Source organism: Thamnophis sirtalis, unplaced genomic scaffold, assembly GCF_051295495.1.
Source record: "Thamnophis sirtalis isolate CommonGarterSnake01/CBP01778 unplaced genomic scaffold, rThaSir2_p1.2 scaffold_6, whole genome shotgun sequence".
Classification (NCBI taxonomy): Eukaryota; Metazoa; Chordata; class Lepidosauria; order Squamata; family Natricidae; genus Thamnophis; species Thamnophis sirtalis.
The window spans coordinates 119,226,168-119,298,256 of NW_028261386.1; positions in this window are offsets into that span (position 1 = coordinate 119,226,168).

Here is a 72,089-nt window from a genome sequence, read left to right on the forward strand (position 1 = left end):
TATTTTAAGAGACAGTATTTGCAACAAGGTTCCAGTCCCTAATGCCAGCAGAGTTATCCACATTAACAAGGACATTGGTTTTTGAAAAGTCAGTCTGATTTACAAATACCTAATTTGGTAGGCGACCCACAGCAGTTATAAACAATCACTTTTCAAACTGGAATCAGCTACTCCATTCTTATATCCGACTGATTCTTTCCCTGGAAAAATATTTGAGTTTTAGAGTAGGAAATTTAGACCACATTTCGTGGTCAACAGAAAGACAAATGGTGCCGACAAGAGCATGTTGTTTTCCGTCTGAAATTAACGATAGCCACTCTTCTCAATTGTCTTCAGCTTGGGATCCTTGAGCCAGATTCCTCCTATATAGTAATATTTTTCTGTTGGACCGGAGATCACCTTTCAAAGGAAAGGCTTAAGGAAAGATATAAAGCTCTGGCAATAGAGGGAAATTTAATCAACACAGAATGAAATGTTCATTTTCATATTGTATTTGGCAGAGATATTGATTTTGTGTAATATCATTTTCAGGACTTTATAGGTTGAAGTGATGTGATATTTACCATGAAGAGCTATAATTGTTGGGATTTGTGTGTGTGGGGGGGGACCACGTTGGTAGTGGGAGAGAGTGAAAGCACTCCGTTTGTACAATAATTCTTCCTGGAAATGAAATGGTCCGTGTTTGTTGTATAACTTGTTTTCGAAAAATGACTGACAGTTTAACTAATACTGGATGGCAGGAAAGAGGCTTCATGCTGCCATCTGGTGGCAATTCAGAGTTTTACAGCAGAAATGTAGTAGCTTAGTTTTGGGGGCTGCTAGAGATTACTGTACTCAACTTTTCCTTCTGGTTTTTGATTTTTTGTTCTTCATAAGTGGAAATTAGTACCTTTTTGTAGTGAAGGGCAATCCCTTGCTCACATCCTCCATAGTTTTCATTTCTCAAATTCCCCCTAAATCCATTTACATTTATTTTTAATACATACCTGGCCGGGGGTTGGGGGGGGGAGAATGGGACACCTATTGTTCTGACCTCCCTTCTCCGTCCAGGAATGAAAGCCAAAGCCACGTAACTCAAAAGGTTTCTTTTAATCAGTCCAAGCTCTTGTTGGCTGCAAGCCCAAATAAACAAAGATAAAAGCTCTGGGAAAAGTCCTATAACTCATAACAAAATGCAAACCCGGCTTCTCTTATCTCAAAACCACTTATCCAAGTCGGCTTCTCTCGGTTTGTGAACGCGAACAAGAACAATCACTAAAACAGGAACGGAACATTGACTTCTGCAACCAGGGCGTGGCACCAGCAGTCTCTTATATCAGCAGGAGGGGATCTTGATCAGCATCAGCTGTTCGTAATCACCTCCTGTAGTTACACTGAATAGACCTGCGCCTGCATGCATCCTGATGCAACTCCCAAATGCTTTCAGGAACATTCCCTTTGATCCAATGCTCTGCCGCCACCTGATGGCCAACCAGTCTCTCCTCGCCCTGCTTGGAGTCGATACCCTGTCCAGGGTCCTCCACCTCCTCCAAGGCTGACTCATAAGCCCCCTTGCTGTCGGAGTCTGGCGACAGCTCTAACAGCTCCTCCGGGCCACAACACCTATAGTCTCTGTACATCTAATGCTCCCATCCATTTCTACTTTATAGCACTGTATCATCAATGTTTGAAAAAACACATCTGGATCCAGAGCACATCAAGATCTTCAGAAACTTCATTAATTTAGAGGTAAAACAAATTGAAGAGAACTACAAAAACAGAAATAGTTTGTAAGCGGTGACTCTTCCCTTCCACCCCCCACCCCTGAATTTTAGCATAGCCAATCAGCCAGGATTCACAGCAACACAGAGAAGCTAGGCTGTGTATCACAAAGAAGCCCATCTAATTGTTTTAATTAGACCGGCACACAGAAGGAGCCATGATCTGGTATTTTTTTAAGGTGTGAAAAATAATCTTATCCTTAGTTTCCACCTTCAAGACATGATCTTCGCCCATTATTTTTAGGCACAGTGGGGAAAATAGATTGGGAAGGAGCAATTTAGGTCATCAAGTCTATCTCCTACTCTGTGCAGGAAGCAAAATTAAAACATCTCAGACATATGGCTGTGCCTGAACATCCGCAACAAAGGAGGGATCCCACTATCTTTCGGTAATTAGTTCCACTGACAAATTGCTCTTGCTCTTGGGAAGCTTTTTCTAATTGGCCTTCCTATATCTGAAATCCATTATTCTGTGTCCTGCACTCTGGAAAGGGGGTTCTTGACCTTCTTCTCTGTGACATCCTTTCAAATATTTGAAGAGCGCTACTCTACCCCCCTACCACCGTCATTCTTCTCAAGGTGAAACAGACTCAGCGGCATCTTATTATTCCTGCATTGTTCACACTGAGCTTATTAGAAGTCATTTCTTTAAGCTGATTCTCGGAAAGCAGGTCATGTGAATTGGGGGCTGTTTGAACTGCAGCAAGAAGACTTAGAACCCCTAGATCTGTGATGGCAAACCTATGGCACGCGTGCCGGAAGTGGCACATGTGTCGGAAGTGGCACGCAGAGCCATTTCTCCGGACACGCCAGCCATCGCATGTTGCTCTTCCTGGTTCCTGGCCAGCTGGTCTTTGGAAATCAGAAGAGCAACTCCTTGGCACACATGTGCGCAGTGGGAAGCTGAGCTTCTGTGCACGTCGGCCAGCTGGTCTTCATGCACGCATGCGCTCCAGAAACCAGAAGACCAGGTGACCAGCACGCAGGCTGGAAACTGGAAGCTCAGCTTTCCAACATATGCATGCATGCAGGGCAACTGGAAACCAGCCCTAGTCAACAAATGAGCCCCACCCACCACCAAGGTCATTACAACACAAAAGAGCAAGGGACACACAGCCAACACCTCAGCCCCACAGGATGATACAAAACAGCCGACCAATCTACAAACACCAACTCCATCTACCAATCAGGATGCAACTACACAGCCACTACACTAGGGCTGGTTTCCAGCAACTACACAGCTACACATGTTATTCAGCTCTTCCAGAGCTCCTGTGCATGTCCGCTGGAGAACTGCTCTTCCGGTTTCCAGAGCTCTCCTGCACACGCGCAGTCCCCTTTCAGCATTCAGTGTTGAAAAGGTTCACCCACACCGCCCTAGATTTTAGAGTGACTCAAAGGTGTCTTCTTTTCCTTCATCGGTAGTTTTCAAAAGTTATACACCAGGTTCCGTGGGAACATATCAAGAAACAGTACAGCTAATCCTCGAGTTACAACAGTTGGTTTAGTGACCGTTCAAAGTTACAGCGGCACTGAAAAAATGTGACTTATGACCATTTTTTGCAACATCCCCACGATCACATGATCAAGATGCAGATGCTTAGCAACTGATTGATATTTATGACCGCTGCTGGTCATGTGATTCTCTTTTGTGATCTTCTGACATGCAAAGTCAATGGGGAATTCAGATTCGCTTAACTGCTGGGTTACTAACTTATTAACTGCCGTGATTCACTTAACAACTACGGCAAGAAAGGTCGTAAAATGGGGCAAAATTCACCTAATGAATGTCTTACTTAAAAACAGAAATTTTGGGTTCAATTGTGGCTGTAAGTTGAGGACCACCTGTATTTAGACTTGAAGTATGACTGACATCGACTGTTTCTTGGAAAGCAGTAATTCAATCAGGAACAGCTTGAGAGAGATGTAGAGATTTCCAGCAATGATTCTCTTCCATTTCCAGCTGATCTCAGTTGATTTAAAAACAAACAAACTAGGAATTGTAGTTGGTTCTACCTAATGAGCCAGGACACGGCAACAACAAACTCATTTTGGGAAAAACCCATGTAAAACTGATTAGAGTTTGTCCCCAGATGACAAATTATGACTTGGAAGTTCATAACAGTGAATTTTTTTTAAAAAAACTATTCTCCAGTAGAAGGAGGAGAAAGAAGAAGTCTGAAGTGGTGTAGGGTTCCCTGCCTAAGCAGGGGGTTGGACTAGAAGACCTCTAAGATTACTTCCAACTTCTACTCTACTCTACTCTACTCCACTCCACTCCACTCCACTCCACTCCACTCCACTCCACTCCACTCCACTCCACTCCACTCCACTCCACTCCACTCCACTCCACTCCACTCCATTCTATTAAGTCAGGCCTATTCTTCATCTGTAGCATTAAGCCAGAATTTGTTAAAGTATGGCTCATTGAGTAATTCAGATTCACACATTTAGGCTAAGCCACCAAACCAAGGAACCAAGCCCATTAAGTTTCAGCTAGTTCATCTTACAAGGGAGCCTATTAGGTGATGTGCTGAAACTTCATTTCTTCTTGGCCAATTCATGTGCATTAAAGCTGCCTACCACAATAGCTTTAATTCCCCATGCAAATAATTCTGAATTTTCAGTGACATTGAGAAATTGTTTTTGTTTCCCCTTTTTGATGGACTGAACCTCAGATATAATCTAATATACATAGATGGCAACCTTCAAATGATCTGTTCTTCTTCCTGCTTCCCTCTTCCCTGTTCCCCCTCTGAACTGAGATGTCACTTTACCTTCCTCTTTCTTTCTTTCTTTCTTTTTTCTTTTTTCTTCTTTCTCTCTTTGTTTTCCTTCTCTTCCCCCTCTCTCTTTCTTTTTTCTTTCTTTCTCTCTTTCTTTTCTTTCTCTTTCTTTCTTTTCCTCCATTTCCTTCTTCCTTCCTTTCTTTTTATCTCTCTCTTTTCTGGATGCCTTTCTTTCTTTCTTTTTTCTTCTTTCTTTCTTTTCCTTCTCTTCCCCCTCTCCCTTTCTTTTTTCTTTCTTTCTTTCTTTTCTTTCTCTTTCTTTTCCTCCCTTTCCTTCTTCCTTCCTTTCTTTTTATCTCTCTCTTTCCTGGATGCCTTTCTTTCTTTCTTTCTTTCTTTCTTTCTTTCTTTCTTTCTTTCTTTCTTTCTCTCTCTCTCTCTCCCTCCCTCCCTCCCTCCCTCTCTCTCTCTCGCATTAGTGACCCAATAACATTCAGTGTCAAAATACCAAAGGCAAAGCTGCTCCTGAGAAATGTGTAAGGCTATTCTGCTCTCTGCATTCTGCTGATGAATAGCGAGATTATGACTTCATTTCAGAGACTACAAAAAAAGAAGTGTTCTAAGCTTCCATACATGCTCCTTACTCTGCAACCAGGATTTTAAATGGGCATTTAGTACCACATTGGACCAAAAATAGATTAAATACTTGTATTCATACCTCAGCTTCAGTCAGGATGCCAAAACCAACTATGATCCCAGGAATAACTGCATTGCATTTGCTGCTGGTAATGTTATCCTGTGGCAGGGCAACTAATTTCTGGGAAGTAGGGAGAAGAAACCTCAAAATTATTCATCGTATTAAAAGCTTGGAGTAAGACAGATCTGCTGTACAACTTGTAAATGGTAGTTTAGTCATGGTATTGAAAAATGATATTGAAAAGCATCCCCCCCCAAAAAAAATATAATTCCACTTTAAACATTGCTTAATTTTTATGTTAATCCTGTTTTAATGATTCTGTGCATGTCATGAAAACAACCTTTGGAATATCCAGAGGTTTATCAATTAAGTTTTTAAAAAAACTGTGTAGAATTGGTTTTTAGATAAGCCCATTCCTCATTTCTGTCACCAAACAAGGCGTTCTTTTTGGGCTTGATTATTTTAACCACCATTTTCCCCCCTTCTTTCTTTTCTTTCTGCCAAAATCGCAATCTATCCATCAATATTATTTATACTCACAAGGTTCTTTGCCTTTTTCAAATTCTGATTTATGTCAGTTGGTTAATTACATTTTCTTATCAGGTTTCACATTCCTTTGTATACCACTCCTACTTAGATGCTTTGGCTAGCAGCTTTCAGCTTAATGGTAGCCATGTTACCATGCTACCTCCCCAGACGCCAATTCAAAGAACTAATCTCTGACCTCCGAGGAACCTGTTACCCTCCTCTAGATCTGATGAGACACAGTTCCCTCTTCGCTCCCCACCACAGGGGAGTTCTGATCCAAAAGGGTCCAGGCATTGGTTTGTCAGACAGAATTTATGTGAGGTTCTTCAGAGTCCACATTTTTCCCCTCTATCTCGCTGAGGTACTCTTGCCCCCTCTCCTTTTAGAGGGTTGTTGAGGCACTTGGAGGTTTATCTGTGTCCTCAGGGTCACCTGAGTAGTGCTCATGGTTCCCGCAGCCCACAACTTCCCTCTCCAAAAATCTATTCCCACTCTCACACCACTCAAGAGGGCCTATCACAAACCATATAGTCAAAAGTCTGCAGAGATTCCCAGCCATGCAGCCCCCCCCCCAGGTGGCAACCAGGTGTCTCTGAAGACATCTCCCCACTGTCCTGTCCCTCAATGACCCTCTAAAAGGATGCAAATGATCACCTGTCTGCAAGGAATATAAATCCTTCCATTTCCCCACTATCCTGCAAGACCTGAAGAAGCTCCTTGAATGGGAAGCAAAATGTCTTCAAAGAAAAAAAACAAGAAAGTTCAGTTGCCTCCTGAAAAAGCACCTTTGGGTCTTTACTAGGAGATTTTTCTAGCTCACGACTGTTGGATTCAACTCAGTGTACTTGGATTTTCATTTGGTATACTCTATACCTGTTTGGTATGGACAACCATACAGATGGTTTCTTTTTAAAACCCAAAGAAGAAGAAAAAAATAGCAAGAAACTCAGATTGGTTCTGCCCTAACTCCCTGGGGTATAAAAGAGAGGAAAGGTTAAATACAGTCAAGCATTCAAAATTCTATTACTGCTGCTTTTATCAAGCCTATAGCTCCACTCAAATCTGTGGAGTCAGTTTCCTGGTCTGACCTACCTGAAAATGACTTCTTGAGACAACACACTTTTTCACATTTTAAAGTTCTGAAGCTGATCTTTGAGGAAGTTTTTCCCCAGTGGCTTATTGGCGGTGGTGGGTTTCAAAAATTGTTCGAACCTACTCTGTGGGTGTGGCCTCCTTTGTGGGAGTGGTTTGCCACCCATGTGACCGGATGGGAGTGGCTTGCCGCCCATGTGACCGGATATGAAGATGCCGACGACACTTGTCAGAACCACCTTAAATTACCTCACACACAGCACTGGCATGCATAAGAATATGATGTAAACTTGTTTTTTAAAAGGCATCTTTGGTTTGCATTAAAACAACTTCAACACACGCAATGTTCTGATTGCACCACAAACGCAGTAGTCATCCTTACCTTTCACAGAGGCACTGAGTTTTATAAATATGAGCATGATAGTGTGGAATAATCATATCCAAGGACCAGTGGTGGGTTTCAAAAAATTTTGGAACCTCTTCTGTAGCTGTGGCCTGCTTTCCGGATCCACTGGTGGAACCTTTTCTAACCGGGTCGGTAGATTTGACGAACCGGTTCTAACGAATAGGTGTGAACTGGTAGGAACCCACCTCTGCTTATTGGGTAATCTTTCAAGTGGTATAATTAATATTGAACATGGTGACGTTCGGGGTGGTGTGGCTTCTGGATTATCTCCAAGTAATCATCTCTGCACCTGAATAATACCTTGGTGATCCTGCTGGTAAGTCTACAGTGCCCCCTGAGAATGTGGGATTTGCCAGCTTCTGTGCCATCTCTCCTATATATTTAACTTCAGTCCCATCAGGACAATTCAATCATAGATCTGGTCAGATAGTTCAAGTCATACCTGCCCATTGATACACACTTAATCAACTGTATTGGTTCCTTCATGTTGGTATCAGATAGTGTATGCTATTTTCACTTTGTGCTGAACAGGGGAAGATAGAGTGAAATGAGAGAGCCTGTTGTTTTGTTGGAGACAATCAAACAGAATAATGGAAGTGTCATATTTTTGGTTTTTGTATTATTGTTTTATTGTTTCTTGGTTTCGTTGTTGTAGTGAACTACCCAGAGCTATGCACTAAAATGGGCCATACAAATCCTATCAATCAATTAAGCAATTTCCTAGCCATGTACCTTGGAAGTGTATGCCTTCACAATTCAAAAACAGATCAAGTTGGAAAATATGGTGAAACTCACTTAACAACGCTCTTGCTTAGCAACCAAAATTTTGGGCTCAATTGGGATCATAAGTTTCCTTCCTTCCTTCCTTCCTTCCTTCCTTCCTTCCTTCCTTCCTTCCTTCCTTCCTTTCTTCCTTCCTTCCTTCCTTCGTCTCTCTCCCCCACTAATTTATTTCTTTCCTTCCTTCCTTCCTTCCTTCCTTCCTCCTTCCCTCCCTCCCTCCCTTCCTTCCTTCTTGTGTCTCTCTCCCCCACTAATTTCTTTCCTTCCTTCCTTCCTTCCTTCCTTCCTTCCTTCCTTCCTTCCTTCCTTCCTTCCTTCCTCCCTCCCTCCCTCCCTCCCTCCCTCCCTCCCTCCCTCCCTTCCTTCTTGTGTCTCTGTCCCCCACTTATTTTCTTTCTTTCTTTCTCTTCCTTCCTTGTTTCTCATCTCTCTTTCTTCAACTTTCTTTCTTTCTCTTTCTCATTCTTTCTTCTTCTCTCTCTCTTTCATACACGCACTCACACCATTTCCCTCATGTCTGCCACTGACAGCTCTCAAAGAGAAGGAAGGACTTCTGCCTTGGGAAGGGGTTGGGTTTCTTTGCAGCTCTCCATGTTCTCTGTCCCATTTAGTCACAAACAGATCCATTCACTTTAAAGTTGGTTGCAAACTCCACTCACTCTGTGTTCGCCCTGGTCCCACCCAAGGAGGGGAGCTGTGGGGCGGGGGAAAGGGGGGAATCTGTGGCTCCACGTCTCTCAATCTTCTTCCCCACCTCGGTTCTGCAGGCGAGAGGTGCTGCTGCTGAGGTGGCGCAGCGCTGGCGGGGGTGGCAGGGGAGTCGGGGTGCTGCCTGCCGAGCAGCGTGACCCACAGCTAGCCCAGGAGCAGTAGCCACTGCCGCCAGCCACCCCACACCACCATCGCTTGTTACCACTCAGGCCGGAGGCTGGGCATGCAGAGGGGGCGTGGCAGCAGCGACGGCAACCAAGATGGGGCAGTTCTTTGGTGGGCACTGAGGGATGGAAGGAGTCCACAAGTAAGGAAGAAGGAGGCGGTCCTGCAAACTTGCAATGTCTGTATCAGTACATCAAACTCAGTGGTGAAATTCAAATTTTGTTACTACCAGTAACAAAAGTGTGGCTTGGTGGGTGTGGCAGGAAAAGGATATGGCAAAATCTCCATTTCCACCCCACTCTGGGGCCAGCCAGAAGTGGTACTTGCCGGTTCTCTGAACTACTCAAAATTTCCACTACTGGTTTTCCAGAACTTGTCAGAACCTGCTGAATTTCACCCCTGACCAAACTCTACCAATTAAGCGTTTATTCCTGACAAATGCCCCTTCCCACAGTGTCTACTTAAATCTCACTCCCCAGGTGTGCCTTGTGAAGAGGGATGGGGCGCTCTCCTCCTGAGTCATCGAGTTGGCCTGTGCTGTTCCTGTCTTCTTTCTGCTCTCCATGCTCGAGGATCAGGAGGGGGCGGTCCTTGCTCATCCCCTGAGCTCTGTTGCTCCTCATGTACACTGCTTACCCTCTCTCGGTCATTCTGCCCTCGTTCCTCCCTGCTAACAAGCCATCCCAATCCTGAAGCGGCCTGGGATCACTCAGCCTGCTCTTTCCCACATTCCTCTGAAGCCAATGAAGCTGCCCTCTCGATCTCTGTCAGCTCCAGCTCCAGATCATCTTCCTCTACAGATTGCATAGCCAACTTTCTAGTTAGTTCTTTCTCTATTTGGAGTTTTAAGAACCATTTTTTTTTGGTAATCTATTTCATAACTTTGCTATGATTGGAAGTGACAAAACTCCCGGATTCCTTTTGGAGACTCAGCCACCAATAAATCCTGTGTGCTGTACTCTCCACATGTCCGCTTATCCCACACATCTCTCATATCCCCCTGCATCTCATTTCCCACGTAATGAAATGCCATCTGTTTATATACCAGCAGGTCATCTCAGGATCAATTCCTTTTATGTTCTGCCTTAATTTTTTTACATTTCTTTTCCACTCTAAAGTAACTTATCTGATTGGCAGTGGGAAAGGACCTGTGGTTGGAAAAATGCGCAACAGTGCTTAACATTTTTTTTTAAAAGAGTGTTTTGGTAAAGCAATGGCAGGATCAGACTTCCTTTTTTTTTGCCCTTGATAAATGTTCTTATTTCATGAACGTAATGGGGTGTGTGCATAAAAAGGGGTGAAATGGGATGGCTTGGGTCTGCTCATTCCCATGAGGAATCTCCTAGCCCCTACTAGTAGTTATAGTTATAGTTTATTAGTCTTATATGCCGCCCACTCCCGGAGGACTCCGGGCGGCTTACAATAAAAAGGGGAAAGGGAATAAATAAGACAAACAACAATTTAAAATACAACAACATTCATAGTTACCGTGGGGCTGGATACTTCAACAGCCCCCGGCCTGCCGGAGCAGCCAGGACTTAGTGGCTTTACGGAAGGCCTGGATGGTCATAAGGGTCCGGATCTCCATGGGGAGCTCGTTCCAGAGGGCCGGAGCTGCAACAGAGAAGGCTCTCCCCCGGGGGGGGGGGGTCGCCAGCCAACGGCTGGCAGATGGAATCCGGATAAGGCCTAGTCTGTGTGATCAAATCGGTCTTTGGGAGGTAATTGGCAGGAGGCGGTCTCTCAGGTACCCAGGTTCGATGCCATGAAGGGCTTTATAAGTAACGACTAGCACCTTGAAACATGTCCGGAGACCAATGGGCAGCCAGTGCAGCTCACGGAGTATAGGTATCACGTGGGTGTACCTAGGTGCACCCACAATCGCTCACGCGGCTGCGTTCTGGACTAACGGAAGTCTTCGGACACTCTTCAAGGGCAGCCCCATGTAGAGCGCATTACTACCTTGCTTCATCTTCCCACAAGTTGGATCGGCTCAGGGGTGGGCTTCAAAAATTTCAGCAACAGATTCTCTGCCCAGTTGCTGGGTGGACATGGCCTAATTGGCATTCTGCACTATGGCAAGGTGGCCATTTTTGTCTTTCCCAGGCTCCAGAGGCTCTCCTCGCACCTCTGGGAGGGTGAACACTTCCTCCCCCAGCCTCCGGAATTTTCAGAAGGCCCATTTTTCTCCCTCTCTGAGCCTCCACATGGGCCCTGCACTTATTTCGCATCCAAAATGGGCCGAGTGGAGACTCCTGGGAGGGGTGGTGTGTGAGGGGTGGTGTGGGGTGTGCGGGCCAGCCAGGGGTGGGATTCGGAGGTTCTTTGAACCAGCCATACCGTTAGCTACGGGTTCTTCCAAACCCAGACAAACCCTTAGCAGCCCACGCCTGGATCAGCTGCCACCAACCACTTTATTCCAGAGAAATGTTCTGAGGCAATGCTATTCCTGGGAGGAACCTATCTCTAGCTTCAGTAGGTTGACCTGCTAAGGAGGCGTGTTCTACAGGCTCAATTCCTTTCCCAAAATACACACGACTGATTTATTAAGAAGTTAATCTTAATCTTTATTAAGCAAGAGACTTAGAAGAAAGCTGAAAGGTAAGAGGAAAGGGAGACAGAATGAAGAACTGCCGATGATGATGATAGTGATATTTTTTTTTTTTTAAATGCTAGTATTTTAAGTTCACTGGGACTAACTGAACCCTCAGTTTCCAGATTTTTGGTGAATATGGATAAATTTACTGCCCAAATGACTAGAACCGGCCCTTTTGCTGCCACTGGCCTTGGGAAAGGGGGAGGTGAAAACCAGGCTATTTATTATAAAATCTCACATAAAAGGTTTTTCAGTGTATGATTTTCCTGGTTTCTGTTGTCTCCTTTCCTTACCCAGATGTACAAATTAGCTACTGTATCATTTGGACCATAAGACACACCTAAATTTACAGGGGGAAAGCAAGAAAAAATAGTTTTGGGACTCCGTGTGTCGTATTTTTGTTTTCCCTGGCGCCCAGAAGCAATCTGTAGTGCTTCACATAGCAGGTTTTTGCCAAAAAGGCATCCATTTTTAGCCTGCAGAATGTTTCTGGGGGCCTGGGAGGGCAAAAATGTGATGCGCGGTGGGCTTTGGAGCCCAAAAACAGGATGTGCAGAGCACTGCATAGTGCTCCTGGGGCCAGGAGAGGGTGAAAACGTGATGCGCAGAGGGTTTGAGAGGCCCAAAACACCCATATTTGGTCTATAAGATGCACCTAAATTTTCACCCACTTTTGGTGGGGTGGGTGGGAGAAGGTGTGTCTTATACTCTGAAAAATATGGTAATTTTCCTTTAACGCTTTCAGCATTTGGACATGTCAAAGTGATATTTTTCAGATTCACTATTATATATACTGTCCAATGTGACTTTAGATCTGACAAACTGTGGTTAATCTTTGCAGATTAGATACTACAAAATGATGTAAATCCATTGATCTCACCTATGCAAAAAGTAGAAGATAATTTCCCACTTCAAATCTGGTTCTCATTGTCATTCAGTTACAGTTCACAAGTGTTCCCAATCAGTTAAAGAAAGAAAACTATAGCAATTTTTTTTAAAATAAGTTTTCCTTTTATTTTTTTAAAAGTTACAAAATATCATTATGTTGTCTTTATCAGTCTTAGGCAGCTAACCATGTTTACACTTTAATTATTATTTTAAAGAATTGGCAAGATTTTAAATTCATTCCAGTTTTGCAATTCTGAATTTATTTTCATTAATTCAATGAAACACGAAACACTGGGGAAGGTAGACGAATAGTACATCAAGTATATGCTTTAATTTGTCTAGAATTTAAGTTTGTTTGCTGAAAGTTAAATGCCTATTTCATTAGAGGTATTAGTCAGTAAAAGATAACACTATCTGCTTAAATAAATAAATGTACTCTTTAAGAAGAAAACTCTTGTTTTCCAAAACACAACGCACATAAATATCTACACATGTAGTGCAGTTTTCAATTTCATGTACAGGATTAACAAAAACACTTTCTGATGCTTATAAAGCCTCCTTATTAAAATATAGTGAACTGGTTGCATATATTATTCTATATATTAATAACATATGATTCCAGGCAAGTAGTAAGTTCTGAATAGTTAGAACCAAAGGGAATAAACAGACATATGGAAAACAGCTGTAAAGAATACCAAAACAAAAGCTTACATCAACAATATCATATAATTAAAACCCACTCTTAGCTTTGAGAATGGAGTGGGATAGAAGTCCTCAGTGAGGAAACAAAAAAACCATAAACAAAAATTTGTTCCAAAACTTTTCCTAACTTGACATGCATACACAAAGGACAGAATACATCACCTCTACCAGGTGGCCAAATTTACAGTTAAGAAAAGTTCAAGCAGAAAATTAGCCATCTAATGTGTAGTTCTTATATCATCCATCCATCCATTTATCCATCCATCCATCCAATTTATGTGTCACCCATTTCATGTAGAGCTGACTCTGCATCATATTATACATAGACCAACTTGGCCTGTCAAACATCAATATGGGAGTTGACTCATAGGATCACAAGTTGGTACCGATTGTTGGCGATGTGGTCCTACTGGAAGACTTCAATGCCTCTTGTTCTGTCTATATTATTCCAGTCTCAGGGATTCGACATATGTATGTTATTTTATATTGTGTGTAAGATATTAGTAGATAAATAAATGATAAGAAAAGAACAGAATTATAGTCAGAGCCCCATATTTATGTGATCTGCACTTGTGGATTCATGTTTTCATGGTGCTGGCCATGAAATCCATCCAGTGACGTGCAGTGAAGCTTATGGCTGGTGAGGCAAAAAGAAAGAAAGCAGCTTTTGCCTGCCCTGCAGCAGCCATGTCTGAAATAGAGGTGTCCCGCGTCCCGTAGCTATGTCCGACCCAGCATCCAACATAAGCGTGCTCAACTGCAACAAGGCATGATTCGCTGCTCCCAGATGAGGAGGTGGGAGAATCACGTGCCTCCTTTGCATATGAAATTTTTTGCTTTTTAACCCTTGCTTAACTTTTAAAAGGCGAAAAATTCCTCATGCAAAGGAGGCTCATAGTTCTCTCGCCTCCTCCTATAGTTAACACTAAGCAGACTCCAAGTCACTGTGACTTGGAGTCTGGTAGCAACCACCTTGGCTTTAATTATTTTAAGCAAATTCTTTAAAATTCTTTCCTTTTCCTGAGGAGACTGGTGAGGCCCCACCTCCCCCGCCTCTAGTGACTGCACGTCCCTGAATCCATCACATTAAAAATGTGGTTGCTGTTCACTGCATTCACTATGTTAACTAGATAGAATTTTCCTAAAGCAGAAACAATGTTCTCAATGGGAAATCAAATAGAATTCTCCTTTGGAAAAGGCATTAAGATCTTGAGTCATCTTCTACTACTTCATTAAGCTGCTTTCTAATCATTAGTAGGAGATATATTTTCACTATTACTTTCAGATTCACATTTTTAGAAAAAAAGGCTTGTGACCTTTGTGAGTTGCATTTGTTTGTATTAGGCTATTTGTGCTTAAAATAGCAATAGCAATAGCACTTACACTTACATACCACTTCACAGTGCTTTACAGCCCTCTCTAAGTGGTTTACAGTCAGCACATTGCCCTCAACAATCTGGATCCTCATTTTATCCACCTAGGAAGGATGGAAGGCTGAGTCAACTTTGAGCTGGTGGGAATCGAACTATTGGCAGTTGGCAGAATTAGCCTGCAATATTACATTCTAACCATTGCACCACCATGGCTCTTGAATAATTAATTATGATTAATGATCATGTTAGTGTCTGTAAAATACGTAGAACATATTTGGGGCTATTGGGGTAAGAACTGAGCCCATATAATTACTCTTGGGACTATCATATGTATCTTGCATATTAATTATTAAACAGGGTCATGAAATACTATGATCAAAACATATTGGATGCCAGATATTAAATATTTAGAATGGAATAGGGAGTTCTAAGGCTAGTTGGATATAATTTTCCATTGTACTCAACTAGCCAATAGATATATTGATAAATATTGTGGTAGTCTGTCATATTTTTTTAAAAAACCAACAGTATCCATTTTAAGGTTTGTTCTTAACTTCATAAAAACACAAACTTTCATGGGCCAGATTCAGTTTGCCCATTTTTCTTCAACTTTAGAAAGTTGAAGTTTGGAATAGTTTGCTTGGAATAGTTTTTAAGTTTATTTTTTATATATTTATAAAGAGCCATGGTGGTACAGCAGTTAGAATGCAGCACTGCAGGCTATTTCTGCTGATTGCCAGCTGCCAGCAGTCCGCCAGTTCAAGTCTTACCAGCTCAAGGGCGACTCAGCCTCCCATCCTTCTGAAGTTGGTAAAATGAGGAGCCAGATTATTGGGGGCAATATGGTAACTCTGTAAAGCCCTTAGAAAGGGCTGTGAAGTACTGTGAAGTGGTATATAAGTCTAAGTGCTATTGCTATTATTTTAAGGATTTCTTTCATTCAGCCATAGTATCAATTCGCTTTAAGCATGATACTGTTTTTAATAGAGAGCCAGTTGCATGTTATAAATCAAAAGAAAATAGCAATGCTATGGATGACTAATCATTGATGTAAGCAATATCAGTCAGATTCTCTGCATCTGACAATTGCAGAGGGAATTGAAGGGAATTCCCCAATCTTGATAACTTCCAGAATTTCCAGCAAGTAGGACTGGATTTTAGGGAACTGAATTCCCAACCCATATTTGGAGATCACTATTGTGAAAGACTGATATAGAGCCTGACCTTTTCTTTCACCTCCCTGCTGCTAAATTTCTCACTGGATAGATTAGAATCAACAAGACTTCAAATTATAAGTGCCTACAAAGAGAAAAAAAAATCATGCGCAATGGAATGTTTATAGCAATAGCAATAGCAGTAGACTTATATACCGCTTCATAGGGCTTTCAGCCCTCTCTAAGCGGTTTACAGAGAGTCAGCATATTGCCCCCAACAATCCGGGTCCTCATTTTACCCACCTCGGAAGGATGGAAGGCTGAGTCAACCCTGAGCCGGTGAGATTTGAACCGCTGAACTGCTGATCTAGCAGTAGCCTGCAGTGCTGCATTTAACCACTACGCCACCTCGGCTCTCCAGGGAAAAATGCCTGCTGTTAACAGTGATGTAATTTACCACCCAATATGAAAGCAGCTTTACTTTGTTCAATGTTTCATAACAGAGAATCTGGTCCACTCAAGACTGGCAAATGGGTTACAATCAGAGGTGGTATTCAGCCAGTTCTGACAGGTTCTGGAGAACCGGTAGTGAAGATTTTGAGTAGTTTGGAGAACCAGCAAATAGGTTATCGTCGTCCCGTTTCCCCCCACTCCCCCAACTGCCTCCCAGCTAATCTTTCTTTGTTGTCCTGAACAGAGCTGGAAAGCAGGTTAGTGGGGTGGGGAGGGAATGGGGATTTTGCAGTATCCTTTCCCCAGGAGTGGGGATTTTGCAGTATTCTTCCCCTGCCATGCCCATGAAGCCATACCCACAAAGCAGAGGTGGGTTCCTACCAGTTCGCACCTATTCGGTAGAACCGGTTCGTCAAATCTACCGAACCAGTTAGAAGAAGTTCCACCAGTGGACCCGGAAAGCAGGCCACACCTACAGAAGAGGTTCCAATTTTTTTTGAAACCCACCACTGGTGGGTGTGTAATGTCCCGCAGTTATCTACGCATTAATAATGATCTAGTAATATTTCCTTATACATTTTAGGGACCTTTCCTTACATAATTGGTGTTTTCTTTCATATTTTTGGATTTCTAATTTCTGTTTCCGTTAGTTGGCAATTGCTAAAACCAATCCCATTTGTGAAAAAGTATTCAAAGCCTTCTTGATTTTAATTGTCCATTTATTTATTCCTGCACATTGTAATATTTATTCATTTACATATCTCTGTTTTTCCACTGTTGTGCAAACACAATTCCAGCAGCTGCTAACATGTGTAAAATTAAATATATACTATACTCCCTTTCAAATAGCCAGCAAAATATTTCTGGTTTTAATTCCATATCTTGCTTTACGATTGCTTCTAACCACTAACTTCTGAATAACTACTTGGACCGACCTAAGTACTAATTCATAATTTCATATCTGGTCACATGGGCGGCAAGCCACTCCCATCCAGTTACATGGGCAGCAAGCCACTCCCATCCGGTCACATGGATGGCAAGCCACTCCCACAAAGGAGGCCACACCCACAGAGTAGGTTCCAACAATTTTTGAAACCCACCACAGCCACAAAGCCACACTTACAGAACCAATAGTAAAAAAAATTGAATCCCACCACTGGTTACAATCCATACAAGGATCTTGATCCTGCCAAAAATCATCCCTCAGACTTTCTATGGCTATTAAAGAGAAGAAGCAATGTAGGTTGCAATGTATAAATGTATGTTTCCAAATGCCCTTAGGTCCCATAGAATGCACTGTAGCTTATTATCAAGAGTAAGCTGTTAGGGCACTAGTAGCAAAATTCCATGCACTCTACACAAAATTAACAGCCACTAAATGAATGAGACCTAATTCTGCTTAAAGCTACATAAGCTAGTGCTGCTATCAGAGAAAAAAACAAAACATCCAGATGCAATAAATAAATATTTCAAGGATGTGAGTCATAAGGAAGAAAATTTGGCAGAGGTTTTGCTTGTTTCCCTTTTGCTGTACGTTTGACAGCCTTCTTTACAGAGCCATAAATTTCTTTCACCTTTTGACAAAGTACAATATCAGTTCGTGCTTCGTGGATTTATTTTTGGCTGGGCACCCTCAACCATTAAGAGTCAGAATTATTCCATCATATTTTGGCAGCTACTTAAAACAGTAAGTTGGTTAAAACTCAGCATGGCATCTGAGACTTACTAAGAAACTTGATGTTATTTCACTGCACCAAACACTTGCTCCTAACTAGATGTGAAGAGACCTCGTCTGATCTTTACTTGCATATTTTTGTTCTAACTGTTTAGAAACTTTCGTTGTTTTAACAATCCCAGACATAAATTGGAGTAGACATAATGTCTACTCCAATTCAATGTAGAGCCGAAATGGAAACAGGAACATTATAGTGGTAAAATGGGTTGCACTTTAATTACTAGATAAGTATTTGTTTACTTGTTTTTTGTTTGTTTGTTTATCTGTATCTCACCTTTATTATTTTTACAAATAATTCAAGAAGGTGAACATATCTAACATGACTTCCTCCTCCTATTTTTCCCATGAAAACATTCCTGTGAGGTGAGTTGGGTTGAGAGACAGTGATGACCCTCAAACGGCATCACCAGTCAGCCACGTGCAGTGGTGGGTTTCAAAAATTGTTCGAACCTAATCTGTGGGTGTGGCCTCCTTTGTGGGAGTGGCTTGCCGCCCACGTGACCGGATGGGAGTGGCTTGCCGCCCATGTGACCGGATATGAAGATGCCGATGACACTTGCCAGAACCACCTTAAATTACCTCACACACAGCACTGGCGTGCATAAGAATATGATGTAAACTTGTTTTTTAAAAGGAATCTTTGGTTTGCATTAAAACAACTTCAACACACGCAATGTTCTGATTGCACCACAAACGCAGTAGTCATCCTTACCTTTCACAGAGGCACTGAGTTTTATAAATAGGAGCATGATAGTGTAGAATAATCATATCCAAGGGCCAGTGGTGGGTTTCAAAAAATTTGGGAACCTCTTCTGTAGGTGTGGCTTGCTTTCCGGGTCCACTGGTGGAACCTCTTCTAACCAGTTCGGTAGATTTGACGAACCGGTTCTACCAAAAAGGTGTGAACTGGTAGGAACCCACCTCTGGCCACGTGACAAACTGACCACCTAAGGCTTATAAAAGCAGATGATAGCTGAAACAAGACACCTCAGCCGAAGTTCTGCTGTGGATGTTACCTAGCTTGGTGACAAAACGTTCGGAAACTAAACAGCAAGCTTGGAGGACAAATCAATATCTATTAATCGAACTACTAATATTCTCCCCCATTTTTTGATTCTTCATCATCTTTTTGTCTATTTTGGGGTCCCATCAGTTCTTGCTTCCAGGCAAATGGTATTTCTTGCAGATATGCCAATACAGTATGTTGCTACTTTGTTATGGCATTTTATTATTATTATGTTCTTTTACACAATCAGCCAGATGTTGAGACAGGATTTGGCATTTTTTATCCACTTACTAAGTCCTTCCCAGGCATCTGGGAACAACACAGTTCTAGGTTGCATAAACAGAGGGATAGAATCAAGATCAGGTGGATTCCTGCTGGCATTAGTACCAGTTCGGTGCCTGAAAATTTTTGCGCATGTGCGCATTTGCACTTAAAAAGGTCTGTGCACACGCACACCATTAAAAAAGGAGGAAAATTACATTTTTTCAATGAATATTGTTCTGCATAAGTGCAGAACAGAAAAGAAAGATGGCGGCACCCAGGATATAACCGGTATGGTCATGTGTCCAGCTGAGTTACTACCTATTCAGCCAAACCGGTCTGTACCGTAGAAACCCACCTTTGAGTGAGAACTTCTGAACCTATTTAGGCCCTCAAGATTTTCACATAGGGCCAATCCCCGCAATTAATTCACAGGAGGATAGACATCAAGCACTGGATCAGTGAACTGTTCAAACAGAAAATATTTTCTTTGCCAATCTGGAAATTAATTTTTCTATTTATTCACAAGGTCTAGACAACTTTTCACCCTTTCCTCACGCAAGAGTTTATTGTTTGAAAACTGTACAAAACAAACTTTAAATAAACATACGGCTAAATGGGCCTCAACTTTTATAAGGAGTGTCAGTGGTTGACATTCATTAGCGATAACAATCTTATTTCCACATACTTTGGAGTGGGTTTTTTTTTTAAAAAAAATATGAACCATGTTTTTTTCTTTTATGATTCCATTCCAGCTCTTTTGTTATTTATACCCAATTGTAAAATGCTACAGAACAATGCTTTGCAGGCAGGGTAGATGAACAGGAATTATCCTCTATATCCTCTCTATTATGGGAGAGCTACCTGGAGAAGATTTGGATCTTCCAGAAGGGAGGTTAAAAAAAAGGGGGTGTTGCATTGTTCAAGTGGAAATCTCTTCATATAGCGGCCATAAACATTTCCCCCCAAATTAGTGTTTCTGAGTTTAATCAGCCTAATAATCTCTTTAAATGCATGGAACATTAGCCTAACATAGATATTTATTTTTTTCATCTAGCTTCCATAATTTGCAGTATTTTAACTTAATAATTCAAACCCAGTTATAAAGTATATAATTCACAGTAAATGCAAGTATATAATTCACAGTAAATGCAAGTAATTCCATTATCTTATCTGAGACAAGCAAGCTACCCTGTTTTAACAGTCCCAAAAACTTGTCCAAAGAGTTAATTGTGATCTTATTTCATCACCTTTCTCTCCTCCACATACAATACAAACAATACAGTACATTTACAAGAAAGAATATATGTTCTCCAGAGGTGGGTTTCTACCGGTTCGCAGTGGTTCGGGCAAACCGATAGTGGTAATTTGGCCTGGGTCGCAGAACCGGCAGTGACCCAGGCTGGCCATGCCCCCGAACTGTTCCCCCAGTCTCCACTGCTGTCACCAACATGTTTTTTATTACGTTTTCATGATCTTCGCGCATGTGCAGAACAATTTACAGTGAACTGCGCATGCACACAAAGCAAAACGATACCAACAGCACTAGGAAGTCCCCCTGAGGTCCTCCAAGAGAAATGGCTATAGGAATCTGTAGCTGTAAAGGGAACCATAATCCTAAACTTTACTTTAGAAACTTTACCTAGGAAATAGCAGGCTAGTGGCAGGGAATACGGCTTGTTAAATGAAATTTGAAATCTATTTCCATTGAGTTTTGGATAATATGTTATGTTATGTTATGTTATGTTATGTTATGTTATGTTATGTTATGTTATGTTATGTTATGTTATGTTATTTTTATTTATTTATTTATTTATTTATTTATTTATTTGTTTGTTTATTTATTTATTTATTTGCAGCATTTGTATAGTCATCCATCTTAAAACCAACCCTGGCTAGTTTACAAACAATAAAAATAGTATATACTCATGAAATAAAAGGACAATAGATTTATAATAGATAATTATTTATCTAGAGGAGAAATCAAATGTGACGAGGTCTGTTTGTAGTCATCTCTCAGAATACATTTTGATCACATCATTCAAGCCATAACATGTGAGCCATCAAACTGAATGCAACCCAGGAAGTGTATGGCAGTCTCATTATCGGTTCTTGCAGTCCTGGGTTGAACGCAAATGGTTTGTTGAATTCCTGGAAGGATATTTTCTACTGTCTATGATTTGCATTTAATAGAGTGAGAGATAAAAGTGCAGTCCTAAATTATAATTTATCTTCAGGGACATTTCTTGAGCTGTTCTAAAGATGTCTAAATCATCGCAGTGAAGTTACAGAATATTTAAATTTCTCCTCTCATTGAACTCTGGGCTGCTAGACTTTTCATTATGGACAGTTTGATCTGGCCAATCATTTGAAGGCCACATCATTTTTTTTGGTTCTTTTATGCTTATTCACGAGTTTTTAAATTACATTAAGGATTTATTCAAATCTATACTGTCAATACAATTGTGCTATCAGGGACTGCTTCCCCTGCCATATAAGCTGTTTCCTGAAGACAAGCCACAATTGAAAGATCTTGCAACTGTAGGTTTGTGATTGCATCTCAGGTTTCATATAATTTTATGACTTCTGTGCTCCTATCCAAAACTCCATCTCTCTCTCTCTGAGAACTTTCTTAGAAAGTAACATGAGGACTACGAGTGGTTGAATAACTTAGAGTCTGCTCCTCTTATCTACCATGAATGAACTTTTGAAAAGCATTTTGATCAACAAAGACTATTTTGCATGACCAGATAAAACTCCCCACCTATCACCTGACATAACAGTGGAAGAAAGGAAATAAACATTTTTGTGGCATTCTTTCAAAGGCTTCCTTGTAGCCTCCTGGGATAAATATGGCAAGCATATGGCATAATGAAGTAGTTGTTTCTGTGTGCTTAGCACCAGACTAAATAAATATGTTCGATTGGTAGATACTTATGGTGGGGTATTTTACAATCACCTGTGATTTGTGCAAGAACTAATTCTGTTTGAAAAGCACAATATAAGAGGTGTTTTAGAAAGAAAGCAGATTGGACTGATTCTTTCTGGGAGCACGCAGGACTGCTAGCCAGCGGCTAAACCAGACCCAGTGATTCAATGAAGCAGTCCCAAGAAGGAAAAGAAGGAAAACAACAACAAAAAGCAAACATAAATCAAGAGGAAATTATGTATTCTAACCCTCCTCTGAACTGGTTATATACTTTAGTTCCACCAAATCGTTTGACAAAGAGCAAGTAGCAGCCTAGATTGACTTTAATAATGATGACAGATCTTCTTTCATTTAGAGTATAATCTATTTCTAGACTAGTGGTGGGTTTCAAAAATTTTTGGAACCTCTTCTGTAGGTGTGGCCTGCTTTTCGGGTCCACTGGTGGAACCTCTTCTAACTGGTTCGGTAGACTTGACGAACCGGTTCTACCAAATAGGTGTGAACTGGTAGGAACCCACCTCTGTTCTAGACATTTCAACCACAAATGTCCCAATGTGATTTAAGAAACGCATTAAGATCAGGATTGTACATGCAGCAAGAATCGTGTTGGGAAGAATGCAGCAAGAATCACGTTGGGTGAGATGGGCCGCTATTGCATCACATTAATTAATGAATCCATCGATCAATCACTAAAGATTTCAATTGCAGACTTATTTTATATGAGGCATAAGAGATCCCAGCATAGAGGGAATAAAAGAAACCTGGAAGGCAGACTAGCCCAGTGCAGGAATTCATTCCTGCAGCACATGGGCGTCCAACTTGATTGCATCATGTGATGCTTTTTTGCCTTTGCAGAGCTGGGCATGGCCTGCATGTGGCATATCCAGCCCATGTGCCGCCAGTTTGACACCCCTGAGTGCAGCAAATGGTTACCAAACCTCTGTATCAGCTACTTCAGTCTGTGGGACTGAGAGAATTAGGAGGAGATCGGTGAAGGTGAAGGTGTGAAAAGAGGCAGCCGCTGAAGGTAGGTACTGTGGGAAGCAACAGCTTCAAAGACCCAGAGCTGTTAGCTTTCTGTAAGTATGCCTAGGGAGCATCTTTTTTTTACCCTGACCTGTATTAAGGGTGCCTCTGACATGTACATGGTTCTTGCGACTTTGGATTGCCAGCTTCAGATGGTTATTACTATCACTTATGTTGAATTCTGGTGCATTCACTCCAGTGGTGGGCTTCAAAAATTGTTTGAACCTACTCTGTGGGTGTGGCCGCCTTTGTGGGAGTGGCTTGGTGCCCATGTGACCGGATGGGAGTGGCTTGCCACCCATGTGACCGGATATGAACATGCCGACGACACTTGTCAGAACCACCTTAAATTACCTCACACACAGCACTGGCATGCATAAGAATATGATCTAAACTTGTTTTTTAAAAGGCATCTTTGGTTTGCGTTAAAACAACTTCAACAGACGCAATGTTCTGATTGCACCACAAACACAGTAGTCATCCTTACCTTTCACAGAGGCACTGAGTTTTATAAATATGAGCATGATAGTGTAGAATAATCATATCCAAGGACCAGTGGTGGGTTTCAAAAAAGTTTGGAACCTCTTCTGTAGGTGTGGCCTGCTTTCCGGGTCAACTGGTGGAACCTCTTTTAACCGGTTCGGCAGATTTGATGAACCAGTTCTACCGAATAGGTGCGAACTGGTAGGAACCCACCTCTGATTCACTCTAACTCAAAGGCTGTTCCTGAGTCTCTTTGTTGTCACCTATCTTGTGGCTCTTGAAAACAGGGCCAGGGTTACACTTTGGGAGCCAAACTGCCCTCTGGTAAGAACCTTCCAAGAAATCATCTTAACGAAAGGAAATAAAGTGAGCTCAAAATGTTTTCCAAAGCCTTGAGAAGTGAGCCATGTTCTTTAGGATTTTGACATTTTGGTTTGATTGAGTATATGACAGAGAGTTGATACATGTCATGTGCAAAGATTCTTGGCTTCATTATTTTGATTAAAAATAGTCATAGAGGTTCTGAATTAAATTGCAGCTACAGGGCAGAGAGAAAGAAAATGTTTCCAGATATCTCTCCTTGCAGTCTAGACCGGAGCCTGTTAATCAAGGAAGAAGAATATTCTGATTAATAAGTATTTATTGAAGGAAGGTTAAGGTTACAGTCCAAGAATTCCAGCAAGTATATTATTATCGAATTAGACACCTTTATATAGGCAGTTAATGCTGAAAAACCCTTGTCATTTTCTTGATGCAAAGAGCTAGCTGAGCTTTTGGGAAAGTGAGACACGTTGTAGCTGTTCATTATTTTGGTAACAATAATCATCTTATCAGGAAGTGAAAAGACTCTGACAGAGAGAAGGAACTGAATTTCCCTTAGAGATCATTTCCTATCCCAATTACCCCTGTCTTCATTTTAAAAATCTAGCCACATGAGGCAGAGAAGGGTTATTTGGATTGACAAAAAGTTATAGCAAATACTTTTGCATGTTTGCATTATTGGAAGCAGAATAAACAGAATAAAAAAAAAGAAGGAATGTCACTGTTTTGTGATGTTACATTATTATCAGAATAAGCTTTAATTCTCTCTTAGGAGAATTGGAGTCAGTTCTAGCACAGACTATCCTCTCATGCTTAAAAATCCTGGAGTAATTTTATTTTTACTACCTTCTAATGTATAAGAGAAGGGAGGGTTAGGGAGTGCTGCACTTTCTCCTTTCATGTTTAATTTGAGAGCACATATATATGGATCTGGGTGGTGGCTCAGTGGCTAAGACACTGAGCTTGTCGATTAGAAGGTCGGCAGTTCGGCAGTTCAAATCCTTAGCCTCGCATAATGGTTTGAGCTCCCGTTACTTGTCCCAGCTTCTGCCAACCTAGCAGTTTGAAAGCACGTAAAAATGCAAGTAGAAAAATAGGGACCACCTTGGTGGGAAGGTAACAGCGTTTCGTGCACTTTTGGCATTTAGTCATTCTGGCCACATGACCACAGAGATGTCTTTGGACAGTACTGGCCATTCGGCTTTGAAACAGAGATGAGCACCGCCCACTAAAGTCGGGAATGACTATTTGAGTATTTGAGTATTTATTAATACTTATAGGCCGCCCTTTTCCCTGAGGGGACTCAGGGCGGCTTACATAAAATAAGGGGGGGGGGTATACAGACAATAGACACAACAATACATAGAAGTAAAATAGTAAGCAACATTCATTCATCATTCGGGTGGGGACAGTTATCTTTGTCCCCAAGCCTGACGGGCTAGCCAGGTCTTAAGGGCTGTGCGGAAGGTCTGGACGGTGGTGAGGGTATGAATCTCCACGGGGAGATCGTTCCAAAGGGTCGGAGCTACTACTGAAAAGGCCCTCCTCCGTGTAGTTGCCAGTCGGCACTGACTGGCAGATGGAACTCGGAGGAGGCCTAATCTATGTGATCTAATTGGTCGCAGGGAGATAATTGGCAGGAGGCGGTCTCTCTAGCACATATTTGCGAGGGGACCCTTTATCTTTAATGTATAAGAAAAGTGTGCATGGAAGACTCTTGTACTTTCCTAGTTCAAGCAGTTTCTCAACTCTTCCAGATTCTGATTTAAAACTAGCGTGTGGTGAGCTATCATTTCATCAAGCTGTTTGGAAAGAATATTCAACCCATTGGCAACTATGCATGAGCATGGCTTCCCTGGAACTTAGGCTGCTGTAGGGAATATTATCTTGAAATTTCCCAGCCTGAACTTTCAATACATTGGGAATTTGTGTTTATTTTTCTCTTGCCTGAAAAAACTTGCCAGGATACAGCAACTCCACTTCCCTGCCATGCAACATCAAGGAAGCAGCAGTCAATTCACAGGATGAGAAGAGAGGGGGGGGGGGAAATGTAACAAACGAACTAATGTGATTTGCCATTAACTCTGCATTGCTCTTCAAGTTTATTTATCCAGCTGGGATGGGATGTCAGCTGAAGATTTGGAACATACACAGGATCTTAATGAGGCCATCACACTCCTGACAGCTTAGAAAGTTCAACTGGCTCAATAGGAATTAAATGCAGCCTCTCTCACATACACAGAGACAGATACAGAGACAGAAAGAGAAGAAGGGAGGGAAAGCGAGAGTCCTCTGCCAGATCTGTGTCCCATGGCGAGAAGGCTTTAACTTTTTAACAAGTACAATCTGAAGTAGAAGCCACACAAGTACTATTTGTAGTCTGTGGGAAATGATATAGATCTAAAGGAAGCTTTCTTATAGTGGAGTAAAGTTTTGGGAAACACAGTTTTTGAAAGATATCCTGATGGTCATCAAGGATAAAACCTTGAATGAAGGATGGAAACTAACCAAGGAGAGAGGCAACCTAGAACGAAGGAGAAATTTCGTAAGGGTGAGACCAATCAACCAATGGAACAGCTTGTCTTCAGATGGTGTGGGTGTGCCATCACTGTAGGCTTTCAAAAAGAGACTGGACAACCATTTGTCTGAAATGGATAGGATCTCCTTCATGAACAGTGGGTTGGACTACAAGACCTCCAAGGTCCCTTCCAACTCTCATTCTATGTTCTAAAAGCTCTGTACCTGCACATCACAGAGTCCCAATTAAAACTCCTCTCTTGTAATATCATTATTTTAAGGCCAGTGTGAAGAATTCTACGCTTCACTAAAAACAGGGAGATACAATTGCTGTGTTTTTTTTTTTTACGATGAAGGTTTTGTCCTCCTACTATTGCTGCAGGCAAATTTCTGCTTGTGGCAAACAAGATGCCTGACTCACTTACCATAAGAACAATTCCCTGATCATTAAAAAGGGATGCCTTCCTCAATTGTTCTTGACTTCCTTATGAGATAGTTAACTACTAAGGTAGGGCTGCCTCATCTTCTTTCATCTAATCTCAAAGTTAAGAATTCTCCAAAACTAGGAAACGCTAAGAGTGAGAGCCATTCATGCTTAACTCCACTTATGTCCCCTTTGAGATCATTGGTTAACCAAGAGGCAGTGTCAAGTCATCTAGGTGAGAATGGGAATTGTATTTAACAATGCAAACAATGCATGAAGAAATTTGAACCTAAGTAAAGAAAATATGTATTTTTTGGGGGGGGGGAGAAAATCATTGAAGTGCACAAAATACAACTGTATCTACTTCAGAGGTGGGTTCCTACCAATTCGCACCTATTCAGTAGAACTGGTTCGTCAAATCTACTGAACCAGTTAGAAGAGGTTCCACCAGTGGACCCGGAAAGCAGGCCACACCTACAGAAGAGGTTCCAAAATTTTTTGAAACCCATCACTGGTGGGTATGTAATGTCCCGCAGTTATCTACACATTAATAATGATCTAGTAATATTTCCTTATACATTTTAGGGACCTTTCCTTACATAATTGGTGTTTTCTTTCATATTTTTGGATTTCTAATTTCTGTTTCCGTTAGTTGGCAATTGCTAAAACCAATCCCACGTGAAAAAGTATTCAAAGCCTTCTTGATTTTAATTGTCCATTTATTTATTCCTGCACATTGTAATATTTATTCATTTACATATCTCTGTTTTTCCACTGTTGTGCAAACACAATTCCAGCAGCTACTAACATGTGTAAAATTAAATATATATTATAATCCCTTTCAAATAGCCAACAAAATATTTCTGGATTTAATTCCATATCTTGCTTTACGATTGCTTCTAACCACTAACTTCTGAATAGCTACTTGGACCGACCTAAGTACTAATTCATAATTTCATATCCGGTCACATGGGCGGCAAGCCACACCCATCCAGTCACATGGGCAGCAAGCCACTCCCATCCGGTCACATGGGTGGCAAGCCACTCCCACAAAGGAGGCCACACCCACAGAGTAGGTTCCAACAATTTTTGAAACCCACCACTGATCTACTGTACATCTTAATATCAGAATGTTTGTCTGATTCAATCTCATTTTATTCATTGTTCTTAGAGATCAGTTCTGGTCTCCAGGACCAAGCAGACATCCTACAGTATGGGTGATATCAAAGCATTGTCAGGTTCCTGAGAAAGAAAAACAAAGCAACATATGATGCTAGTTCTAAGGCCTGAACATGATTGGCAGCTGTCCTCTTTTGGCTGAAAGAAAGCAATGCAGATAGGCAAAGTGAAGCCAATTTCTGTCTGACTTTCCCCTAACAATTTTTTGGAGGAGCCAGGAAGTCACAGCTGTATTGCTAGCTATTTGTACTGCCAGATATGACTTGAAGGATGATTGGATTAGGTAACAGAATAGCAATCCCAGGCAAATGAGATGATCTTAGGGAAAACACATAGTCCAGCTTCATTACATCACTTCTTTGGTAAAGACCATTGTTCAAACCTACCCTGAAAATATAGGCATGCAGCATAGCTAAAGGCATTGAGACTACATAGGCAGCTTCTTAAATTAAAAAGAGTATGAGCAAGTTTGTTTGGAAGTCATACATCTATACCAATGGCCACTGTACCCTCAAGCCTATTGTTTTCTGCATCACAATCTTTTCCACGTTTCTGCCCATACCCAGTGCACTGGATGACTGGTGGGTTCCTTCCTCTTCTTTTCTCTCCCATCCCATCTTTTCCTGAACATGCCCAGCAGAAAATTGATAGAAGACTAAATAGTACAGACTAAGGAGATCAGGGCAGTGAGCTACACATCCTGAAGGTATAGCAAAAGCTATAAACCAGAGGTGGGTTCCTACCAATTCACACCTATTCGGTAGAACTGGTTCGTCAAATCTACCAAACCGGTTAGAAGAGGTTCCACCAGTGGACCCAGAAAGCAGGCCACACCTACGGAAGAGGTTCCAAAAATTTTTGAAACCCACCACTGGTCCTTGGATATGATTATTCTACACTATCATGCTCATATTTATAAAACTCAGTGCCTCTGTGAAAGGTAAGGATGAAACCAGTGCTACAACATACTGCATATTTAGAAGTTAATGGCATAGAGTTTTTATGGTCTAGTTATGAAAAATATGCCCAATATGAACAGGAAAGAAATGGGACTGCTGTCTTTCAAGTCGCACTTTATGGAATTATCACAAATAGGAACACCAGCTGGTAGATGTGTGGTTCCTGTGGCTTTCCTTTCCAAGCCTGATAGAAGCCAAACGTAGATCGACATTGTCAAATGAAGAACATTTAGTTAACCACTGCACTTGTGAAGTCTGCTGATGCCGGATTGCTGAGAATCAGAATTTAAGACCAAAGATTGTATGAGTTCAGATGGTGTGTATGTGTGCATGATTATGTGTAGCTCTTCCTGCAGTTCAGGAGACCAATTGCAACCAAAGAAATTTGTAGTTAGGGTTTACTTTAGGGCTTTTTTTTTTAATTCTTCAAATTTGTAGCAGGGTTCTGAAGTTAGAATAAAATTTGGAATTTCAAATTCAAATTACCTGATTGGTGTGTGTCCCCCCCCCCCCGGTGTTGGTGTGTGGGGGGGGGGGTTGCTACTAGCATTACTGCCAGCTCGGGGTGAAATTTTTTTTGCATGTTAGAAAAGGAAAAAAAAATTAAATTTTTGCAATGAAGATTGTTCTGTGCATGTGCAGAACCAAAAATCAAGATGGCGGCCTCGACAATAGAACTGGTACAGGAGTGTGGCAGGCCGAGTTACTACCTACTTTGCCGAACTGGTCTGAACCCACCTCTGGTGTGTGTGGGGTGTGTGTGTGTGTGTGTGTGTGTGTGTGTGTGTGTGTGTGTGTGTGAGTGATGAAAGAAATGTCCTTCTGGGTTCAGCTCCAAGTGGGGAAAAAGACACTGGAGACATGGAGGCTGCTTGGAAAAATGGTTTTAATGGAGGACAGGACCGGATGGCTTGAGCCCTGAACAGAAAAGATGATCACATGCTTCAATGTTGGTGGAGAAGAAGAGAAGATGCAAGGGAGGGGCTTGCTAGGCTTTTTATAACCTATTCAGTCCCACTTCTCTGTTTCCTGTTCCTGTGTAAGAAATGTATTCTGATTGGTTCTCAGACTCCCATGGTGCCATGCAGGGGGCTACTCTCTAGGCTGTGTTTTTAATCGAGGTTTGGTTGAGTTCTCAGATGTCATGTAGTGAGTTGGGTAAAGTTCCTTAATCCCACCCCCCCTGGAGCTGAAGTGGAGAAGTCTTTATTATGTAAGGGACTAGCTTGGCCTTCTTAATGGCCCATTGACAAAGTAGGGATGGGCAGGAAGCTGTAGGCAGCTATTCTGTCTTTTAAAACATGTTTCTTTCTTTTCACATCCAGAGAAATATTCTGCCTTTTCAATATTTCCAAGGATATTTCATTTTTCTGGGAGAGGGCTGGGTGATAACTTCCTACATATGTATGTGTAAGGATATAAAGGTGCATAAAATGCTGTTCTTTAGTTCGGTCTCCACTAAACCCTGTGGCAATCAGCCCATGGACTTCAGTAAGAAATGGCACCAAATTTAAAGCTAAGGGAAGCATAACATTCTGCCCGTAGACTAAAGGTATTGCTGAGCCCGGGAGAAATCAAGATTGGAAGCAGCTGCAGTGAAAGTGCATTATTAGCATCTGTGTTTATGTTGCTTTAAACTCACCCAAATGAAAGCATATGTCTCCTACTTTTGTACACTGCCAATTGCTTTGCCCTGACTTGACCTGCTTTAAACAGTTTCCATAGGAGACAATTTTAATTTATAAAATGTTAACACTAGTGATTTTGCCCAAGCAGTTCAAAAATACCTAAAATCCCTTTTATACAGTTAATAGATTGATGATTAACTAAAGGAGGCAACTGGTCCTTTATAAAGAAACAGCCATAGAGGGATTATGCTTCCTTCTGCAGGAAAAGAAGGAAATAGAAAAAGAAATAAAATATATTAATATGATTCATATTCTATAATTATAAATTATATAATTAATATAATTTCCATGGCCACCTAATCCAATCCTTTGGGAAAGCACTACTTTTCAAGAAAATATAGGTTTTTGATCTAACACACTCTGATTTGGAAGGAAATTTACATATGTGCTTCATTCTCCTCCACTAAATAAAAAAAAGCTGTTTTTTATCTCTTTTTTTATAAATTCCTTGGGCTGAATCATCACGCTTAGGGGCATGAGATAAAAGGGCTTAATTTGGCTAAATTGTGCCTGAAATAAATAAGTATGCTGGTGACAACCAATTACTGAATTATGTATAATAGTGTAATAGAGTCATTTAAAAGGTTTTTTTTAAAGCAATTTAGTTTTTTAGAAATCAGCTCTCTTAGAATCCTAAACATGTCCATTGAAAAGTCAATCCTATTCTACTGGTTTTAAAAGTAAGGTAAAGGCTCTCTTCACATATATGTGCTAGTCGTTCCTGACTCTAGAGGGCGGTGCTCATCTCCGTTTCAAAGCCAAAGAGCCCCCGCTGTCCGAAGACATCTCCACAGTCATGTGGCTAGCATGACTAAACGCCAAAGGCACACAGAATGCTGTTACCTTCCCACCAAAGGTGGTCCCTATTTTTCTACTTGCATTTTTATGTGCTTTTGAACTACTAGGATGGCAGAAGCTGGGACAAGTCACGGGAGCTCACTCTGTTATGCAGCGCTAGGGATTTGAACCGCCGAACTGCCAACCTTTCTGATCGATAAGCTCCGTATCTTAGCCACTGAGCCACCTTCTATTGGTCTTACTTAATGGTGAATTAGTTCAGATCTTTAATTAATAAAGGAGTTATTATATGTATGCATCAAATATAAGTAGTGAGACTGCCTAGAAATTAAGAATTCGCTTCTCAATTTCTATTACTCTGTGAATTTTACTAGTGAAATACGTAGATTTTTTTCAGCTATATCATCCTTATTCTAGAATTTTTTTTCCTCGGAGATAATTAGAAAATGAATAGTCCTTTTCTTTTCTTTTTATTGAGAATTTTGAAAAAAAAACTTTTACAAATATTTACTTCCCTCCCCCCTCCCTCCCAACCCCCCCACCATCTCCTCCCCCCCCCCCGACTTCCCAGAATCAATACAGGGTATAAATCTTTAACAAAAACATTCTAAAATAAACTTTAAAAAAAGTTAATATCATCTTTCATTTGAGCTTTAACTCCTCCTTGCTAGGCTAGCTCTAAACAGATTATATAATTCCTTGTTTCTTCAGTCATAAGCTATCTGGAATTTCTTAGTCCCATATTTATTTTGAGTATAGTCAATCCATCTTCTCCACTCCAGTTTATATCTCTCGTTTGAATGGTCCTTGAGATATGCTGATATTTTAGCCATCTCTGCTAAGTTTGTTACTTTCAATGTCCATTCTTGAATAGTAGGCAAGTCTTCCTTCTTCCAGTATTGCGCCACCAGCAGTCTAGCTGCGGTTATTAAATGCAAAATCAGGTTAATCTCTACAACTGTACAATCAGTAATTATACCTAACAAAAATAACTGAGGGGTAAACTTTATCCTTTTTTAAAGAACATTTTGCATAATCCACCATATTTTTATCCAAAATGCTTTAACCTTTTTACAAGTCCACCATATATGAAAGTAAGTAGCATCAGCACAATCACATCTCCAGCATTTAGGTTGTAAATTCAGATACATACAAATGAATAGTCTTTATTCAAAGCCTAAAATGGCTTTGTTTTTACTGGATTTTCCAATCCATTGTATGACATCGGCGGGGGTGGACGGAAGGAAGTCGCTCAGAACTTAAACTAAAAAGTGGTTAATGCGTGTCAGAAGCAAACAAAGATACATCTCTAAATACCTTGGCCTCTGTGCAAAAGCGCTGTCTTGGCTCCCACAGAAGCAGAATGTCCACTTGCAAGAAAGAAAATCTTAAACTAAAAAACATTGGGGTGGAGCGGAGGGAATTCAGAGCCGTCTCAATTTTTTAAAAAACTTAGAAGATTAGAAAGTTTCATATACATTATAAATAAAGTTCCGTATTTGGGGCCAGTCTGTGAAATCCAGAAAAAAAAACATGACTACTATGCCATATGTGCCAAATTAAAAAAAATAAAGTAAAAACAATCAGGGAGTACAATTCTATAGATGTCTACTTAGAAGAATACCCCAGGGTTTTCTGCTCCATACATGAATACTTATCCTTAAAACCTGCTTGTTGTGGCATAAAGTTGCCTTCTAGTCATTTTGAGGTCCTCACAATACAGCTTTCCATGCTATCAGCTTTGCAGCTGAACCAGAGGTGGGTTCCTACCAGTTCGCACCTATTCGGTAGAACCGGTTCATCAAATCTACTGAACTGGTTAGAAGAGGTTCTATCAGTGGACCCGGAAAGCAGGCCACACCTACAGAAGAGGTTCCAAAATTTTTTGAAACCCACCACTGGTCCTTGGATATGATTATTCTACACTATCATGCTCATATTTATAAAACTGAGTGCCTCTGTGAAAGGTAAGGATGACTACTGCATTTGTGGTGCAATCAGAACATTGCGTGTGTTGAAGTTGTTTTAACGCAAACCAAAGATGCCTTTAAAAAAAAACAAGTTTACATCATATTATTATGCATGCCAGTGCTGTGTGAGAGGTAATTTAAGGTGGTTCTGACAAGTGTCGTCGGCATGTTCATATCCGGTCACATGGGCGGCAAGCCACTCCCATCCGGTCACATGGGTGGCAAGCCACTCCCACAAAGGAGGCCACACCCATAGAATAGGTTCAAACAATTTTTGAAACCCACCACTGAGCTGAACCATGATTGAAGATATGCTTTGAGGACAATATTTTTATATTGCTATACTTTCCTCCTTTTACCATTGCTGTGTAGCTGAAACCTGTGTAAAACCTAGATAGTGCATGCCCACTGGCCAAAGGATTCTTGCAGTACTTGGTCGTTTAGGATACAGTTTGTGGTCATGGATATTTTTCTGCTCTCTCTAACTCACAATGAATACACAATGAATATAGTAGCTCTTGTACTGTCTATTATCATATCCCTTGCACATTCAGATGGCAAATCCTATACTGTGAAATTGTCTGTCATTCGTCTAATTACCAACCTTCCAAGCAGTCGGTAATCCTAGGAGGTGGTTCGTGGGAGTGAGAAAGAGAAAGCAAAGACTTGCCAACACCCACAGAACCTTATAAATACTTTACCATGCTTCCTATATAGAGTATCCTATTTATCTAAACAGGACTGGTTTCATTTTCACAACCTTTTCATGCAGATCTAGCAGAGAGTAGGGAGCTTTCTTTGTGTAAAAAAAAATGCATGTGAGGAAAAACAGTGAGGGAATGTAGAAAGGAGAGACTGTCTGTTTATATGGAGGACTGTGTGAAAAAGGAAAGATGAGGATGATAGTATAGTAAATAGTATATGAATGTGTGTGGGGGGGTGTATTATAGATATTAGAATGCTCATAGGTGTGTGAGAGGTGTATGAGAATGAAATTTCTATATTTTGTGAGCATGTTTGCATGAAAGATAGACTTTCATCCATATTTCTCAGAGCAAATGAATTACAATAAATAAGATATCTGGAAGAAATAGTGTTTCTTTGGAATACAGAGAAGTCCTTGCTTTGGATGGAATTTTTATTGGTGTAGGAAATTGCTAGAAAAATGAAATATCCGGGGAAATATTGAAAAGGCAGAATACTATATTTCCCTGGATAAGAAATGGAGAAACATGTTTTTAGGCAGGAAACACACTCACTCTTAATAGCCCCCACCTTTGTCAATGAACCATTAAAGCCTGATCTAGTCTACATAACAAAGGTAGGATTAGCCTTCTTACAGAAACTCACCCCAAGGCACCTGGGAAAATTACATCAGCCAGCAAGGCAACCAAACTTGGACTCAAAACACAGCCTACAGAGTTGCCCCTGCATGGCCCCATGGGAGTCTGACAATCAATCAGCTCATGATCAAAGGCCAGAGAGGGCATAAAAGCAGGGACTTTCAGCATCTCAGCCTCTTTCCTTCTTCACCCAACATCTGGAAGCATGTAATACCCCCTTTTCTATTCAGGAACTCAAGCCATGCAATCCTTCCACCATTAAACCATCTTTCCAAGCAGCCACCATGTTTCCAGTGTCTTTTTCCTCACTTGGAACTGAACCCAGAAGGACATTCCTTCCAATACTGGAATTAGCAGGATCTTTTCCCAAATACTTTTATTTAACGGGAATGTTATGATATTAAGAGGAGTGAACACTCAAAAATTCTTCCTTTATCTTATGTCAGTATTTTGTTTACACAGTTTGATCAGTTTTCCCCCAAACAGTTTGTTTTCATTTCCTTGCTTTAGGGATACAGATTAGTTTCCCCCCACAAATATTTTCAGATTCTTCATCATTACCATTTTTGTCTTTATACTTAGCCAAAAGGCTGGAACGGTTTATGAGCTGTTTTCAAGGAAGCTAACTGAGACTTGTAGAAACCAGACTGGCTGTAGAATTTGCTTGGATCGCATAAAGCTAGTGATCCTGGTAGTAAATCATGCCCATTATAGCACAAATGCTTTACATTTTAAAGGGCAAATTTATTCTGTTTTTTCCATTTTCTTTTCAACTAGTTATATTTCCCAACGATCTGTGCGAAAATTCAGTAGCTTGAGAATTAATACTTAGTATTTTTTATGCACGTGAGATGAAATATTTGGGGTTTCACTTACCCTTTGGTGGATTAAAATCACAGCACTGAACATACCTCGTAAATCTCCTGCTTGTGTGCCGTATCTGGACCTTGATTGAACTCTTTGGCTGGGCAGCCCAATCCCTTTGGAAAGCTGCCCATGGTAGCTTACAGTTATATGGAAAGCTGTCCAGAAGAGAAGAACAAAACAGGCATCTGGGTTAATTTTAAATTAATTGTAATCATATAAAATTAAAACATTTTTTTTCCTCCTGGATCAGGGGTGGGTTCCTGCCAGTTCCAACCTCTTCTATAGAAGCAGTTTCACAAATCTACAGTGCCGTTTAGAGCCGGTTCCAGCTCCCTCCCCCCCGTCCGTCTGCACACCATCAAGATGAAGAGCGAGGGGGGGGGGAATTCTGGGAGTTGAAGTCCACAGTTCTTAAAGCTGTCGAGTTTGAACAGCCCTGTGGTTTTTTTTCTAAAGGGTTAGGGGTGCAAGAGTCTTGTAACTTGACAGCTTTAAGACTTGCGTGCTTCAAATGCCAGAGTTTCTGAGCCAACATTTTGGTTGCTAAGCAACCACATTTTACAAGTTGGCCACACCCACCCAGTCAGATGACTGCCAAGCCATTCCCACTCAGTCACATGGTTGGCAAGCCACTCCCACCCAGTCACATGGCCAGCAAGCCACTCCCACAAAGCAGGCCACACCTACAGAAGAGGTTCTAAAAATATTTGAAACCCAACAGTGTCCTGGATCTATTTTTACCCCTCCTGTCTCCACTCCTGCTGATGTTTGTTGTCCAATGTTGTTAGCAATCTTCCTGAAGCTGACTTGATTTCCCTCCCCTATGCTCATGGGCAAGGGAGACCATGGCAAGTGAACCTATGTAAGAACATTGCTGTAGTGATCCTAAGCAGGATTGTGAGAAACAGTGACGTGCGGTGAGGTTTATGGCTGGTGAGGCAAAAAGAAAGAAAGCGGCTTTTGGCCACTGCCAAGAAAGAGGCTTTTGGCCGCTCTTGTGCTATGTCCACCATAGAGGCTGGATGCGTCCGCCTCTAATCTCGGACACACCGCTGGGGCTTTTGGACGTCCAAAAGCCCCGGCTCTGTGTCCGCCATAGAGGCTTTTGGATGCCCCGGCGCTGTGTCCGTCATAGAGGAAAAACTTCCTTAGACCAACGGAAGACTTTAAAAGCAGAGAGGACCTATTCAAAGAATCAATGCTGGATGGAACCAAAACCGCCCTACCGCCCCGGTGCTAGAGACAAAAGCCGCCCTGCCACTATGTACGACACTAAAAAAAAAAGTGCCAGCCCGCGCGCCAGCAGAGGCAGGTAAAACACACACACACACACACACACACACACACACACAAAAATTACTTACAATAATACAATTACTTATAAATTACATTAATTTTGAATTCCTCCCCCTCCCTCCGACCCACATACTTTTTCCAGCTGTGTCACAGAGGATTTCAACTCTGCTCTTGCCTGCCATGATGAAAATGTAAAAATGTAAAAGGAAAAAGGCAAGAGCTGCTGAGGTCAGGCTGGGTTAGCTGCTGCCAGAGTCCCCAATGGATGAAACTCTGCTTAACTGTTTAAAAAAGCCTCTAAAAAAGTGCCCTCTACAGGACACTTATATAGCAGCATGATCTTACATTTCTACACTCTACATCAGATTTAATTCAATTGCAAAACAGTTTTGAAACCAGTTTTGTTATAAATCTATTTTCTAAGAGCTCAGTGTGACTTTGCCAGAAGATTAAAAACGCTGGTATTATTGCCTTACTTCTTGGCTGTCATTATTATGAAGTGAAAATGTCTTATATTTGATATTTCCAAAATATTCCTAGCTATTATTTGCGTATTTTATTTCTTTGGCCCTATAAGCTTTATTTGGATGCAGGCATTTTTTTTTCCTTTCCTGTATTTGGCATAGTGCCATTAATTAAACTGGACAGCCATTAACTGTAATGTAGAGAATGAATATACACAAAACCTTGTTTGATTCCCTATCTTGTTTCACTTCGCTTATATTAGCAGCACTGTCTATATAGACCTCCTCATTCAGTTAGTGAGTATATATTTTTATCAAATATTTCTGGAACACATGCCTAGTTGGATGCAGCTATGATTCTCCAGTTCCATCCAGCAGATCAAGATTCCCAAGTTTAACCACAGTTTGTTGTTGCTTCTGCCATAATGCCAATCAAGTTCTTGGGGCGGCTAAATGGGAAACGTTTAGTCATATGCTGAAGTATCTATCAAGTTCTGAATAAGCAATTGCTTTTGTTGGCCTTGAAGCAGAGTAATTGCAACTTTACTGAGCATAAATGTGAATGAAGTGAACTGTTCTACTAGTAAGATTAGAAGTAGAAGGACCCATTTTCACAAAATAGATCCCAAAAGATGGAAGGAAAATGTCAAACTGGTCAAACAAATAATCCCTTTTAACCCAATTTTTCTTATGTCCAAAAAATTTGTTTCATCTGGTTCAAAATTTAGATTAGAGCATTTTATGAATGTTGTAATGAAACTGTTATGTTTATGTCACATGTTTTGCTGATCTACACAACACCTTAATTCACTTCACTAAAAAGTATGCTGTGCCACAAATCATCTAAAGATTTTCCTCAACGATGCAGCACCAGTTAAATGACATCTGTAGCAAATCATGTTTACTTTGTGAAAGGTGTGTGCTTATAATGCATTGCCATTTACCCTCCTGACTGCCAATGCCTGTACAGCTGCTTCACATGCAGAAAGTAAGACGTTCACATGCAGAAAGTAAGACGTTCAGTATGTTCAATTAATAAAACTCCAATCTGAAGCCTTGGAGCGTAGTTGGCAAGAATGCTGAACTGGACCCAAATGCCCTTCGGATTGCGCTACCAAATTTGTAAACAAATTGGCTATGATTTCCCCAGATTTCCTACAAGATGGCTAAATCGCGTAACAATTTCTCAAGGACAGGATTACCTCTTATCAGTGTCAGTAGCATCACTTCCGAAAAGGTCCAGGGGTAGGTGTTCCTGCATGATTTTTTTGGCCCCACAATTTCTTTTTTAAAAATGTTGTTATTAAACAAACAACACACACACACAAAAATAATCCTCTTACGTTACATCTTGTAGAAAGAGTGTCAATTGGTTATAATTAGCTTTCGTGCATCTCTTCCATAGTCATTTACTTACATTCGTATCAAGTGTCAAAGTTCTTAATGAGTCTTACTTTCAACATATCATCGTTCTCGTTTGACTGTTTTAGTGTCCTTTTGCCTAGAATAATCCATAGTTAAAAAACCCAACCACCTAATGGCATTTCATTAATTATTACAGAGTCATCCAATAGCCTTAAACCTTTGTAACATATTCTAAACAAAAAATTTGTTGACAAAGTTTCTAAGCCCTCCCCCCCTGCCTCAAAATCATTGTTTACAATTTGTGTCCAGGTTCCTTTTGTTATGGTAGTACATATATACATATATATAATTATATATATACCAATATAATTAATATTGGTTAACAAAAAATCCTTTACTGTTATATCTATTTTCTTCTATATATAGAATATACACATTTGTGTGTGTGTGTGTGCGCGCGCGCGCGTGCGCGTGCGCGTGCATGTATATATATTAGATTTTTACAACCCCTGGTAAGACCCAATTATGGGAGGAAGCTAACTGCTTACCAGGGGTTGTAAAAATCTAATAGATACCTTTCACCCTGGCTTCACTGATAATGGATAAGAGCCTGTGGCCTAATGGCTAAGATGTCTGCCTAGTATGTAATATAGCCCAGGTTCAAATCCCAGCAAGGGTATGGCTAGCTGATGAGAACTAAATAGCTTGAAATAGATCTATACTAGTCCCCCTTTATTTATTTATCAGCACAAATCTCTCTCTCTCACACACACACACACACATCTCATTAACTGTATCCCTTATCCTTATGATTCCATTGTTAGTTGTTATAATTAATATTGCTTAACAAAAAATCCTTTACTGTTATATCTATTTTCTTCTCATCAGATCAACATATATGTATACCTTATTGCCCTCATCAATTATGTATTTAACATAACCATCTATGTTACTAAACCCCACAATTTTTTTGAAGTGCAAGCAAATATGAAAGTTGTAGACAGCAGGATATATGATTGCACACCAAAGAAAAGGTACTGCAACAAGCTGGTAAATAACATCAAACTCCATCTATGAGCTTTGCTCTGGAATTGTCTTCTTTGAAAGAACTTTGAGTGCAAATAGTCTCGTCCAACTAAATAACGGCTAATAGAAAAAAATGGAAAACTTTTCTTTCTTGTGATAATGTTGGCAATATTTCAGTGGTCCGACAGTAAAAAAAAAATTCAGCTTCCATTGAGATAGATATAATGTCACAAATGCTACAGTGGTGTTGCTAGGTCCCTAATAATTTTGCAGTACCTATTTGACAAATGGAATAAAAATATTTTATATTCTACTGATTGGTATAAATGATGCAAGAGACCTCTATGAGTTAGCATTTGGCTGCCGTAACAATGCATGCATATATGCACTTCTTACATAGAATGAGATTGTTGGTCAGAAATAGACCACATGTTTCGATAATGTGAATTTCTCTGCCTGTAATATTTACATAGAGGACCAATATCTACTAGAAGTGGAAATAGTTCCCTGGAATATAATGCTCACTGTAGATTTACCAGACAGAGGAGATAATATGTGATTAGGTGGCCAAATAATCTATCAGAGATATTTAGGGAATACTTTACAAAGACATTACTGGACAGGATCACTACATTCTCATTATTCAAATGTTCCTTGAAGTAAGTAGCAATCTCATTTCTATATGCTATTATTATAGGAAACCACATGAAATTAAGGGAAAGTTCCAATCCTCTGGAAATGTGAATCATTATTGCCAGATAATAGTTATTATCTTGGCAAAGGATACTCTAAGGTAGTAATACTCATGAATCAAATACTTACTATATACAGATATTGTTAAGCTGGGGCATACTACTTAGAGCATATGGCCTTAGAAAACACAGGGAGGAGGAACGCCTGAAAAGCATATTGGTGATAGATCTCTGGCATGCCTGCACATAAATATTTAGTCTATATTCATAGATTTGCTTTCACGAATAAATCATATTCCATCTAGGCTCTGCTGTCTAAACCTTCTTCCTCACATTCTTCAGAGAGGAAATGCATGGGAGTCACTGTTCATGGGAAACTTAACTGGGAGCAGAGCAAAAGAAGAAAAGTTTGCATTTAGAAAAGCAGAGCAGAATATTTTCTGGTAATAATGTAAGATACTGAGGGTTTTTTTTAATGTCTGTGAATACCTTCAAATTAGTTTTTAACTCCTGGACTACATTCTGCTTTCTTGGCAACATTTTTGGAAATGGTTTGCTTTTGCCTGCTTCTTAGGTTTGAGAGAAAGTATCTGTCTGAGGTCACCCAGCTGGCTTTCTGCTTAAAGTGGGTCTAGATTTCATGGTCTCCCAATTTCTAGCCTGATACCTAATCACTATAGCAAACTAGTTTATGTACTGAAGGTATTATACACAATAGCATCTTGATGGCTCCTTAGCCTAGTTGATCTCAGGAAAATGAGCAAGGAGGTTAACAGAATTGCTTTGGTTGTCAACCAAGTGCTCTAGGTTGAAGGGCGCAGGCAATGACAAAATAAGAAACAGAAATTTATTTATTTATTATATTTATTTGCCAGCCCATTTTGTAGTAAACAATGCTTTGGCAGGCCTCTGCTCTTTTAGCCTTCCGTAAAGCTCTCAAGTATTGGGACAGGATTAGCTAATGGTATGTTACCATGGATCAGCTCCGGGTTTTTGTTATTTTAATGTTTTGTGTTTTCACTTATTGTGTTTTATAGGTTTTTAAATGGTGTTGATAGATAGATAGATAGATAGATAGATAGATAGATAGATAGATAGATAGATAGATAGATAGATAGATAGATGATAGATGGATAGATGGATAGATGCCCAGAGTTGGCTAAAAGATGGACGGCCTATAGAAATATTCAGAGTGAGAAAATATTCATAGTACTCAATTAGTAGCCCAAATTAATTGTGATGAAGATAACAAAAGATAGTTCTTTTGGACAATAGTTGCTGAATGGAGTTCTCCAATGGTTCTTTTCAGATAGTCAAAAGGCCAGTTATAAAAATCGAAGAGAAGTAGTTTATGTGATAGTCTGTTTTGTCTAATGGATATACTGTTTTGAAGCTAACGTTGCTCATAACTGTAGTAATGTACATAACACACCTGATATATATACACATACATACATACATACATACATACATACATACATACATACATCCCAAGGGACTGATCTCGGATTTTTCTTATCCTGTTTGCTTGGGTTTATTTCAATTTTCAATTTCGGTTTTTAATTTTTATGGCCTGAGAATATGTAAATGAGCCTTTAGATGATGATGCGTTTCACAGGGATTTAAAGTTGCTGATAGTTGCCCCTATAGTAAAATGGGAAACTGCCACTCTAGAAAAAGATAGTGGTAACATATCTCACATCTGTTCCCTGAAGATAAATGCTTAAAAAAAAGTTCAGGAACTTTTTGAATATCATTACTTGAAATCCATAACAGATTTATACACATACATTATGGCAAGCTAACATTTTTTAAAATCCAAAAATGCTATACATTGTATTTGTGGGCATGCAGAATGCCTTGCTTCTTGCTGGATTATCCCATCATCTATATTAGTATTTACATCATCTTTTATTGTACATGTTAAATATTCAGAGATATCCTGGTCAGACTTCACAGGATTTGGTCTCCAGTTCCTTTCTATCCTAGTATATCAAACTCAATTGGAAAAAAAAAGGCTGTTATTAGAATGGTGCTCCCTGTACAAGTCTTGAATTTTCAAAGTATTTTCACACTACCAAATCTGGAGTTAGGAAAAAAAATTACATTAGCTAGGAGCAGAATTGGAACTATTTTGTTATGGAACAGTATTTCACTGTTATAACTACAGACAAGCTGAGTGTCCTTGTATGAATCTGATGTATTTGTGTGTGGCTATGCATAATGGCAGCTGCTTTGCTTCGTGCTGGATTTATTATTTATTTTTATTAGTCATTGCTGCTGTAAGCTTATGTCTTTTGAGGAGAAAAAGAATCTGGACTATCCCCTGCAGGAATATCAAAGACAGCATATAAATGATGCATTTATTTATTTACTGAAGTATTCCAAATGTGAGTGCTGTATCTCAATATCTTGTGTTGCTTGCCTTGTGTTTCTTGAGCCCAAAAGATTGAATTGTACCTTAGAAAATGACTGGAACACACTACCCCAGCATGAATGAAAGGCAAACTAATTCAGGATGGCTCAATGTAGTATTAGGCTGAGTCAGCAAACTGAGGAACATGGAGGATTGGATAGGAGGAAAGATAAATGTCAAAGGCAATCTTAAGGTCAATGAAGCAAAAAGAGATAATTTAGGGAGGGTTGTCAAATGTGATCTTAGACAGAACATTTTTTAAAGATGACTTCTAAACGAATGTTCCAACTTGACTATGAAAGAATGGGCCATTGGGGGAAATCTGATCAATGAATTATATAACTTGGATTAGAATAGTTTCAACGAAACTTGGTGAGAACAACGCAAGGGATATAGCAAATCTGGAACATCTCCTATGACATCAGGACTTCCCTTTTTCAGTTTTTATTTTTTTATCTTATTCAATAAACTGTTGCCCTTCAAGCCTTTATTGATCAGTTGGAGTCAGGAACCAAGAAGACTATCCAGATTCAACGTAAAGATGTTATTCATTGGATGTCATTTATCTGAGCTGACATATAGATCCTACTGGGACCTGACTGATTCTTCCCCTTGTTTCTTACTTCCTGAACTTGCATGTTCTGGCTTGTCGAAGAGAGATTTTAAAAAACGAATTGATATGCTTTGCTGAGAACCATGTTGTTAAGAATGTGAAATGATGGCAAGACATTAGCTTCCCCCAACCTGATGAAATGGCTTCATTTTCATGTAGAAGAAAAAAAAATCCACGTGATTCCATCTATTGCTTACATTAGTATTATTTTGTATGTAAACAGATACTTCCTAGGATTAACTATTTCATATGAGTCATCACTGGACAAGTGTTCTTTTAGAAATTATGGGTTGGAACTAAACTTTGTCATAGTTAATCAGTCCTTTAAAAACACTAGGATTTAAATGAGTCTTAATTTAAAATCCAATGATTCCAGTAGATCTAATAGAACTTTATATGTGACCCAGTGCCAAATAATTAAAAAAGGAAGCATGGAATTTGATTTTATATCAGTCAAACAGACTGGAATTTATTCAATGTTTGGTTTAGCAGGAAGGTCACACCCTGATTTCTGTTTTCTGGCAATATGGTCCAGAATATCTTTGGACCCTCCCTTTTTATATTCTCTACGTCGTTTAGATTTGGCTTGAGATATGACATAAAATGTAGTTAGTTCCATTTCTAAAAATGATTCTTGGCAGGTGGACTTTTGCTTCCTAGGAACTGAACTTGCAAACATTAATTTAGCTCACTATGACAACCAAACAACTTTAAAAGGCAGTAACATCTTTCAATCATCAGCAAATCAGATTAGACGCTTCATCATCTTGTACCCAGAAGTCCTAATTTCACTTAAAAAAAATAAAAATCTTCAGTGCCAATATCTATTTGAAATTAAGCTATATAACACTATATAACGCTTATTTGCAAAATATTTTAAAATTATGTTAATTGGTATATGCCAATAAATGTAACTTTTCGTATGAATAATCCAGCATGGATGAGTCATCTTTGGCTTTGGAAAGTTTAATCGAAACCTGATGATACTAAAAAAATAAAAATCAAGTCTTAAGTCTTAAACCTAATAGATTTAGGTTTATTTAGGTTTCAGGAATGAGTAGTGGCATTTCCCACCAGCTCCAATGATGATTACATATATAACATGAGACAAAAGCACACTTTCTTCCTATAAAGGTAGTCCTTTACTTTCGACTGTTCAAAATTATAACGGCACTGAAAAAGTGACATGATCATTTTTCACATTTATGAGCATTGCAGCATCCCCAAGGTCATTTGACCAAAATTCAGATGTTTGCCAATTGATTCACAATTATGATGTCTGCAGTATCCTGGGATCACCTTTTGTGACCTTCTGACAAGCAAAGTCAATGGGGAAGCCAGATTTACTTAACAAACCGTGTTACTAACTTAACAACTGCAATGATTCATTTAACAACCGTAGCAAAAAGAATTGTAAAATGGGGCAAAACTCACTTAACAAATGTCTCACTTAGCAACATAAAGTTTAGGCTCAATTATGATCATAAGTCGAGGACCATCAGTATTTTGAGGCTACCTCAAAACAGAAAATTGGCCTCCTAGTTACAAGGGACAAACATGGAATGGACCAAACCATCTTTGATTCGTTACCGAATGAGCGCTAACATACATTTCTTTCTCATTTTATTCCCTCAATTTCATGGTTTTGAAAAGAAAAAACACCAAGTAATTGAGGTAATAAAGATTTCTACTTGAGAACCTGGGTCTTATAGAACTGAGGTGGCGCAGTGGTTAAATGCAGCACTGCAGGCTACTTCAGCTGACTGCAGTTCTGCAGTTCGGCTGTTCAAATCTCACCGGCTCAGGGTTGACTCAGCCTTCCATCCTTCCGAGGTGGGTAAAATGAGGACCCGGATTGTTGGGGGCAATATGCTGACTCTGTAAACCGCTTAGAGAGGGCTGAAAGCCCTATGAAGCAGTATATAAGTCTAACTGCTATTGCTATTGCTATTGCTATCTTATACAATACTGAGCTAAATGACAAACAGACCCAAGTTCAGTCAAATTCCTGGAACTCTCCTACAAGTGTGGATTATCTTAAAGGGACCTCCTAAATTGATGGAGCCAATACAAATACATCATCTTTTCTGAACCAATTGCTGTGCTCTTGATAATACAGAATGAACTGAACAGAACAATAATGGTGATGCCCCAAGCAGCATAGAGCAAATGCCTCTGATGTGGTGGGTAATGCCAGGAGTTATACCAGTTTCTTCTTTCTGTTGTGAGTTCATCACACTGCCTATTGCCCCCAAAGCTTGTGCTATAAACAGATCTGGGTGACCTTCCAATTAATGTATGAAGTAGAAAAGAGCAACGTATCCTTCAGAATTCATACTTTTCCAGGTGTTATGATCTCCTATTTCAATGATTACTTTATGTTGAAAATAGATCCCAAAATATAGGTGTTAGGGAAAATTACTTACTTAGAAGACATAGCTTGGAATACATACAGACAGACATGCATGATGTATAGGCATTTGAAAATATGTAAAAGGTTAAAGGTTTCCCCATATCCAATCATGAGCGACTCAAGGAAGTGGTGCTCATCTCCAATTCTCAGCCAAGGGAGCCTGCATTGTCTGAGACAGGCTTTCGTCATTATGTGGTCAGCATGAAAGTACCAAATACAGTATCCTTTGCCACCGAAGCAGTATAGTACCAATTTATCCACTAGAATTTGCATGCTTTCAAACTGTTGGTTGGTAGGAGGTAGGGCAAGAATTGGAACTCATCTTGTTGCGTGGTGTTCAGGTATGAAACCTGGGCTGCCAATATTCCAGCTGACAAGTCCAGAGTCTTAACCAACCATTGGATTGCTGCCAAAAATATAAGAGTATGCTGTTATGACTATCTCTATCTATCTATCTATCTATCTATCTATCTATCTATCTATCTATCTATAATCTATCTATCTATCTACCTACCTACCTACCTACCATCCATCCATCCATCCATCCATCCATCCATCCATCCATCCATCCACCCACCCACCCACCCACCCACCTACCTACCTACCTACCTACCTACCTACCTATCTATCTATCTATTTATCTATCTATCTATCATCTATCTATATCTATCTATCTAGAGTATGCCCACATTTTTTCCCCAAACTACTATGAAGCATTTTGTATTTTCTAAAAAATGTTTTTCAAGTTCTTGTCGGAAGAATGACTGAGGAGTGTTTGCTTCAACTAACTCTTTATTAAATCAGGCAACGGTAATAGCTAACAGATTAGAACAGAACAGAACAGTAACCTGTCCTCGGAGATACAACCGGCAGCTGCAGAAAGATCAGGGAGAAGCCCTGATTGGTTCTGGCGCTGCCGGCCGTATCTCCGAGGACATAACAAAATGGAATAGGCATGCCTGAATCAATCAATAAAATGTAAAGGATTCTGTTTCATTAGATCTGGATTATCCTTTCCCATCTAGAAATAAGAGGGGTTCATTTTCAGAAGTTCTTTCTCTCTCTTGTAGCTGTCTTGTTTTGGGCTTCCGAGACTGATTTCTGGAAGTGGAATAGGCAGACAGCTGAAATCCAAAAATGAAAAAAGGAAAGGAAAGGAAAGAAAAGGCCTATTTCTCTTTCAGATGCTAACCTTCTGTAGGCTGTGTGGTAGTATTGGGGGAACTAATTGGGTTATGGCCTGCCTGCAATTCCATTTGATTGTGGATGTTCCCAAGTTACACAACACTTTCATGAGAGCAAACATTAATACATTACAGAAACAGACTTTTATAACCTCCCATAAGAATGATTTATTATCTTCATGTTCCAAATGAAAAATCCTTAAAAAAAAAGAATGTGAAAAAAAATATGTTGTAATGCTTTTATTAATTGTAAAAAATAATCGGCGGAAAATAGAAAAAGGCACTTCGGGATAGACAGTAAAACATACCAGTAAAAAGAAATGAGGTCAAGAGTCAGGACCATTATTTATGACACCGTATTTTATATACATTTTGATGTACTACTCTACCACATCAGCTCTACTGTAGAGGGTGGTGCCACACCAAAGGCTGCTGAGTCACCTCTGGAATAAATTATCTACAGCAGACATCAAGAAAAAAGATTTCAAAACCGCACTTACGAGTAAGCAGCTTTCAGCCCAGAATTGGATAATTCAGTACTCATTGCTGAGCTGAGTGCTCGTGTAATCATATCTATCTATCATATATATATCTATGGCTGTCAAACTTGCAGCCCTTGGGCCTTATGCATCACTCGCTGGCAAGGCCAGTTTAGCAAACGGGGAGAAAGTCCTGTCATGGGACAACACTGCAGTGGTGGGTTTCAAAAATTGTTCGAACCTACTCTGTGGGTGTGGCCTCCTTTGTGGGAGTGGCTTGCCGCCCATGTGACCGGATGGGAGTGGCTTGCCACCCATGTGACCGGATATGAAGATGCCGACGACACTTGTCAGAACCACCTTAAATTACCTCCCACACAGCACCAGCATGCATAAGAATATGATCTAAACTTGTTTTTTAAAACCTTAACACATTATTTCATTTTATTATTTCTTAAATTTATATGCTACCCATCCCTTACAGCTGCACCTTCAGTGCAGCAGCTTTCTCATTTTAAAATGTCTACATGATTTTGAACAGCGGACTATTTCTTACTCTCCATGTCAAGTGGGATTGGTCTCAGAGGCTCTGAAGGTTTGTAACCAGTGAAAAGGAAGATACTTTGAGAGGTTCGTACTTTCTGAGGAGACCTATGTAACAGGTGAGTTTATTGACGGTTATAATTTAATTCCTATCATTGTAAATGGCATTTTTCCTCAGTTCTTCAGAGCATCTGCTAGAGTATATATCTTCCATACACAGGGAAAGGAAAGCCATTTCCAGACGAAGCAATCGAGTTCTTCCAATGTTTTGAATCCCACAGTTGTTTGATTTTTCATTGCTAATACCTGATCCTAGATTAATTTATCTCAATGGTATAAACAAGACGAAGGATAAGCTACATGGATGCATTGTCCAGGTTTTCTCTTCAACAAAGTTCTCTAGTGAAAATACTGACATACTTTTTCTTTCTGGAAATTATACATTAAACAACAAACAAAATTATCTATTGATGTCCAAAGCAATAAACAACTACATCTAAAAAATGTTGTTGGTATTTCGCCTGCATTTTAAATTGCTCTTTCCATGAGAATTCATCTTGTCAAACTCCATGCCAAAAGTCTCCTTTAAAAATATTATTTTTGGCATAAACGTAGCATCTGCCTTTCCCTCTCACACTCTCTTTTAAAAAAGCAAGGTTCCTAAAGATTAGAGCAAATGCTGTACCAAATATTCTCTACAGAGCACTCTAGCAATTGTGCCATAACTTGTGGCGAACTCATTCCTGCATCAATATATGGACACCCATATCCAGTAATCCAGTAACCCCTCACATGTTTTCCCTCTTCCTTCCCAGCTACTTTATGAAGGTGTTTTGATCGAGGCTTCCCAAGAGCATGCAGCAAACTCCTTGTCCTGACAAAACCCCTTTTTATTAATGTACTGTGAATTCTACTCATTCACATCCAACAAAGTCTTTCAAGGGAGGATTTAGAGTCACATACCTTAGCCGGCTTGGAGAGCTGACAAGCCGATATCTGCAAAACTTGGCAAGGAGTCTCGGAGAGTCACAAACCAATTAAGCGAAATAATTGTCTCCTGCAAACTCCACTCCCCCTTTGCTCCTCTTTTATTTCCTCTGGGAAGGGCCATTTATCATCCACCTGTGGCCTTGCTGCTAAGTCGACTCCTGTTCTTTAGCTAGTCCCTTCGTCTGGGAACTCTGCACATGTGCACACTGGGAATAGGCTCCAGCTGTTCATCTGCCTCACTGATGTCTGATTCTGAAGGCAGCTGATAACTGGCATACCTCTGCCCCCCTCTCTGCCTTCGACACAGAGGCCTCAGCAGAGCCTTTCCCAGGACTGGTCCATGTTCCTCCCCAACCTCCTCACTGTCCGAATCTGCTGCCAGCTCCACTGGCCACTGGCAGGGCGCAACAGAAGGATACCCAAGAATAAGGGGAAGACAACAAACAGTGCTACTGACAGATCATTGGTTTCTCATAGAGGAAAACCACAGACTTTCAGAATGGTTAGCGGGAATAGGAAAACTTGTTTCTTCCACCAATCTTGGTTAATCCCATTGATTTATCACTACTGGAATTTGTATAGAGCTACTTGGCCTTTTACAGAAAACCTAGCAACCATGAGCAGCTCTTAACCATGAAAAACTATCATTCTTCTTCACCGGCTAACTAAAAAGCTTTGATGGAACTTTCTTTTTGGTCGGGCAGAACTCCAAACTCTATTTCATTGCAAAAATAAAAAAATACCTAAAGCAAATCTGAAAATATATTGGAGAACATGCCAATCAAACAATTAGCCAGCCTAATACTGCATTTGAAAACAGTGTTATATGAATGCTTTTTGGCTTGAGGCAATGTCCTACATTGTTGTTTCTCTAAAAACTTTTAACATAGAAAGTGCACATAGAAAGGATGGAGGGGTCATTAACTATTTCCTGCCGAGTTTAATGAGCCTGAAAGTGCTTAGTTCATGCTCATAAAAATCTTTATAATGCATGTTGATTCATTTTACCTCCAGAAGGTACTATACTAATAAATCACCATTTGTTACTGGAATGTAATACATATCAATTAGTGCTCTGTTTATTCAGTTAAACATTTTAAATTAGGATTTTTTTCCCTATTAATTGGCCAATCTTCCTTCATGAAAGGGGATGCAGTGGCTCAGTGAGCTTGTCGATCAGAAAGGTTGGCAGTTCGGCAGTTCGAATCCCTAGTGCCGTGTAACGGAGTGAGCTACCATTACTAGTCCCAGCTTCTGCCAACCTAGCAGTTTGAAAGCATGTAAAAATGCAAGTAGAAAAATAGGGACCACTTTGGTGGGAAGTTAACAGCGTTCTGTGTGCCTTCAGCGTTTAGTCATGTTGGCCACATGACCACGGAGACGTCTTTGGACAATGCTGGCTCATTGACTTTGAAACGGAGATGAGCCCTTTTGTGTATTTCGAGGGAACGACGCAGGAGTCATGGATCAGAGAGCAAGATCTTTATTTCAGATGACAGCGATTCAGATTCTGTTCCAACGGTCACGGTATTTATACTCTCAGGCACAAGCAACTGTCATTAACTGTCACTTTATTATCCAATCACAGGCTGTGCTTCATCCCAGCCAATCAGGGCGCAGCACAGGCTGTTGCTGGCTATACAACAACAGGAACGACTAGCACATATGTGCGAAGGGAACCTTTATCTTTACCTTACTTCTTGAGTATGCCAATTTCTCAGTTCCACTGTCTCCTTGGCCTTGCAACAGGTTAGAAGAGAGGAGGTGAGAAGTTTTTTTTGCCTATTTCTTTCCATCACCCCCACACACCCCATTTTATTCCTCCACTTATATTTCAGAGGGAAACTGCAGGTTTTTAGATGTATGAGAATAGCCTGGTTGCTACACATTTTAAAACTATACTTTCAATTACCCTTGGAAATAGCATTGGACAATGATGCTTACAGGGAATGAAGAAGGAGGCGGACGAGGAATCATACGTCAAAAAGAAGAGCCAGAGATGGACTTTTCCAAGCCTATATATATTTCTATGCAGCTGCCCTTTCCAGTGTCTATAAATGGACAATATTAGCATCCAATTTTTATTAAGAAGTTCATTTGATTTTAGGAGTTTTCTTTCTGAAGTTTCCTTTTGTAGATACTCCTGTTTCCTGCGATTCCTTAGCCCCCCGATTTTATTGGATGTAAACTGATGACTCAACTTGACAATCTTTTGGCAAGATGCCGAAAAGTCAACACTTGTGAACTCATCTGTTGTCAAATTATTCCTCTGTTGTTTGTTTGACTCATTTATTTCAGTGCCTTAGAGTAGAACAAACCTTTGGCACTAGATTTATTTTTTGCTTTATTAGATGTCTGCTTGGCACGTTAAACAACTGGGAACTTACTGAGGAGTCGGGATTGTTCTATACTGTGAAAGAGAGCATAAAAGATGTAATTTAAAGTAATTTAAACAGGGCTAAATCTCCTTGAAGTAGCAATTTTGATCTAGAGCAGTGGTGGGTTCCGGATCCCGTTCCAACTGGTACAGCTGGAACAAGTCCGGCAGTGTCCACATGGATACATGCAGATGCGTATGCGTCTTAGCGCCTCCATGACGCTCCAGCTGCTCAGCAGAGCATTGCGCAGGTGCTGTATACGCCGTGCACATGTGCAAAAGCGCTGAAGACTTAAAAGACCTGTAAGGAACTCATACGGGTGGGTGGGCCCTTTGGAGCACCATACCGGAATGGTATCCAGTGCTCCGGGCAGGCTCCGGTACAACTGTACCAGGATGTGCTGCCTGCAACTCACCACTGATCTAGAGTTAACTCCTCTTAAGTCTAGGGATAATGCTGCTTTTCTAGTAAGACTTGAATGAATGTTGTTGTTCTGCTACACTAGTTAAGTAATATGGTATTTCATAGTGGTAAGTTGGTAATGCAGTGACTAACAATACATCAACCAACACACACACACACAAACACACGCACGTGTGTGTGTGTGTGTTTGTGTATGTGTGTTGGTTGATGTATTGTATATATATCCAGTGCAACTGTAACCAGTTATCACTGTTTGTTCTTAAATAGTTGAACTGTATATTGTATATTGAATGTCATGTCATGAACAATTATTGAAAAAGCAAATGTTCCTGAACAGTGGTGGGTTTCAAAATTTTTTACTACATATTCTGTGGGTGTGGCCTATTTTGTGCCTGTGGCTTAGCGGTCATGTGCCTGATGTGCATGATCAACTTGATGTCACTCACCAGGAGATGTCATGGATTGGATAAAATGTGGTGAAAACAACACTTTTGCTTAGCAACCAAGATTATGGACTCAATTATAGTCATAAGTCAAGGACTATCTCTGCCTTCCTCTGCATGGCAGCCTTGTCCTAGTAAACTCCTTCTCCTTTCTGGCAATTTTCCTCTCTATTAGAGGCACTAAAATAATCCAGACAATGTAAGGTTTCTTGCTGCAGCAGGGGGTTGGACTAGATGACGTCTGAGTAGCCTTCTAGCTCTAATTTGCTGTGCAATTTCAGATGATTCGAAGTGAATTTTCTGTCAAACTTGGCAATTTACAGGAATGTGTACATCACATCTTCAGCACTGGAAGATTTGTGCAAGCTGTTCCTCTTCCTGTTGATGACCAAGGTGAAAGCTTCAAGAATTGAAACTTGCCAGCAATTGTAATGCTATGAGAATGAAGGTGAAGAAGTTTTTTATAGCATTGTGACCACCCACAAACATTATGACATAGAAACAAAGTGACAGGCCAGGAAATATTGTCAGAAAACTTTAACAATCAATACAGAGATTGATAGAAAAAAATTATGTAAATAGAGAGATAGAGATATAGAAATTCAAAACTGAAGTTTTCAAGAAAACTCTTGGGTTACTTTTGGGGGATACAAGTGATAATTATTTATTTGAATTTCCTTGAACTTGGCATACCAATCAACTAAGTGTGCTATTCAACCCAAAACTTTGAAACAACAATTAAGAAGAATTAATAAAAATTATTAAACTTGTATATTACCCATTTCCCAATATTAATTAATGAAGATTTGATCATTTTGTGAGGACCAGATTTGGTCCTAGCAGCAATGTCTATTTCAGGCCTTTCAAAGATCAAGAGAGGTCCAGGTCCTTTCCAATTTTTGAAGTTCCCAGTGCAAATATGCATGCATACACACCAGAGGTGGATTTCAGCCAGTCCGGTCTGGTACACGTGTACCTATTGGAAGCAGAGAAGCATAGTGATGGAAGAGGTTGGCCATCCTGAAGGCAGCTCTCAAGGAAGGAGGCAGAGATGAGGCCCAGGGCTCATTTCCCTGCCTCCTTCCTCTGAGAGCTCCAGGCAGCAGGGAAAACGAGGCTTCTTTGCCAGCCTCCCAGCTGGCAAAACAGAATTTTTTGCCAACTGGAAGATATGTGTGTGAGAGAGTGGAGGGGGGGACAAAGAAAGAGTAAGAGTAAGAGAGAAAGGAAGGGAGAGAGAGAGAGAAAGAGAGAAAGAGAGAAGGAGAAAGAAAGAAAAAGAAAGAAGGAAACACAAAGAAAGTTGGAGAGAGAAACAAAAGAAGAAAGAAAAAAGGAAGGAAGGAAGGAAGGAAGGAAGGAAGGAAGGAAGTGGGGGAGAGAGAGACACAAGAAAGAAAGAGGAAGAGAGAGGAAGGGAAGAAAGAAAGAAAGAAAGAAAGAGGAAGAGAACTTATGATCACAATTGAGCCCAAAATTGTGGTTGCTAAGCAAGAGCGTTGTTAAATGAGTTTCACCACATTTTACAAGTTGGCCGGTCACATGACTGCCAAGCCACGCCCACAAAATAGGCCACACCTACAGAATAGGCTCTAAAAATTTTTGAAACCCACCACTGATACACACACAAAACTAGCAAAACCTATAGTTCCCATTGAAAAAATTGTGAAATGCTCTTATTAAAAAAAAAAATAACAGCGAGAAATGGGAAGAGATAGAGAGAAATATTGCTTTAGCAATTATTATTATAAACAAGTTAAAGGTATGTCATACAGTACTGTACTTAGAAAGAATATAGTTGTAACAAGATTTTTTAAAAAATAAAGCTGTGTCTTGCATGTGCATTTTAGTGCATTTAGTGCTTAAAACATAGATAATAAACTCTTTGTATGTGTGTGATTTGTGTGTGTGTATGTGTGAGGGTTGGGTTTCTGCTGGCATTATGCCCGTTCGATGTGTGTAGTTGTCTGTAAATAGGTTTGCGCATGTGCAGAACATTAAAAGTGTTTTGGGGAAGTCTGCAGAGTGGAAAAACTTTTTTTTTTTAATTTGCCTTTTCAAAATTTTGGTGCGTCTTATACGCCGAAAAATATGATATATGTTGATAATTCAGTGTTGCCTAGGTATTTATTTGTGCTAATCCTGTATTAGACATTAGGAATGAATTATATTTATAGTGTCAAGTCAAAGTAATGCTAGAACACACAAACACAAACACACAAACACACACACACGAACTTGAATCCAAAATGCACACTATCACTGTCAAAAGTACTATGATTTGACACTATAGATATAATTCATTCCTTTTCATTTCAGCGGCCCAGGTGCTCCAGAGTTATGCTGGAACACACAAACACACACAAACACACAAACACACACACACACACACACAAACACACACACACACACACACACACACACACACACACACACTGGGTGGTGCTAGGGTGTCTTACCCCCACAGTATTTGTTTCCAGAGAGTAAGTCATCTTTGTTCAAGTTTGGTTGAAATTGCTCAAGGCATTCCAGAGTTATGCTAGAACACACACAAACCCACATACCCATACAGCCATTTATATTATATATATTATATACATATTATTATACACATATAACACCCACATTCACATTATACAAGCTAGGTGCATACACTACATATCCAGGAAGTTTCATCTGCATGAAATTCACAAATTTTTACTACCCGTTCTGTGGGCATGGCTTGGTGGGCGTGGCATGGAAGGATACTGCAAACTCTCCATTCCCACCCCATTCTAGGGGAAGGATACTGCAAAATCCCCATTCCCTGGGGCCAGCCAGAAGTGGTATTTGCAGGTTTTCCAAACGACTCAAAATTTCCGCTATTGCTTCTCCAGAATCTGTCAGAACCTGCTGAATTTCACAGGAAGGAAAGTTTGTGATCGGAACTTTCCAAGAACTGAAAGGAGGGGACATATCCAATGGGACAATGGTAGTTTGGAGTCTAGACTGTATAATTTGCAAGCTGTTGCCAAAGCCTTTCAGTCAGGTCAAGATTTTTTAAAACCAGATTACAGTCAAGCTGGCATGAGCAAAGGACAGGAGCAGCTTATATAGTAAATCCTGATATTCCTGTGACAAATAAAGTATGAAGACAAGTGACTCTCACTTGGATGAATCCTGGATAAAGTCATATCATCAAGCAGAGCTGCTGCATCTGGGCAAAACTTTCTTTTCAAGGCTACAGGAAATTATTTGCTGAGCTTTTTCATATATCTGCCAAAGACGACAACAGGAATAATGCCTACCAAAAACCAGTAATTCCAACCTTAAATTCAAAGACTGGTGTAACAGAAGGATCTGTTTTCTGGTTCAGGAGTCTTTCATTTCACTCCTAATGCTTGGCATTTATTGTATAAACATACACCGAACCACATTTTTTTCCTCCATTTAAAAAAAGATATAATTCTCACCTTTGCTAGAAAAGAGTAGGAACTGGTCCTGGGAATTGTATTTCATTTATTTATTTTTCACAGTTCTGAACCACCCACCTTCCTCAAAGAGATATTTAAGATTATGCTACTTTCTAATGTATGTCCCTTTATAATTTACTCCTTATGAGTAAATTACAGGCAGACATTTTGAATATAGTGCATACCAGTGGTGGGTTTCAAAAATTGTTCGAACCTACTCTGTGGGTGTGGCCTTCTTTGTGGGAGTGGTTTGCCGCCCATGTGACCGGATATGAAGATGCCGACGACACTTGTCAGAACCACCTTAAATTACCTCACACACAGCACTGGCATGCATAAGAATATGATGTAAACTTGTTTTTTAAAAGGCATCTTTGGTTTGCGTTAAAGCAACTTCAACACACGCAATGTTCTGATTGCACCACAAACGCAGTAGTCATCCTTACCTTTCACAGAGGCACTGAGTTTTATAAATATGAGCATGATAGTGTAGAATAATCGTATCCAAGGACCAGTGGTGGGTTTCAAAAATTTTTGGAACCTCTTCTGTAGGTGTGGCCTGCTTTCCGGGTCCACTGGTGGGACGTCTTCTAACCGGTTCGGTAGATTTGATGAACCGGTTCTACCGAATAGGTGCGAACTGGTAGAAACCCACCTCTGGTGCATACACACCAAAAAAACTACTCTACAGTCACTGCTGTCTCATAGAAAGTTCATTGTGATTCCAATAGGAATCATATTGATACCAAGAATGATTCATTTGATACTGTCTCATCTTAAAAACAATCTGTGTTCTGTTTCTATGTTGTGGGGAGAAGAAATGTCTGTTTTCTATATAGTATTTGGATTCTTATTCCCATCAGTCCCAGCTACTATTATTGGAATGCCTGTTCAAGGACATCTGGACCATTATAAGTTGCCCAGAATGATTTTTAATTTAAGGTTTAGGTAGCTTTTGATTCAACCTAGGACCCACACAGAAAGTTGCCTTTCAGCGGATACAATGCTCTATTTAGTGAGAACGAAACCTTTACAAGAGTCAAGGTTTTCTCCATTCTTAGCTGGAGATGTTGAAAAATGAACCTGGGAGTTTCAAACTGCAGTTTGTATTCTGCCAATGGCTGCTCCGACTACAGTCTCTGGAATTTAAGCATGGTCCGTATGTGTTAAAGGTAAAGGTCTATAGTTCATACTTTTACAACAGGAGGAGGAGGAAGAGGTTCCAAAGGTTTTAGAGACTCCCTGATTATAAATAAATCTTCCTTCACCGTGTTTAAAATAAATTGCACCAATACACAGAAACAAAGTGAAAACTGGAAGGATGACTAAACATATTTTGCTTAGTAGTCAAAGATAGACTTGCAGCTTTCTCCCTCTACGTTTAAAATTATACAATATATTCTAAAAATTGGGATCTGCCTGCATAATTCATGCAGTTTGCGGAATTCATTTTTCTTGGTGCAGAGGTTACATGAATATAAAGTGCATGATGCATAAGGCACTGATTAAGAACATCTAACAAAAAGTTATAAATAAGCTGACAGCCCAGGTTTGAGATCTGAGCACTGTGCAAAGCCAATGGGTCTGTGGCTGTTCTTGCTCCTGTCCACCTAGCAGTTTGAAAGCATGCAAATTTGAGTAGACAAATGCTACTTGGTGGGAAAGGCAACAGCATTCTGTGCACTATACTCATGCCAGCCAAACATCACCAAAATGTTTTCACAAATACTTTTTGTGAGCCGAGGCAGGAGCCGAGGTGGTGCAGTGGTTAGGGTGCAGTACTGAAGGCCACTACAGCTGACTGTTATCTGCAGTTCAGCGGTTCTAATCTCACCGGCTCAAGGTTGACTCAGCCTTCCATCCTTCCCAGGTGGGTGAAATGAGGACCCAGACTGTGGGGGCGATATGCTGACTCTGTAAACCGCTTAGAGAGGGCTGAAAGCCCTATGAAGCGGTATATAAGTCTAACTGCTATTGCTATTTTCCATTTTCATAACATATAATCACATGTATACTATTACATAGCCAATATCATATTGTATTAATTAATAATTACACCAGTCCATCTTGCCATCAACTCCCGGAAAAATAAAAAAATAAAAAAGATAGAAACCAATTATTGGCTCTTCTGCTCTCCATACACCACTTTCTTTTGCCTCAGACAATGCTGGCTCCCTTGGCTAAGAAACGATATGAGAGCTGCCCCCAGAGTCAGAAACAACTGGACAACTTTACCTTTTTATAAAACATCACAATTACACTAGTTGAATCATCAGAACTGAATATATCATGAGAGAAATTGTGGCATTCTATTTTCTATCTAGGCCTGGACTGTCAAATTCCCAGCCTGTGAGGCGGATACATCACCCACTGGCCACACCCACACCAGGTTTACTGAAGGTGAAAAAAGTCCCGATTCATCACGTGACACCGCTGTGACGATGTGAGTTTGACGCCCCTGATCTAGGCATTTGGATATTTTAGATAGAAGGTTGGTTCCTTTAGATATAATGGATGGTAAAAATAAGCATTAGCCTAGATCCTTTAAAAAAACAGATTGAGAATTTTCCAGGAAGGTTGGTTCATGGATTTTTTTTTTGTTCCCTGCAGCTGTCTGTTTGACTGGAAAAATATTTTGTAGATGGCAAGATGAGTTTTTTCTGAACAATGCAATAAGGGCAGAGGGGGGCACGGAAGACTAATGGGGCAGGTGAACTTGCCTGAAATTGGAAAATCAATTTTTATTTTAGCACCTTTTAATAATATTTCATTTCCAATGTGTGTTTTTATCCTCAAATTTTCCACTAAAACAAAAGATTGAATGATTATCACATTCTTCAGATCAATGCGGTCAGTTCTGAATATTGTGCCAGCTTTCTCGCTAAACATGGAAAATGTGCTAATTCATTTGTGATGCACCAGATAACACAATAAACCTCAACCAGCTATGCCCTGCTGGTTTTTAATGTCTCAGCCATCACTGTTTTGGCTGTTTCATTGAAATTTCCCCTGTGGTATTTGTGTTTTGATATATGACATTTGAGGGGAAAAAAGCCCTTCAAAAAACCCAGGGTAGCTCCATTGAGATGAGAGATGAGCTCCCCACACCCACCCACTATGTATAATGTATAATGTATGTATAAGTTTATTTATAGGCCGCCCTTTTCCCTGAGGGGACTCAGGGCGGCTTACAACTTATGTAGGAGGGGATACATACAATGACGTATAGAACAATACATAATTAAAAAAAAATAGAGCAACATTCATCATTCGGGCGGGGACGGATTATAATCTTTAACCCCAGGCCTGACGGGATAGCCAGATCTTGAGGGCTGTGCGGAAGGTCTGGAGGGTGGTGAGGGTACGAATCTCCACGGGGAGATCGTTCCAAAGGGTCGGAGCTACTACTGAAAAGGCTCTCCTCCGCGTAGTTGCCAGTCGACACTGACTGGCAGATGGAACTCGGAGGACGCCCAATCTGTGAGATCTGATAGGTCGCGAGGAGGTAATTGGCAGGAGGCGGTCTCTCAAGTACCCAGATCCACTACCATGAAGGGCTTTATGGGTGGTAAGTAGCACCTTGAAGCGCACCCGGAGATCAACAGGTAGCCAGCGCAGCTCGCGGAGGATAGGTGTTATGTGGGCGAACCGAGGTGCACCCACAATCACTCGCGCGGCCGCATTCTGGACTAGCTGAAGTCGCCGGATGCTCTTCAAGGGCAGCCCCATGTAGAGCACGTTGCAGTATTCCAGCCTAGAGGTCACAAGGGCACGAGTGACTGTTGTGAGAGCCTCCCGGTTCAGGTAGGGTCGCAACTGGCGCACCAGGTGAACCTGGGCAAATGCCCCCCTGGTCACAGCCGACAGATGGTAATCAAAGGTCAGCTGTGGGTCCAGAAGGACTCCCAAGTTGCGAACCCTGTCTGAGGGGTATAATATGGGGAATTAAATCCATAGGGAGTATAAATAAAGCTAGGGATAGAAGAAATACTGTAGCTGGAATAAGCTCTGGTAAATAAACCTCCCAGAGACCATTAATATACATTTGGTTAAGGCATTCTTCTTTTGTCACAATCAATCCATGCCATGGGTATATAACTATACAATGCTTTTCTGCCCATCTTGAGAGTGAGAGAGAGGAACGCATGGATATTTGTAAATTGTATCCTTTCTTGTTCTTTGCAAGAGGACATTTCAGGCAAAAATGCTGTGTTTTGCAGAGCTCTTCCTTCTGCAGTTTCACTGTATATTTCCTTTTCATTATGAATAGCCACCGTTGTGGGAAATGTAGCTGTACTCTAAGGGGAAAGGGGAAGAAACCTGATGAATAGAAACGGCTTTACTGCTAATGCTTTTATCAGTAAGGGTGCTAAAAGAAAGATTAAGGTGTTCCAGGCTGAGCAAACAATATGAAATTTGACAGAACATTCTGTCAATTACTTTGGAACAAGGATAACATACTTTAAAAGTACAATGGCTAAGAGAATTGCAAACATTCAAAACTAGTCCATCAACATGTGTTGGACTAAGGAATAGTGTGAGGTAACAGAAGATGAAAACAAAATCGTGATTCTTGTCTAATGTAATAACCTTTGCCAAAACCTCTCCTCCCACCATATGTTTGTTTCAGGCAATAGGAAATTGTTCTGTTTGAGTATAATATACGTAATTAGCAAGGGCATTTCTTGGTTATATTTAATCACTCAGTAATGGGACTTGGGGTTATATAATTGCTTGAACCTGGTTGAATAGTTTGATATTTATTGCTCTTTTTCTAGGCAATACAACATGTGTTGGACTAAGGGTTTTGGGCTTCTTTGGGCTTTTGAGGTTCTGTGAACCAATACAAACTGCTAAGTTTGACCCAAGTCATGGGCTTGTTTTGCTGTGTTCACACAACCTTGTAAGTTTCAGGACTACTATATTTGTCTTCATGGAACTCCACAGAGGATATTTGGCTCCTTTCTCTGCACCTTTGCCAAATTACCCTTTGTTTTCACCTCAGCTCTGTTAACATGGATATAATTTATATAACTTCCAACATTTCACTGAATCCAAGAAGGTTAAGAACCAAGTCAAAACTGAAAGATGTTTTCTTGGTCTCTGCCTCTTAAGGAGTCTTAGAGCTAATTAAGTAATGATATTGTTTGGAGAAGGTTTGTTTAAAATAATATTTGGGATTCCAAGTAAGAGCATGTCTTCAAATAGAGAAAACATACTATCAATGATTTTGAGTTTTTAATGAAAGAAGGAACATTGGTATTAATACAGTGATTAACCAATAGATTTGATCATTAAGTAGGCTTCATCTCTCTGCTTTTCACACATAACATCACTGGTGACTATTTACTAATTTGATCTCTCTGCTCCTCACACATAGATTAAGATTAAGATTAAGATTTAGTTTATTTGTATGCCGCCCTTCTCCGGGAGGGACTCAGGGCGGCATAACAACTCAAAGGGGGGGAAAAGGAAACATAAAACACAATACACGTGATTAAAATAAATAAGAGTCATACAACCATACAAGTCGAGAGGGGAGGGGAACTCATCAACCCCAGGCCTGTCGGCACAGCCAGGTTTTGACGGCTTTCCGGAAGGCCTGGAGAGAGGTGAGGGTCCGAATCTCCGTGGGGAGTTCGTTCCAGAGGGTCGGAGCTGCCACAGAGAAGGCCCTCCCCCGGGTAGTAGCCAGGTGGCATTGGCTGTAGCACATAATGCTACTGGTGACCATTTAACTCCATGTATACTTAGCCACATAATATTGTTCAGTGGAGATGGAATAAGCCAGATTTTTTATTTTCCATATTTATGTAATACCTAAGTCCATTCTGTCTGGACAATGAAAATCAGTCCATTATGTTACTGAAATGGAAGAGAAATTAAAAAAAAAAAGTAAAGTGCCTATATCCATAGTTCTGTCCTAGCTCATGGAAATCACAGACACACAGGTAAGTTTTATACCTTCATTAAAAAGTTTTCAGACAGAACTCTAATGGCAAAAGGTTCAAACAAACAAGAAGGCAACTAAGGAATGGTGGACCATGATGGTGAGGTATGGAGAGTTGTCACCAACATATCTGTGAGGAGCCCAGCTCCCTTACATACGGGAGGCATGACTCTGGTTTGTTCCTTCGACTAGGCAGGGCTCTTTCTGACCAATAGTCTTACTGAGTGCCTTTGTTCCACCTTCCTCATCTCATAGTGGACATTTGCATTTGGGGAGAGGTGTTAGCTCTGCCTCTTTGCCTTCTAAGGCCAGCGGTGACTGCCTTTTCTGGATGTTTGGCAATCCTGCTCTGTCTGCCTGCAACTCTTTCACCTCAGGCTGATGATCCTTTGCTGAATCTGGGCTGGCCATGATAGGGAAACTGTAAGTTTCCTGGACCAAACTAAATCCAAAACCAGCTAGGAAATTCCTGGAAGCTGGGCATTCAGATCAATTAGCCATCAACAGACACATATACATAAACCATTTTTACACACCATTCAAAAGGGACAGTTAAAAAGTTAAGAAGTCAAGAAAAAGACCAAAATACCTCCTCCTCAACAACCAATACTCAGATAAGCAGGGATTAGCACTAATCAAGCAGAAAGCAATACCTTAACCATGGAATTGCCAAGTTAAAAATCACACCTCTGCCAATAGTGGCAGGGCAAGCTACTACATACAAACAGGGAGCAAAACCCACACTTATGAGGTTGTTATGAGATGATGACACATCTTCAATCAAACAACCAGTCAGAGAACACTAAAAGACTTCACTGGTTTTTTTCTGTTTGTTTGTGTGGAGTTTATAAATTGTTCAATAACAGAACATCCATGATCTGATAATTCAGTACACAAACATCTGCTTTGCAACTCAGATTCGGCTTTGTATTTAGATTCTCCTTTTTGACTTATTCATATTTAAGAAAAGAATCATAATATGTGGGTCCCCTCACATTTCTCCATGGAACGTACTGTGACGATTGTGGAAGGGAGGGTTAGTTAATAAAGCTGTGGTACGTTTTAGGTAAAATCTTTACCTAACGCTATTGCTATTATGTAGCAGTTGTCAATAAGATCTGAAGGCGTACTGCTCCTCCTTCAGAGGATTTATTTTCTCATTTCAGTGATATATGTTTAGCCTTTATAATTCCTAAAAGTGGTTCAAATCAGTCTTCTAGCATATGGCTTTCCTTTCAGAATAATTGTTTCATAACATGAGATGCTATCAGCCGTATCAAACATTGACACCATGTGCCTCTCTGCACTTCCCTTCTGAAAGCTGATAGCAGTGAAGATGTCTTTTAGAAACTTTTGTTCTCCTCATCTGGTGCTCCTATTGGCACTGCTGTTCTAGCTAAACAAAGGTTAGCTCTCAGCCTTTACATCATCAAAGAAAATAGTGGTAGATGCAAAGTATGAATGAAATCTACTTGCCAACCCTCCTCTGCTCCTAGCTCAGATTGCCTGCAATAGGCTTTAAGAACTTTCTCTCTTCCTCTTAGTCTGAACTGCCTAAGGACATCTAAAGGGATGGATATGACCTTCTAGAAGCTTGTTAAAAGTTGTTGACAGACTGTATATTTAGATGGGACAGAAAAAAAGAGAAAGGGAGCAATGCATGTTAATTGTATTTAAGCATATTAATAGCCTTTAATTGTATTAAATTTTAATCTCATTTAAATATAAATCAATGAAATCTAACTTTACTATTATCCCAACATCCAGCTGATATTGACTTATTAATGATGGTGGCTACTGAGAATGCCTTATCCTTTTATAAGTAGAACTCATGAGATTCATGTTTAACTTCAGATGTTCTAGTCGCTGCGATTAAGCAGTCCCCATTCTCAAGGGGTAGGATGTTCCTGAAAAAAGAGAACAAAGCAGGAAATAAGAAAAAGTTTGGTCCCTCATTCACATGACTCCAGGTTTTTGCTGCCATTACTGCTCTGAATTTCAATAATTGCACCGCACCAGTTCTTGATATCTCAAGTGAGCACCACCATAGGTGGTGTTGATTGTGCCCAGCAAGAACTCAAGAGTGTTCCATCTTCAAAGGGATGGATCGCTTTTAACATTATGGTTCCAAATCACATATGGAAATATCCGCTATTCAGAGAAAGCTTCCAAAATGTTGAATTGCATGAAAATGTCCCAGGATTCCATCATAGCTATTTCCCTATGACATGGAACACACAATGTGTTCTACCTTTACATTCATTACAGTATGACAAGCAAACATTTTCTTGGTTTTTGGCTTCCATGAGAAATGATGATAAATAAATTGGTGGCATTTACTAGGATTATTTGAAAAATTGAGTATTTGTTTGTTTGTTTGTTTGTTTGTTTGTTTGTTTGTTTGCTTGCTTGTTTATTTATTTATTTATTTATTTATTTATTTATTTATTTATTTATTTATTTATTTATTTATTTATTTATTTATTTATTTATTTATTTATTTATTTATTTATTTATTTATTTATTTATTTATTAAATATATTTATATGCCGCCCAATCCCGAAGGACTCCGGGTGTCTTACAAAAAAATAAGAAAAAAAAACACATAAAGATAAGCACTTTACACTTTTCATCCTCAGGATGTATCAAAATATAGCAAGGTGTTGTGACTCAGCAGCTGTCTTCTGTGAGTCTTTTTGGGATGCAAGATTAATTAAGCAACTGGGGCTCATTAGGGAGATATTCTGGGGATAAAAGGACGGATGGTGCTACGCCCTAGTTGCAGGTGTCAACGTTCCTTGGTTCGTTCAACATTGATAATCAGTCCTGGTTTATGTAAGATACACTTGGAGAAGTGCTTTGTTTTCTGTAACCCTGATTCAAGGATACACTTGTAGAAGTGCATTGCATTGTAAGAGTTTTGGTTTAGTATTCTGTTATCTCGTCAGAGACTGTATTTATGTTATTTTTGGGCTCGCAGCCAGTCTGAGCCGAGAACTGATTAAGAGAGTTCCTTTTAAGTTTGTTTGCCTGTTAACAAGCGGAGAAGGGGGACAGAACAGCAAGGTATCTACTACTGCTCTTCCTGATGCTCTAGCAGAATAAATGGCTACTTGACAAGGCACCAGTGATAAAACTGAAGGATCACGGAGTCTTCTTTGGCCTGCTGAGACATCAAGTAGAGTTCTGATATCTACAACTGTTACTGCCCAATCTTCTACTTCCCTTAACCATCTTCTATTTTTCCCATCCTAAATAATGTTTATTTATGAGATGCTGTGCTCTCTATACATATGACAATGTAATTTTATTTCTAAAAGCATATCTAATTTTGTTTGGAAATACATATATTGAGAAAAAATATTGCAGAAATCCGTGACCACACTTGACTACACTGCCATTAATAAAAATAAAGAAAAACAGGATAAAATAGACTAATAGGTGAATGCATAATATAGTATCACATAAAGAAAGGAATCTCAAGCAGCCATTGATTTCTTCGAAAAGCATTAATAATGTTCTTTTAGATCAAAGAAGTAACAAAAGAGCCCTGTCCTACTTTAGACTAAACTATATTTTTAAAAAATACTAAGGTAGCAATCTATCATTTTCATTAAGTGTATTAATGGTTTGTTTTTCAGGCTTACTTCCTTCTTGAAAACAATTCTTTGTACTCTTGTCTGCAACTGGGAAATCCCCCTTTTTTTTCCTCCTTCTGTTTTCCTAGTTCATTTGTATTTGAGCCAGTTTGTCGGTATATATCAGTCAATATTATATTACTTGGATGAACAGCCCAACCCTAAAATGTGAATAGACCTGGAAGGCAAAATTCAAAGTCTTTGATCATTTTGAGTAGATACAGGTCTGAGTTAAACACCTAGACTAGTGCTGTTAATATGTCACAGACATCAATTCTTCAGAGGTACAGAAATTGTATTCCAAGTCCATTACTTCATATTTTTGTTTCTTGAAGAACGTCAGAGATTTATAATTTAGAAAACTGCCCTAGAATAGGCTAAGCTCTTTGTCCTTCATTGCCTATTGTTCTTGATGGTCTTCAGCAGAGTCTAAAATTATTAAATATTTTAATGAGATGCAAACCTAAGACTTTTGTTGCTTGAAAATACAGACTCCTGAATTTTCTTCTCCTCATGAATCACCTTAATCCATCACTAAGAGAAGGAAACTAGAATGGACTAGGAATCTTAGATCTAGGAGATTTAGTCCCAACCAGTCCTAGATCTGCCTGAAATTAAAATCATTGCATGCAATATGCTGTGCTATGCAAATGGTGTATGGCACAATAGCAAGATGCCCTTAAGCAGTCAGTTTAATTTGTCCCCTTACTGACCATTCTGGGATGAAAAAGAACTAGAAATTGGTTGAGAAATACGCCTCCTCCTTACTGTGTCTGAAGTAGTGATGAGCCATAATCGTACTGTGCAAAGACATCTTTAGTCTGGAGGACTAAAAAATAATGGTCAAGACTGACTGATTTGTCCATATCTGTACAGTACATGAAAGTCAGTTATTTGGTTGGGGGAGGGATGATTCCTTCAACTCTATGATGTAAGTTTATGGTTTATATCCTTATGAACTACAGTGCATCTTGTGGGACCTAGCTCTCCTCTGGGGAAGCATCCCCCCAGAGATAAGGAATGGTGGCCTTCCTCCTAGCATTCTGAAAAGCTTTGAAAACCTGTCATTTGGTCCAGGCCTGGATGGCCAGGGTCCAAGAACCCTGTTTTGTTTTGTTAATTTTCTTTTGTTGATTTTGTTGTCTAGGCTATTTGATTTGTTTTGTTTTATTTTTGTCTTCCTTTTAAGTGGGTGGTTAATAAAGTTAAATAAATAAATAAGAAGGATTCACTGAAAGTTGACAATTTTCCAAGGAGCAAATCCCAAAAATTTGACCAACATACCATCACTCAGGCTGGGGGGACAAAACTTACACCCCTCAGAAAGGGCCCACAACTTGGGAGTCCTCCTGGATTCACAGCTAACTTTTGACCACCATCTCTCAGCTGTGACCAGGGGGGCATTTGCCCAGGTTCGCCTGGTGCGCCAGTTGCGGCCCTACCTGAATCGGGAGGCCCTCACAACAGTCACTCGAGCCCTTGTGATCTCCAGGCTGGAATACTGTAATGTGCTCTACATGGGGCTGCCCTTGAAGAGCATCCGAAGACTTCAGCTAGTCCAGAATGCGGCCGCGCGAGTGATCGTGGGCGCACCACGGTTCGCCCACATAACACCGATCCTCCGTGAGCTGCACTGGCTACCTGTTGATCTCCGGGTGCACTTCAGGGTCCTACTCACCACCTATAAAGCGCTCCATGGTAGTGGATCTGGCTATTTGAGAGACCGCCTTCTGCCAATTACCTCCCTGCGTCCCATCAGATCGCATAGAGTTGGCCTCCTCCGTATTCCATCCGCCAGTCAGTGCCGACTGGCGACTACTCGGAGGAGAGCCTTCTCTGTTGCGGCTCCGACACTATGGAACAATCTCCCCGTGGAGATTCGTACCCTCACCACCGTCCAGGCCTTCCGCACAGCCCTCAAGAACTGGCTAGCCCGTCAGGCCTGGGGATAATTTTATTTTTGCCCCTCCCGAATGCTGAGTGAATGTTGAGTTTTACTGTCTAATTTATTTTGTGCACATTTCTTTTCTGTATTGTCCTACACTCCCCTTCCTTTTTTGATTGTAAGCCGCCCTGAGTCCCCTCAGGGAAAAGGGCGGCCTATAAATAAATCTAACTACAACTAAAAAAAAAAAGTCTCCACCTTTCAAACCAATAAATATATTGGGTTACTATTATGTCCTCATTATTGAAAAGGGAACTATTGAAGTGTTTATTTTTTAGGTTATAGAATCATCACGAGGACATTTTAACTACACAAGTGACATTTCTTTAAAGAAACAAAAGGACTTTATAAACCATGATGCATAAATAATGAAGCTGTTTAGATCTTGGGGAAAAAGTTACTACTACTTTAAATGTTTCATTATGAATAAAATCTCCCTTCGGGGGCTGTTGTGTTGCATTACTCTGAGAATAAAACAGCTTTGCTCTGTTACAGAAAAGATGAGCTATTGATATAATAATATTCTAGCAACCTTTATTATGCATAGATCAATTTTCCACAACTTGTATTAGGATTGCAGGTCTGGAATGCCCCACGTTGTCTGGAAATTCTGAGAATTAAAATTCCAATTCAGATGGAGAACATGAGGCTGTGGTAGCCATTAATGAATACAATAGAAGGCAATACTTATCCGCTATCACTAGGCAAATTGGCAAAAAAAAATACAAAAACCAATAACAGTAGAATAAACTTCATAGCCCCTCTTTTCTTTTCAAGGATGGTTATATCACAGTTATATTTAAAAGAGACTGGGACTTTAAATCTGACTGCTTGACTGATCTTCAGATGTCTACAGGATTTAATGATCCTGGAAAAGCACTACATCACCCTTTAAGCTGTAATGAGAAAAAGTATATTTTTAAAATTGATTTTAAATATTGGACCAATAACTTTTTGGTGTGAAAACTGCTCAATGCCAGCACTTTTTTGCTTGCTCTGGAGCAAGTCTACTGGATCTAGGGTGCAAAATTATGGAGTTGTACCTTTATAAAAATAAAATAAAGTTATAATTTTGTTGTCATTCAATGGTCATTTGGATTTTTCTGGTTTAGATCCGGCGATCTTTGGAGGAATGGCACTGGTTGCAGTTTTGCTGAAAATATAATTGAAGAAGAACAACATATTAAACCAGAAGTTAAAGTGATGAACATTCATATTAATACTGCTGATTTTCTGTTGTCTCGCCCGGCAACATCAGCATAATGTTCTTTGTGTTTTCATATGCAAGACAAAAGTGATCAATACGGCTAGAAAATAACTTGACACTCGACAGTTCCCTAAGGGTCCACACCTTGACAGAAAGAACATAAGAGTGATCCTGTTTATCAAGGAAAAGAAAAACAGGTAGAAATAATACTCTTCACTTGCTATTTTCATCAGGTAAGAAAAGTTCATACCTTTCTACTTTATCTGTTTTCCATCTTGAACCACAGTTCGGTTTACATTTAAACATCCATCAGATTATGGAAACTAGTCCTTTTCTTTGAAACTATGTTTAATAATACTTTTTAAAAGGCGATATATTGCAGCTAGCCCAAGTGGACTTACAATTTTATTGGAAAAGGCTTTCAGCATGAAGTTTCAAACAAATAAGTCAAAATTGCCAAATTGATATTTGTACAGATTTGGCAATATATAAGCAGATACTCTTATCACAAAGTTAATTTAGTTGATAAGTTGTAAAACCAATAGCTTTATCTAAGGGAGGAGATCTTATAAATCATTAAATGCAATCCCTTCCTGGTCTTGGAAATTCAGATCTTTTTCAGAGAGAATTGTGTATTTTCCCCCCAAACTCCAACAAGCCAAAGGTGCTGTGTTTTGAACACTTCCTGTTCATTCTCTTGAATGAATGGGTTCTTAGATGCTTATATGTGAACGAGTTCTACTGGAACCAGAAGTACAGAATATAAACTTAAATATCAACATGGTAAGCATGCAATTCTGCAATTCATTATTTTTTTCCCTTTCGAGTTTTTGGATTCTTTCAAGTAAAATGGAAGAGAGTAAGAGAGAGAGAATAAATAAGTTGGTAAAACAAATGAGAGGAATAGTGTTAAATTCTCTGGGGAAAAAAATCAACCAACTGAAGAGATTGGTCTGAAATACGATAAAAAGATATCCTATGGATAATGAAGATGACAATGATTAAAGTTCCAAAATTCTCAGAGTAGTATTTCATCTGTTCTCATTTATTTTAATTGTAGAGTGATCTTTTTTTTTTAAGAACAGTTTATTGGGTGAGGTTGTGTGATTTTTCACTAAATGTGAATATTAGTTCTTGAAATAATTAGTTTCAAATGGGAATGAAGATTCTGCTCGGTGGGTACATGGCTTTGATGAGAAATGTGGATACAGAAAGTGGCATCAAATTAGTCACTTAATTAGAAAACATCCGACATATCATATTATGAAATGGTTAGGGCTTTTTTCTTTTTGACTCTTTTAGTTCTGTGTGAAGGTTTGATTCAAATAGGCATCTATAAATTTAATAATACATTTTTATGATTTGTTGAATGTTCCCTGTAATTTTTGCCTTTTACAGAAGCTCTTTTTTCTTCTATGAGATTATCCAAAATCCTAGTTCTTTTTCAGATCTGCTGCTCTACATTTTTGGGTTGGAGAAAGCTGGTGAATTTCACAGTTACATTTTTTGTAAAAGTTGTAATGCACATATTTGATTTTGAAGACACTACCCACATAGAGTAGAAACTGATAATTATAACTGGTTTACTGAATGTGATCTTTGAAACTCATGCCCTCAAATTCCAATTCGAATAAGGTTTCCTTTGCTTTTGCTCTCTTTGCTTGATTATGTGTATGTATATATGTATATGTATGTATGCAGTGGTAAAATTCAATTTTTTTACTACCAGTTCTGTGGGTGTGACTTGGTGGGTGTGGGAGGGGAAGGTTACTGCAAAATCTCCATTCCCACCCCACTCTGGGGCCAACCAGAGGTGGTATTTGCCGGTTCTCCAAACTACTCAAAATTTCCGCTACCTGTTCTCCAGAACCTGTCAGAACCTTCTAAATTTCACCCCTGCATGTATGTATGTATGTATGTATGTATGTATGTATGTATGTATGTATGTATGTCCACACATGCATGTATGTGCTATGCTCATCCATCAGGTTTGACAAAAACCTGGATCTCAAGTGGAGAAAGCAATTCAGGACCAATGTTATTTTACACAAAGAGAATAAACAGGAATCAGCCAACATGATGATACCTGTAGGTCTCCAGGAAAATCCTTTCCTCCTGATCAGTGGATTCTTTTAGCAATAGCAATAGCAGTTAGACTTATATACCGTTTCATAGGCCTTTCAGCCCTCTCTAAGCGGTTTACAGAGTCAGCATATTGCCCCCAACAATCCGGGTCCTCATTTTACCCACCTCGGAAGGATGGAAGGCTGAGTCAACCGTGAGCTGGTGAGATTTGAACAGCCGAACTGCAGAACTGCAGTCAGCTGAAGTAGCCTGCAGTGCTGCATTTAACCACTGTGCCACCTCGGCTCTCTTTTGCAGAAACTTCAGCAAAAGTTGGATGCTTAGGTTAAATGCCACAATAGGAAGGGGAAGTATTGGATTCATTAGTGCTTGGACCGTTGAAGGATGGATCAATTGAAGAGATTGGAACAGATTACTAATTTATCCTTTGTTGTTATCTAATCATTGAATGGTTCTTCATCTCTCTAATCATTGAAAGGTCCCTCATGAGCCAGCAGTGTGCAGCAGCTGCCACAAAAGCCAACACAGTTCTAGGCTACATAAACAGAGGGATAGAATCAAGATCATGTGAAGTGTTAATACCACTTTATAATGCCTTGGTAAGGCCACACTGGGAATACTGCATTCAGTTTTGATCACCACGATATAGAAAAGAGACTCTGGAGAGAGTGCAGAGAAGAACAACAAAGATGATTAGGGGACTGGAGACTAAAACATATGAGAAATGGTTGCAGGAATTGGGTATGTCTAGTTTAATGAAAAGAAGGACTAGGGGAGACATAACAGCAGTGTTCCAATATCTCCCTCAAAGAAGAGGGAGTCAAACTATTCTCCAAGGCACCTGAAGGTAGAACAAGAAGCAATGGGTGGAAACTAATCAAGGAGAGAAGCAACTTAGAATTGAGGAGAAATTTCCTGAGAGTTAGAACAATTAATCAGTGGAACAGAAATTGCCTCCAGAAGTTGTGAATGCCCCAACATTGGAAGTCTTTAAGAAGATGTTGGATAGCAATTTGTCTCAAACTGTATAGGCTTTCCCGCCTAGGCAGGGGGTTGGACTAGAAGACCTCCAAGGTCCCTTCCAACTCTGCTATTGTATTGTATCTTGAATATTTGCATGCAGATACTTTTCAGCTGCATTAACTAGTAAATAAGTTTAATTAAAAATGCAATGAAAAGTAGAAAGCAATATAAGAACATTTTTTTAAAAAGACAGCAAACAGAAAATACAGCCAAGCTACACCATACATTTAAATTTTACTAGCCCTTGCTTGATATTTTGATACATAAATATAAAAGGAATTTTACCCCACCCTCTCTCATTAATTTTAAATCCCTGTTTTTTTCCCTATACTTAAAACTTTCAAGAAAGCTTTTATTTATTGATTTAATTTATTTACATACCTTTCCTTTACAACAAATATCAAAGTAGTTTATGCTCAATAATTAAAATGCAAAATTCAAATGATAGATTAGAACAGTATACAACCGTATAAAAGTAACACAATCAATTTAAATGGGAGAGGGGGGAAATAAAAATAAAA